This window comes from Protopterus annectens, chromosome 7.part1 (genome assembly GCF_019279795.1).
Source record: "Protopterus annectens isolate FY-2018-M chromosome 7.part1, PAN1.0, whole genome shotgun sequence".
Classification (NCBI taxonomy): domain Eukaryota; kingdom Metazoa; phylum Chordata; order Ceratodontiformes; family Protopteridae; genus Protopterus; species Protopterus annectens.
This window is the reverse complement of record NC_056740.1, coordinates 86,952,294-87,024,382: the sequence shown is the minus strand read 5'-3', so window position 1 is coordinate 87,024,382 and position 72,089 is coordinate 86,952,294.

Genomic DNA, 72,089 nt, shown 5'->3' with positions numbered 1-72,089 from the left:
TCGCACAGAACTTTTGTGGGTTATTATGGTTAGCCTTCTGAAATTGAAGCTAGTAATTTCTTTCTTTCTACATCATTCCAGGGATGCCCCCCTGATGTCCCTGGTAACATGGTCAATGGCTACAAACCCAAATTCATGGTTAGGGTTCTCAGATACATGTTTTGCCAAGGCATTGTTCATGTTACCCTTCCTAATGTCAAGAGAGTGTTCATAAACACGTTCCTTAAACTTGTGCTGTGTCTTTCCAACATAAAAACAGTTACAGTTTTTACACAGGGCAAGGAAAACAATGTCCTTGGTGTTACAATTACTAAACAAATGCATATGAATCACCATTCCATTTACATAAGCTTTATTGAGTTCAATCAAATACCTATAGTGGCTACAAAACCCACATTTTTGGGTACCTTTCCTCCTAACAGAGACAAAGTTGTTGTCCTGGAGGGTTGCTTCCAGAATTTCTTTGAAACATCTCCCTCTTTTGTAAACCATCCTCACACCCTCTTTATGTATCCCTTGTAACGCCTTGTATACTGAAAAAATGTGCCAGTATGTGCTCAAAGTTTTATAAATTTGAGGACACTCAGGGGTATATGTGGTAATGAAATATACATAAGGGGAATTATTTACCACTGCATTAGTCACCCTTGAAAAAACATGTGTACTAGTCTCTTGGTCAGACAATAATGGAGTATAAAAAACCTTAACTCTTTTGTTCTGTACCTCAGAATAAACTGCCTCTATCAGAGCCTTTGGATACCCTCTAGATAAAAACATGTCAGAAAGTGTGTTAGCTTCCCTGAAAAGTGTCATCCTCAGAAGTCATCCTGATAATGCAAACAAACAGAGCCTTTACCAAGCCTTTCTTCTGATGTAATGGATGGCAGCTATCAAAGTGCAAGTAACAGTTCGAAAAAGTAGGTTTTCTGTAAATTTGACTTACAAACCTTAGAAAGATGGATATCTAAGTAACAAATGTCATTTTTACCCGATGTGGCACTAAACTTCAAAAAGGTGGTGGTTTGGTTAAGATACTCAATGAAGTGTTGTAGTTCAACTTCAGATTCCTTCCAAAAAATAATGATGTCATCCAGAAACCTGAGGTACAAACTCCAAGGGGGGAGGACCCAAAAGAATGTAAAATGTATTTAGTCTCCCATATTAACATAACAATGTTGGCAAAAATGGGGGCACAAGTGGCCCCCATTGCCACCACTTTCCTTTGAAGATAGTAATGTCCATCTATGTACACAAAATTGTTTTTAAAACAAGTTCCATCATCAAGTCCAAGGTGTTTATCTTGATGAGAAATAGAAAGTTCACCCTGGGGATCACTCCAGTGGCTCTACTTGACAGATGCACTGGGAACTGACATCAGGCATCACAATGACAGGGCACATCTATGGGCTAAGCTTGCAAAGGCTGCAGGGCCATTAAGCCTAGTACACACCTATGAACCTAAGAACCTATGACCAGAGCTAACCCAGGTACCCCAAGCTGGGCAACTGGACATGAACAGGCCAGTTGCTTATTGACCCAGGACTGTTGGGCTTTATGAAGGGCACACACTAGACAATAGGGGCACATACACCCATCCCACAGTTAGCATTGGTTACTGGCATAAGTCCCAGTTGGCTGGGTCCTCAACCCACTTATCACCAGCATATTTAGCAGTGTGAGACATTATTTTGCTTGAAATAGGAACTGGACAATTTGATGTGTATTCAGAAATTCATCCCTACTATTACTGCTCTGGCCCTCCTCAAGAGAAGAAGTTCAGTATGAGGATGGGTACTGACAAGGTATAAAATGCCAGCGAACTTAATTGCCTTGGATTTCCTGTGATCCCTTGATCCTTTGCAAATGTTCATTATATGTAAAACACTCCTGCATGGTTTGTGGCAATGCACATGATGGAAGCAATTTTTAGACACCAGGTACTCTTTTTCATGATGTATGGCAGTATGTAATTCCTGCAAATGAGTGCGTAATTATTTGGAATGATGCTGTGCAGTCCAAGTGAATAACAGTCTGCTAATGGAAAGAATAAAGAGTTGTGACTCACAGATGTCAAATCAGATTTTGACTTGCATCATTGCATACTTTTAGACAGTGTCAGAGTACATTGAAAAAATAAAGTTGCATCTCATAGAGTTGTAGCTCATAGATGTGGGAGTTACAACAGTTTGCATTGAGCAAAACTAAGATGACATAGCTGTCCACAAACTGTGATCCAATTGTGACATGTTTGGATGTCCTCCCAGATCTAAGATGCAAAAACACGACAGACACTGGCTGCCATTCTATGTCCTGATGGAGGAGGAAATCATGCAAAAATTCAGATAGGATGGGACATTTTGAGAAGCTTAGTAGGTGAAATCTACCCAAATGTTGATTCTATGGGGATGCATGGTCTTCAAATACCTGCAGATATGAAGGAATGTGTAGTTCATAGCATTCTTGCTACATGGACTTTTCAGTGACCTACTGGGGACACATTGGGTATTTTGCAGGCATATTATGTTATTAATGAGGAATCAACCCCACAATCCTGAGAGTCCATAAAATGAAAGCTGAACAATGCTAAGGTGTGCTCAGCTATGCCTAGCTAGTATAAGCATTGCCTAAATGTAAATGCTAAGCCCAGCTAAGCAGATTTTCATACTGGTAAGCAGTGCTTAACATCTACCCCTTTAAGCAATGCTGACCTTAGTTGAGAAGGTTTGCGCATTTGGTTAGCTTAGCTCAGCATATTCAAAATTGTCCAATCAATGCAAAGTGCAGAAATTCAGCCCTATTTAAACCTAACAGGTGGGGATACAGCCATAACCAGTCACTATGGCTGGCATTGGTGAGGGTATCCGGTTTTGGGTGCAGCATTGGGGCATTCAGGAGTCCAGGGTCATGGTTGGACTCCTTGCGAAAGACCATGAAATGACACTGCTGCAGGACCAGTACCAGGGCTCACAATACAAAGCAGAGGACTGGGACCATCTAGCACATGATCTCACCAGTGTTACTGGCATCCCTCGAACTGGTTTGCAGGTTCGGCACCATTATGCTGACCTCAAGCATAGGAAAAGGGAGCTCTTGGACCAGTGGACCCAAAATTCATGGGCACAGAATGTTCCAGAAGTATATATCAGTATCACTTATTGTTCCCCAAAGTCCAGCCTGAATATGAGATTGATAGGTATGCATAAATGTTTCTTTATCTCCTATACAGCTGAGATGAGTGGGCCGCAAACGTAGATGCACATGCAAACAGGTTGTTAAGGCTGCCCCAGGAGGCTGGTGAGTACAAATCTAGCTTGCAGTATTCAGGGCAAATAAATAGAAAGGAGTAGATTGTCAACTAACAGTAGGTAAAGTGTGTACTGTGTGCAATTAATAAATGACCGTTAGCAGATTAATAGTGATGTACAGGATATTTAACAATAAAGGTCTCCGTAACTTTCAATAAAAGTAAAAATCCCAGACTGTTGTGTTTACTTTGTTATGTTCTGGTAGGAATATAAATGTGTACAGGTTCTCCTCAGCAACCATGGTTCAGACAGCAAGAATGAAGTGAGGCTCATCTTACAAAGATTGTGGAGCTGTAAAACAGGTAACAACTATATGAAATATGCCATGCACCAAGATCTGAACCCTAAATAGTAAGCTGTAAAAATGTCAGAACTACAAGGTCAGATTGTGCAAACTAGAGAGTAATAGGGTGTAAAAAGTCAAGCCAGAGTTAGCAATAGCTCATTATGATGAAGCACAAGTGTGGTGTACTTTTCAGCGCAAAAAGACACAGTTCAAATCCTGGCAGTGGTAATAAACTAAATGCATGTTGTCACACATGAATATGTGTAGAAATTGTCAGGTACTGTTAACAGAAATGTTCTCCACAGATCTGCCAGGTAATGAAATGTTTGTAGTATCTGTAGACAGGCTTTACTAATATACTGTGTACAACACTTACACTGTTCAACCAAAAGACTGCAAATGACAGCAAGATAAGTACATATAGCAAATGTTTTTTTCCAATACATGTCCCTCAACTGTCACACTGTCAGGGCTAGTGGTCACCACTGTCAATAACCAGGGTGACAAAAATCCCAGCAAGCATGTCAGTAGCACACCCACACAGCATGAGTGCAGGACACCCATTTCAGTGTCACATATATAACCCTGAATATGTGAATATGCAGAGAAAAGGACAGGTATTGTTAACAGAAATTTCCTCCACAGGTATGCCAGGTAAGGAAATGTCTGTAGTAACCATAAAACCTGAGCATCATAGCATGTCTGGGAAGGCATATCCCAATGGATCCACCTGTCCTGCCTTATCTGGCCATGGCACCAGGCCTCAGCATGTCTGGGACCCAACCCAGGCCTTCCTCTTCCATTGGTCCTGCACCACATTCGGGTGGAACTGCCTTAGGGGATGGGGCTTGCTCCCCCACTGACAGGGTGGGTGGAGGAGAGACCGTCACCAGTAGTCGGGTCCAGGGATTGGTGTGCAGAGTCCTCCGATCAGAGTTCGGTGATCAGCTGCACCAGATTGAGGGCCACCTGGTGCATCTTGAAGGCCAGCCTGCCCATTCTGTTCAACCCCCAGCACAGCTACCTCCAGGGCCATGAAGGTGCAATGATGACTGCACATGGGTGGGGACCTCAATCCCACTGTATCCATTTGGGGGCTTTTGTGCATCTGATTCCCAAACACCCTCCCTATCCAAGGTGTTTACCCCCACATGTGTCTGAGTCACATAACACCCTGTCTGCTGTCTTGTCTGTCTTGTTTGTCTTCCTACCCAACTTACCTTACAAAATGTACCTACTATCCTTCCCCAGCATCTCCACTCTCACCTTAAAAAAAAGGGGCAATTTGTTCTCCCTTAAAAAATTATGCCCCATACATAGCTGTCCAAACCCAAGGCTGTGAATGACAGCAAAATAAGAACATACAGCAAGTGTTTTTTGCCAATACATTTCCCTCAACAGTCAAGCTGTCACGGCTAGTGGTCACCATTGTCAATAACCAGTGTGACAGATAGATATCCTGGCAAAGTATGTCAGTAGCACACCCACACAGCATGAGTGTAGGACACCGATTTCAGTGTCACATATGTAACCCTGAATATGTGAATATGCAGAGAAAAGCTTAGGTATTGTTAGTAGAAATTTCCTCCACATGTATGCCAGGTAAGGAAATGTTTGTAGTAACCATAAAACCTGAACATCATAGCACATCTGGGAAGGCAGTTCCCAGTGGATCCACCTGTCCTGCCTCATCTGGCCATGTCACCAGGCCTCAGCATGTCTGGGACCCAACCCAGGCCTTCCTCTTCCATTGGTACTGCACCAACTTCGGGTGGAACTGCCTCAGGGGATGGGGCTTGCTCCCCTCCTGACAGTCGGGGTGGAGGAGAGATCATGACCAGTAGTCGGGTCCAGGGATTGGTGTGCAGCGTCCTCCGATCGGAGTTCAGTGATCAGCTGCGCCAGGTTGAGGGCCACCTGGTGCATCTTGAAGGCCAGCCTGCCCATTCTGTTCAGCCCCCAGCACAGCCACCTCCAGGGCCATGAAGGTGCAATGGTGACTGCTCATGGGGGGGTCCTCAATCCCACTGTATCCATTTAGGGGCTTATGTGCATCCGATTCCCAAACACCCTCCCCATCCAAGGTGATTACCCCCCACATGTGTCTATGTCACATACCACCCCTGTCTGCTGTCTTATCTGTCTTTTTTGTCTTCCAACCCAACTTTCCTTACCAAATGTACCTACTATCCTTCCCCAGCATCCCGCTCTCACCTTAAAAAAAGGGGGCAATTTGTTCTCCCCTAAAAAATTATGTCCCATACATAGCTGTCCATTTCACACATCCACTGGGCACATGTAATCCACTCCAATTGGCATCACAGCATATTACTGTTGTCCTCACCACTCTCAGGAGTTTGAGTGCCCAAATTCACTTCCAAATTATGTAGACATTCACAGCTGTTGCTGTAGAAAAAATAGACAGCTATGGACCTTTCCTACACCCATCCTGCACATCCCTAGCTACCTTTCATACTCTACTTCATTCTACATGCCCCTTTTTTCACCACTGTCTTATCACCCCTTTTTCTTTTTTTACAAAGAAATTAGCATGAGGGCAAGTGAGAGTAAGTGCTGCTAAATGAAGCTAAAATGGATTAACCGTGTTTTAGCATCACTTAGTGTCACGCAAACCTATGCAAACCTGCTTACAACTGCTTAAAAGTGCTTTAGTCACTCTGTGTCCAACAGCCCTTCTTCTGCCCAGCAACAAAATAATAAGCCCTGCTAAGTCTCGAACTCGGGATGCTATGCTCTACACTCACAGCACCATCTGAACTATAGGAATTGCTGTTGCTTTTTCAAACTTATCCATCAGTCCCAAATCTAGAACCCAGGACCCTGTACACTAGAGTGAGAGCAATGTACAACTCCACCATCTGAGCTGTAGGAATTAGTGTTGCTTTTTTAAACTTATCATGCAACAAGTGTGAGAAACTCTGTGGAATCATTCATGTGTAGTATACACACACACACACACACACACACACACACACACACACACACACACACACACACACACACACACACACATATATGTATATGTGTGTGTGTTTGTGTGTGTGTGTGTGTGTGTGTGTGTGTGTGTGTGTGTGTGTGTGTGTGTGTGTGTGTGCATATGTATATATGGATTCATATCACTTCACTGAAAGACCATTTCACTGAGACCAAACCCCCTAAAGTTCATTTCACCTAAAACTCATTTCACTGACAAGTAGTACTATAAGGGAAGTGAAAGGTATATCTCTTTTTCCCCACTGTAGTGTGATCCTGGTGTTAGTATATACAGTTAGCGGTGTGTGGGGGCACCCACACAGATTGTGGGGTGTGGGGGACGTAGACCCTCACCTATTTGGGTTTTACCAAATAATGTAACACAATACCAGAGAACAGAAAACCACCCACACCCCCAGACATATATACTAACACCAGGATTGCACAACAGTGGGGAAAAGGACATATACGTTTGACTTGCCTTAGAGTACTACTTGTCAGTGAAGTGAGTTTTAGGTGAAATGAGTTTTAGGTGAAATGAACTTTAGGTGATTTGGTCTCAGTGAAATGGGTGTCAGTGAAATGGTCTTCCAGTGAAGTGATACGAATATATGTATATATAAATATATATATATATATATATATATATATATATATATTCTGTTGAAATATATATATATATATATATATATATATATATATACAAACATAGATACATAATGTACATATACATATAGAAATATATGAATTATGGAATATATATATATATATATATATATATATATATATATATATATATATATATACACACATATGCATTTATTTGTATAACATGCTGTGCAGCCATACCTTAGAACCATACCTATCAACCTGTTAGTGGAAGAAACCTGTACAAAGTGGGGGAGATTGTGCCACATATAGGACATATTCCAAATATTGCTGTCATAAGCAAACATTTGTACAGCAACAGGGTGCATTTCAGGAGAAACATCTAAAGGATATGAGGATGGGAACTGACATGTTATGTCATTATTCACTGACATAAATCCTTGGATCATCACAGTGATTTACCAGACAAATACAAGTAAACTGTGGAACAGAACCAAAGCATGGGCCAAATGTCTGGACATTCTGTGAAACGCCTGGCAGTGGAGAGGTACGCTCAAAACCCTTAGTGCAATGAATCTGGACCAAGCCTAACAAAGTGGGGGGAGAAAGGCATGACAATATAGATGTATCCAACATACATAAGTAGATAAGCTGAGAAAGTTGCTGTACTGACACTGTTGGTCCTAACATATATTGACAGAAATATCACAGGTCTGGTACTCAATTGCTTTTATTAGTTATTGACCCCAGTCCTTACATCATTTCACTGATGCATCAGAAATATACAACAGTTATGGGCCCAGACCAAAGGTATTGGCCAGACAACAGTACATCCTATGAATATGTGGACATTACACAACAGTAGGGAAACTGCACTGAGCTACCAAGCACCATCCAAACTACAAGCAGACTGACATAACACTACCCAAATCCAGCTCTGTGGCTGTACACATCCATTTTTAAATATAACAGTCTCTACAGGGATATAACAACAGTAGAAAACAGAGAATAGTGTGAATGTGCATACCCAAAAACAATTGCACCACAGTCACAGTGACATACCAGTATGCAAACTGAACACTGCACTATAATGACAGTGTGAACATACATATCCCTTTTCAACTCACATATTATCCCTACATATATTGCCCAAAGCCACAGTGCAGTGGGAATCTGAAGGTGTTACGGGACATATCACATTCTGCCCATACAAACATATAATAGCTGATAGGGAACCAGAAACCAGAGCAGCATGCACAGTCAGATAGAAAGGGGCCATGACACTCACATGTACCCCCTTCCTTACATAACCTAATTAACATGTACACACTACACTTCTACACAGTCCTGACAGTCTGTTAACAATGGCCAGACATACACAGATATCTCAAATGTACGGTTTACCTCAGAATGTACAGGCTCAGGACTCATACCCATGGCCTCTACCTCGTAACATGTCTGTAGGTCTACTACATTATTGGGATGGTAGCAGGAACGAAGGCAATACATAATTATACTAAGTACCTGTGAGCCTATTAGGGCATGATATCTGGACAAAACCTGACATAATTTGGGGACAGAGGCTCAAACACAGGCGTATATTGGACATATTTCTGTTATACATTGAGACGGTTGCTGGTGTTACTGGGTTTGTTGTAATATATCCTTTCTGAGGGCTATGAACTCAGTAATAGCAATGGATATTAGTATTTAATTACTGCATTCCCCAGAGTCCCCTACTGATTTTCCAAGGACAACTACTTTCTGGGGAACAGACCAAAATAACAGGCAAACATTTGGTCAGTCTGTGAAAAGCATGTCAGTTGAGAGGTATGTCAGAGACATATCATTGTCAGATGTCACGTCACTCAGTAAATGCATGTCCAGATGAACTCTGTCAATATAGCAACCCTCCATGTGTATAGCAGCACTACTGACATAGAATATGTACCCAATTCTGGAGCTTTATCCCCCATGCTATTGGGCTGTCCACACGTGTCCTGTGCTGTGTAGTATTCCCACCTACAGTCTGTGAAGCTGTATCCCCCACATCTCTCTAATTTCCCTCGCAAAAGCAAGGAAAAGGGGAAAGGCCCACATGAAGGATATAGGAGAATGGTTACAGACAGGTGACATGTAAACATTACCACCTTCCCCCCCATTGGTACACATGTGCATGTACAGCACCTGCCCACTACCCTGATGATGACAAAGCAGGTCTGTAATGCCCTTGCAAAGGCAGCACATAGAGGTCTCCATAGGCCTCATACCATTCCTGGCTGCATCCTACATGAACACAGGGATGGCTTCTCAGACACATTCTGCAGTGTAGTCTACCACAGCCTAAGCACCAGTGTCATCCCATCTGCACAGAGGACAGACAAAAATATAGAAAACAGGTTATGCATTAGCATGAATGTTCTGAAGGATAGAAGTCTGAAACTGAAATGTATGCCATTATTACATGACAGCAGTCCTCAATGACATGGCCAAAAAACACAATACTCTACAGTTAATATAATAATACGATATTAATATCCAATAGGAGATACATAAAATATATAGCTCAAATCCCCAGGACAGAACAGTGCAGTGCTCAGAGTTCCAGCTTTGCATGCACGGGTGCATGGTTTGATTACTACAACAGGCAATCCAATTTTAAATGGAAAAGCAGTGTTAACTATACTATTTTAACAGTGAAATATGTGGTAAATGATTTTCGTCAATTAGGGTACTGTAGCTGGTCTAAAATCTAAGTGTGAGTGCATATAACATGTGAAACTACCCATGTATACCCAAGTGTCCCATACAGTATAGTCACACTGCTTGCTACTGTAAGGACAGCACATAGATGCATGTTATGTAAAGAAAATCATATACACTTGCTAAATTAAGTCATTACTCTGATATTTTCTAAGAATGGAATGTAAGCAATGGTTATCAGTGTGCAGCTATGCTTAGCAGGTTTAAGCATAGCTTGAATATGAATGCTAAGCAGCAGGTACCTTAGCTAAGTGGACTTGCACACAGGTAAGCATCGCTAAGCAAAGCCTACACGGGTTAAGCGCCTATTAGTTTAACCATGTGCTGTCATGCAAATCCACTTGCAACTACTTATAAGTTCCTTAATCACTCTGTCTCCATCAGCCTCTGCTCTGTACAGCAACAAAATAAACAGCCCTTGAACCAAAGACCCCGTACACCATAGTCACAGCAATTTACAATGAGGCCATCTTAGCTGTAGGATTTCAGGATGTTTTTTCAAACATATCATGCAGTGCAGTCAGTTTAACTTATGGAATGGACACTGTGGCATCACTATTGCCTGGTATTTTCAAAAAAAAAAAAAAAAAATATATATATATATATATATATATATATATATATATATATATATATATTGTTAACATTTTCCTATAACATGCAGCACTTTCATACCTCAGAACACCTTAGTACAAAGGGTCCGGACCAAGCCAGACAAAGTGGAGGTACCAGGGTATAGAAATAGGGACACATTGGAAATAATTGGGTAGATATATTGTGTAAGTTGCTGCAGTAATGCCATCTGTCCTAACATATGCTGAATGCAATACCAGATGTCTGAGAAATCAATTGCCTGTCATTATGTAGTGAGTACATTCCACATATCATCTACTGAATTGCCAGCAATACACACCTGTCATGGGGACCAGACCAAATATATGAGGCAGACAACTGTACGTCCTATGAACACCTGGAGAGTTGAGACCTATGAGTGCAGCTATGTAACATTAGGGAAACTACACTGAGCTGACAAGCATGCCACCAAGTACCATCCAAAATATAGTCAGGACAACATATCACTACCCCAAAGCAGCTTTGGGGAATTACATATACATCAGCTGCTACAGCATGCACTACAGGGATGGAACTGTACTGACAAACAGACACCGGTGTGAAAGTGCATGCACACAACCAATTGCACCACAGTCACAGCTACATACTGGTAAGCGTACCAAATACTACCATATAATGGCGGTATGGACAGATATATCCTTAATGAGAGTCACACAATACCCCTACATATACTGTGCCAGATCACAGTGTAGCTGCAATTGTGGGGTGGTATGGGACATGTGTCAAAATGCCCATGCAAATATGTACTGCTGATAGACCACTGATAACTGGAGCAGCATGCACAGTTAGATACAAAAGGACCCATTCCACTGACAGCTGCCCCCCCCCTACACAGTCCAACTAATAAGTAAACAGTACACTGCTACAAAATCATGATAGGCCCTTCACTGTGGCCAGACATACACCGACGACTTAGAAAAACAACTAAAATTACTGAAGATAGTAAACAGAAAAACAACCAGCCAGTAAGTCACACAAATTTAATATACTCTGATGTCTTGGCCAAAAACCTTCAAGGAGTAAAACCTTACAAAAATACTTGCCTTAAATACAGGAAGCAATTAACACTTAATTACATATTTAAATATACATCCTCCAATTACACTCCTCATTGAACCCTCTATGGGATAAAGTATAAAATTTAAAAATATAAATTGATTCTTTACATAAAAATTGCTCTTTTATAACTGTTCAATCAAACTGAGAAACAGACTTTTTCCAAAACATTACCTTGTAACCAACTACTGTTCCCATGGTGAGATTTATTAAAATGTACAGCTATAGAGCTGTCTTCCTTCTTATTAGTAATATCTCTCACATGTTCTAACAGCCTAATTTTTAAAATACTTCTTACTCTCCGCCACATAAAATTTGTTACAAGGGCATCTAAGAGCATTCTCTATACACCAAAATCTTGACTGTACAGAGTTCCACATGTTGTCCAGCCTTTACCCCTATATTTATGGCACCTACTCCACAACATGTGTGGGATTCCATGACATCACTGGGATGATATCAAGAATGACAGAACTAAATAATGTTAGACCATACATATCAACCTTTTACTGCATGACATCTGCACAAAGCCTGACATAATTGGGGGACAGAGGTCTCAAAACAGGGGCATATTTGAAATATTGCTGTTATATATTGAGAAACTTGCTGGTGTTCCAGAGTTTGTTGTAACATATATTTTTTAAAGGATATGACATCAGAAACTCAAATGGATGTTGGCATTTACTGACTGCAATCCCCAGAGTATGCTACATATTTGCCAAGGATAACAACTGTCTGGGGAACAGACCAAACATAACAGGCAAACCACTGGCCATTATTTAGATAGCCCTACAGTTGAGAGCTATGCAGACATATAATATTGTCAGACTGAAATCCATGCAGAACTAGCATGACTAGACAAACCCTGTTAAACTAGTAGTATTCAAACCATATAACAGCAATGCTCACATTCTGTCCCTATGTCTAGAACCTTCTCCACCATTTAGTTGGCCTGTCTCCACAAGTCTTGTTGTAAGAGGTATTCCCACCTGCCGTCTGTAATGCTGTAGCCCACACACCTCCAGGATGTCCTCCTCACAGGCAAGGTAGAGGGCCAATGCCCACATTAATTACTCAATTATAGGAGTGTGTTGTCATGACAATGGCTATTGGAATAACTACACAGCTGCTCTGCATGCAATTAGCAAGTGAGAACACCAATTGGTGCACAGGCCATCACCTGGTCATGAGCATTACCTACAAATGTCAAGTTGCTGTCTATTCAAACTAGGTCTATGCCTCTAGCTGAAAAACACAGACAAAGCAAGAAAAAACAAAGAGAAAGACTATACATCAATGATCAAACCAAAGATCTTATCTTACCCAAGCTACTTAAAAAAAGGTATGTGAAACAAGTAAGCATGTAATTGAATGTAGTAGGTGGTCTGTAATAATGGGAAATAGGAAGTTGAAAGAATATGCCTCAACAAGACTTGCTGTACTGATATACTGCTGAACAGCACCTATGGCCATAGCATCTGTCTCTCTCTGCAGTGACATAGGTCACAGCTCAGGAACCTGACTCACCCTAGGAAAGGACAGCTGACATCAGACAACTAATGGAGTGTCTGTCAAACACTACTGACTGTACTACTGCTAGGCCAGCTACTGGGATGCTGCACGTATTAATATGTTACCTGTGAATATAACTATGGTACACATGCTTGTCTTGTAAATCTAAGAGACCTATACAGAGCATGTGCATAGTAAAGTACTGATGCAGAAGTGTGTGTTGAACTGCATGTGATATAGTGAGGTCATACTATTCAACTATACAGTGTTCCACTGGACAGTAAACACATGTGCCTGATATCTGTATTCACTTACACATAGAGACTGAACTGAACAAGGTCTGAATAGGTTGAAAGTGATTTTCTTCTTTTTTACCTTTTGGTTTTAAATGAAGTTTTATGTTTAAATAAAGCCTAAAGTTTTAAATTTTCAACATTAATATTTCAATGCTATCTTCTAGCTCCGTGGTGGTCAACTCAGGAATATTTTCTGTTTTTTCTCACTTGTTTGCACCCGGGAAGACTTTTAGCAGCTAAGGAAGTTTTTTTCTGCCATAGTTATGAATGTCAGACATCCTCCAGGTTATTACTGTGATGGCAAAGCCTACTGTGCAATCAACATACTTATGTATGTTACGGCAATATTAATGTGTCAAAATTGATATTGCTTTGCCACACATTTATGTGTGCCATTGTCCAGATGTCCTACTATAACATGATGAGAGGTATGACTGAGCAGCGAGACTGTAAATACAGTGTGCCATACTACCATAGAACAGAAATGTATACCAGGTATCCCCTGAGCACATGTATTTATGCGTATGTTCAGCTGGAAGCCACAAAACAACTGACATGGGTTGCAAGCAGTCAGATAAATAAGTTGTGCATGTTGCACATGTGTGTAATATCAGTTTCAGTGCATACAACAGACATATATGTCTTCAGCTACTGGTTGTTGCATTACCTTGACACAGATATGGGTAATAGAATAGGCATGATTATCACGTTGTAATCGAAGAAGTGTCCAACTGTGCTGTGACCCTCTGTCCATGCCTAAGACAAACAGCTATATTAGCACCTACATACTGTAAATATCAAAAGTTTATATGCCCCTGTTAAAATGCCAGGTCTGTGTGCTATACGAAGATGAGACCACAGAAAATTATTTCAGAACATTTCCCACCTTAAATGTGACCCATAACCTGTACAAGTCTATTGAAAAACAAACAAATCTGTTAGGGGAGAAAATATAAAACATAAAAAACTTACTATAAGCTGGTTGCATAAATGTGTACACCCTTAAATTAATACTTTGTTGAAGCACCTCTTGCTGTAATCACAGCAGTCAGTGTTCTTGGGTACACACATGCATTATTAAAGAGACTCTGATTAAGCCCAAATAATGTTCAGCTGCCCTAGTAGGATTTTTGTGACATTTACCCAGTTGACTGCTACAACAAAAGCCATGTTTTGCAGAGAGCTTACAAAGGATCAAAGGGATTTCATTGTGGATAGTTATCAGTCAGGAGAAGAGTAGAAAAAAATGTCCCCAACATTGGATATGCTGGAACTGGAGAAATCCGTTTATAAAACACAAATAACAATACAGCAAAGCTTTCAGGTTAAAAACCCTTCCTCAGTGCATTACAATCCTACAATGGAAGACATATTGAATAAATAGGGTCTAATAGTCATGTGGCCTGCAGCCCAATAGTCACATGACATACACATATATCATTACACATTAGAACTTATACAAGTTAAAAACAGATATACATAAAATTACTTTAACCTAGTTTGTTGTAAATGTTTTAAAACTGGTTTTAGTGTAACCATGTCATTGAGTCCTGGGGGGTGGTCTGCTTCTAACCTAACTATCCATTGGTACTCTTTCAATTCAAGTATATTATTAATATCTCCACCTCGTAATGTTTTATCAACACTACAAATAACTCTAAATAAAAAACTGTGTAAATTACCTTGTTCCTTTGTGTGTTTATATAGCGCATTTGTAGTTATTGCCCTTTTCATTTCTGATCTATGTTCAATTATTCTGTCTTTCAGCCTTCTTACAGTTTTTCCTATATAGAATGAAGTACATTGTGTACAAGTAGCCATGTATACTACTGATGCAGTGTTACACGTGGCCTTTGTATTAAAGTTATAATGTTTTTTTGTTGTGGGATGTATGAACTGATAATTGTTACCATCTTTAATTTCAGGACAACAAGAGCAATTAAAACATTTGTATGTACCCGGTTTATCTATATGAGAAAATGAACTGAAGTTCATATCCTTATAGCATAATTTTTGTTTGAGGCTATTCATGTTTCTGAAGGAAAAATAGGGTTTTTCTCCTACTACTTTCTTGACATTTGCACAGGCCATTAATATTAACCAATTCTTTTGTATAATATTTTTAACTGAATATGTTTGTGCATTATAAGAAGTGACAAACCTAATTTTTGTATCATTAGTTCTATTTATTACTTGTTTGCCATATGTATAAATTGGTCTTAGTGTAGTATTTCTATCTGTCATAATTTTGTTTTTAATTCCAAGTAGGAGGCTGTTTGAATAACCACTCATTGTTAGTTCCTTGGACATAGTATCTAATTGCTCAAAAAAATTTTTTTCTTCTGTATTTAATTTACTGACTCTACTAAGTTGCGATGTTACTATGCTTTTGAACACATGTGGTGCGTGCATACTTTCAAAGTGTAGATATCTTCCTGCATGTACTTCTTTCTGATGTATAGTAGTCTGTAAAGAATCTTCCTTTTTATACAATAATAAATCAAGAAAAACTATTTTCTCATAAGAACTTTCCATTTTAAATTTTAGAAATGTAGTAGTATTATTTAAATAACAGATGAAATCTTGAAGCTCGTTCTGTGTTCCTTTCCATAACATAAAGCAGTCGTCCACAAACCGCTGATGCTAAATATGTAGATTCAGTGTATCAGTTGCTTAATGATGAAACAACCTTCAAAAGTATAAATATGGCTGATGTCAAGAAATGTATAAGTGTTATAAATATGGTAATCTACGATATGCAATTACAGAATGATATTGACATAGATCTATTTAATTTTTTTACAGTACCGTCTCCGGTTATACCTTGTTTGTATGGTGTACCCAAAATACACAAATCTGTAAATGACCCACCCATGAGACCCATAGTCTCAGGTGGTGGGTGGATTACTGAACCTATCTCAATCTATTTGCAGCAACAACTCTATCCTTTTATAGAACAGTGTGACACAGTCATAAAAGATACAACAAACTTCCTAATCAACCTAAGAGAGTGGTATCTTACATCACTGGTAGAACAAACAGTAGAGACAGAAATATTACTGGTGACGTTAGATATAACATCGTTATTCACGGTAATACCAAATACATATGGGATTGAAAGTATCAGAGAGTTTCTAATGACTAATTCACCTTTTACAACGAGTAAGATAGAGAATATATGTAGTTTACTAGATCTTGTTTTAACCAACAATATATTTCTTTTTAATAAACAACTGTATATACAAAAATCTGGTGTAGCCATGGGTACTTCAGTGGCGAACACCTACGCCAATTTAGTTTTGTACATATGGGAAAAGAAATATTTATTAGATAGTAGTAATCCATTTACTGATAAGGTTGTATTCTATCAGCGGTTTGTGGACGACTGCTTTATGTTATGGAAAGGAACACAGAACGAGCTTCAAGATTTCATCTGTTATTTAAATAATACTACTACATTTCTAAAATTTAAAATGGAAAGTTCTTATGAGAAAATAGTTTTTCTTGATTTATTATTGTATAAAAAGGAAGATTCTTTACAGACTACTATACATCAGAAAGAAGTACATGCAGGAAGATATCTACACTTTGAAAGTATGCACGCACCACATGTGTTCAAAAGCATAGTAACATCGCAACTTAGTAGAGTCAGTAAATTAAATACAGAAGAAAAAAATTTTTTTGAGCAATTAGATACTATGTCCAAGGAACTAACAATGAGTGGTTATTCAAACAGCCTCCTACTTGGAATTAAAACAAAATTATGACAGATAGAAATACTACACTAAGACCAATTTATACATATGGCAAACAAGTAATAAATAGAACTAATGATACAAAAATTAGGTTTGTCACTTCTTATAATGCACAAACATATTCAGTTAAAAATATTATACAAAAGAATTGGTTAATATTAATGGCCTGTGCAAATGTCAAGAAAGTAGTAGGAGAAAAACCCTATTTTTCCTTCAGAAACATGAATAGCCTCAAACAAAAATTATGCTATAAGGATATGAACTTCAGTTCATTTTCTCATATAGATAAACCGGGTACATACAAATGTTTTAATTGCTCTTGTTGTCCTGAAATTAAAGATGGTAACAATTATCAGTTCATACATCCCACAACAAAAAAACATTATAACTTTAATACAAAGGCCACGTGTAACACTGCATCAGTAGTATACATGGCTACTTGTACACAATGTACTTCATTCTATATAGGAAAAACTGTAAGAAGGCTGAAAGACAGAATAATTGAACATAGATCAGAAATGAAAAGGGCAATAACTACAAATGCGCTATATAAACACACAAAGGAACAAGGTAATTTACACAGTTTTTTATTTAGAGTTATTTGTAGTGTTGATAAAACATTACGAGGTGGAGATATTAATAATATACTTGAATTGTAAGAGTACCAATGGATAGTTAGGTTAGAAGCAGACCACCCCCCAGGACTCAATGACATGGTTACACTAAAACCAGTTTTAAAACATTTACAACAAACTAGGTTAAAGTAATTTTATGTATATCTGGTTTTAACTTGTATAAGTTCTAATGTGTAATGATATATGTGTATGTCATGTGACTATTGGGCTGCAGGCCACATGACTATTAGACCCTATTTATTCAATATGTCTTCCATTGTAGGATTGTAATGCACTGAGGAAGGGTTTTTAACCTGAAAGCTTTGCTGTATTGTTATTTGTGTTTTATAAACGGATTTCTCCAGTTCCAGCCTGTTTTTTCAGCAGTATCTTTTCTTGGACACGTTTTATTCCCAACATTGGATATACCATGGAATACAGTGCAGGCAGTCATCAAACAGTGGAGAAGGTATGGGACAACAGTAACATTGCAAACACCTGGACGTCCATCCAAAATTGATGAAAAGACAAGATGACAACTGGCCACATATGCTGCCAGGAAACCTACAGCAATACTGAAGGAATGTCTGGCAAGTACTAGTTGTGTACCATGTGTGACAACAATCTCTTGTATTCCCCACATGTCTGGGCTATGTTGTAGGGTTGCAAGACGGATGCCTTTTCTTTCACAGAAAAATGTCCAGGGCCAGACAAACATTGCCAAACACTACATAAAGTCTCCCAAAAGCATGTTGGAAAATGTGCCATGGTCTGATGATACCAAGATTGAATCTTTGGCCCACAATTCCAAAAGGTATGTTTGGACAAAACAACACTTTGCATCATTAAAAAATCACCACCACACTGCTGACGCATGGTAGTGGCAGTATCATGCTTTGGGATTGCTTTTCTTCAGTAGGAAATGGGGCTTTAGTCAAGGTGGAGGTAATTCTGAACAGTTACAAATACCAATCAGTGTTGTCCAAAAACATTCAGTCATCTGCTAGAAAGCTGAAGATGAAGAGGGATTTTACCTGTCAACATGACAATGACCCCAAGCATACATCCAAATCAACAAAAGAATGGCTTCACCAGATGAAAATTACAGTTTGGGAATGTCCAAACCAGAGCTCAGATTTAAATCCAATAGGAAAGTTGTGGGTTGACCTGAATAGGGCTGTGCACAAGAGATGCCCTCACAAGTTGACAGATTTGGAGAGCTGTTGCAAGGAAGAGTGGGCAACTATTGTGAAGTAAAGATGTGCCATGCTGATAAACTCTGACCCAAGAAGACTCAGTGCTGTAATTATTTCAACAGATGCTTCAACAAAGTATCAGTTTAAGGGTGTGCACACTCATGCAACCAGCTTATTGTACTTATTTTAATTTGCATATGTTTTCCCCTAGCAGATTTTGGTTTTTCAATTGAATTGTACAGGCTATAGGTCACATTAAAGGTGGGAATTGTTTTGAAATGAGTTATTGTGGTGTCATGTTTGGATAGCACAAAGACCAGGCATTGTAACAGGAGTGTGTACACTTTATACACCCACTGTAGCTGTATGGAGTCAGCAATACCTGACCTATAAAACCCTCCTCCACCAAGATAGAGTAATCCCCTTTGGTGGACAGCAGCAATACACAAACCACATAATAGGTAGCTATATTGGTTGTACAGGGTCACATAGGTGCAGGCAACAACTTGAAAGAATGTCCACCTTCATCTGAACAAGCATATAAGGTCACAGGTGAATCACTGTAAGGCTAACTATGAGTACAAATCAGACACATCCACACCACCACGGCCAATCACAAGGCTGTCTCCACATATATTTTGTCAGTCTCAGAGGCAACAACACAATTCACCTTGTACTGGTGGTCAATCACACCTCATACACACATGCCATGGCTATAGGCAGCCTGCATCAGGCAGGTTAGGTGGTATCATCCCCCCATCCCCTCATCCGTACAGATGGATATGCACATCACATGCACCCCTCCCCTCATCAACAGTGAGCAGGTACATATTGCCTACTGAAGGGCAACAACACTAAGTCTCCATGGGGCCTGATAACATCTGTGTCTGCATCCTACATGAACTCTAGCATGTGCACCCAGCTCCATCACACACTGTAGTCAAACACAGCCTCAGCACCATCTACACCCCATCCACATGGAAGATGGCCACAGTCATCCCTCTACACAGAAATGGATGAGGAATAGAAAATTATGTAGTTAACTGTCCCTCATTGGGGGAAATATGACACATCAGGGCCAGGAGAGCAATACGAGCTGATACTGTGCTGAGAGATTACAGGGGTATGGTGTGGTTGTGAGTGGGGGCTACAAATATCCACTGTTGATGTGCAATTTCTGTCTATACTGTTGCCAACTGTATGAGGTGCTGTGATGTGTTCCCTGTTTATGTCTTCCAGGTGAAATGCAGCATGCAAGACATCCACCTTTCACAAAGGCAGAGACAACTCTGATTATCGCAACCATAATCGATAACCATGGTATAATGTTTGGCCGTATACAACAACATCTGTGGGAGAGGACCACCCTGTGGAATGACCTCGTCCACAGGTAAATGATGTCGGCCTGCACGCACGAACATACGAGCTGGTCTGGCATCGTGCAACTGACCTCATATGCAATGCCCAGTGAAGGGCAGCTGCCGTAGCCAGGGACAGCATAGCCACAAATGGGGGCCCAGCCATGCAGGCCCCACTGGCACCCACTGAGGAGCTCCTCTCCAACCTTTGGGCACCCACCCCACCCCAACATCAGGATCCAGAACCAACATTGTGGAGGAGGGTAGCACCCACATAATGGACAAGGAGTGTGCAGGTAAGGCTCAAGTGCAGATTACTAGACTACTGTAGCATACATAGTTGTATCTATGGAGTATCTACATGCATATGTCAGATCAAATAGCAGTTGTGGATGAGGCTTTGTAATGCACAGAAGGGCAGCATATTTTGTAGTATTGGGGGTTGTGCTGTTAATGTGCACTGCATCCACCCTGTACCAAGGCCACATGTGAGTCTGCTGACAATACCTCTCTCCCACAACTACCTAGGTCCCTCTGGTCTGCATGTGGGACAGCAGCCTGTAGCTGGTGAGTATGGAATTGTTCTGTTGTGGTTTGCCAATACCTTAGGCATGCTAAGACTATTTGCCATGCACACAACTGTCATTCCTAGCCGTATTGCTTGACGTGCATGTTTACTTGTGGTGGGGTTAACTGCAGTGCATCACAGTGGTCACCACGGGGGCCTATCTGATGGGTATGTAACATTCCTGTAGCATACCTCAGAACCTGTCTGTGCAAGACGTCTATACAGAGACCAACAAAATGGGGGGACAAATGGCCTAAGGTAGGGACATGTATGAAACATTAATCTTATACAGTTGATACAACAGTGCACACACCCCTGTTAAGATGCCTGGTGTTTCTGATATATACAACAAGAGACCACACTATTACATTCCACATCTTTTATGACCTTTAATGTGACCTATAACATGAACAATTCTCTTGTAAAACACAAAAATCTGTTAGGGCACCAAATATGGAGTATACAAACCTAACAATATGCTGGATGCATATGTGTGCACACCCTCCAAATAACATATTGTTGAAGAAGCTTGTGATGTAATGACAGCACTCAGTCTGCTTGGGTACACACCTGCCATCAAGTACAGGGACTCAATGTAACACCAAATAATGGTCTGCTGTCCAAGCAGTATATTCACGACATTTGCTCAGTTGTGTACAAAGAAGCAGCCATGGCTTGCAGACATCTTACAAAGCATCAAAGGGATCTCATATCTGAATGGTATCAGTCAGGAGTAGGGTACAACAACATTATCACAGCATTGCATATACCATGGAACACAGTGGAGAGAGTCATCAAAAGGTGGATTAAATATGGGACAACAGTGCTGTTGAAATGAATCAGAAGTCCCTTCAAAACAGATGAAAAGACGTGTCAATTACTGGTCAGAGAGGCTGTCAGGAGACATACAGCAAAACTGAGTGAGTTGCAGGAATCTCTGACAAGTACTGATTGTGTACTAGATGTGACAACAATCTCCTGGATTCTGCCTAAGTCTGGCCTATGGGGTAGGGTCAGTATACAGAAGCATTTACCCAGACCAAACACTATCCAGGGCTGTGTACAACTAGAAAAACATAACAACAATTCTCCCAAAGGCATGTGTGGAAATGTGTTATGATGTAATGAGACCAAGGTTAAAACTTACAGCCACTATCCTTAAACGTATGTCTGGTGCACAAGCAAAACCTCACTTCATCTGAAGACCACCATCCACATGTTGAAGCACACTGGTGGCAGTGCCCTGCTTTGGGGTTGCTGTTCATTAGCTGGAACTAGCCCTGTAGACACAGTGGAGGGAATTATGAACAGTTCCAAATAACACGCACATGTGGGCCAAATCCATCAAGCTTCTGCAAGATGACTAAGGATGAAGAGGGGTTTCAGCTTCCAACATAACAATGACATGAAGCATACATCCAAAGCTACCTAAGAATGGCTACACCTGAACACAATCAAGGGTATGAATTGGCCCAGCCAGAGTCCTGACCGAACACAGATATTAAACCCCAAGTGTGACCTCCAACAACTGTGCACATGAGCTGACCTTGCAATCTAACAGATTTGGGGGCCCTTTGCAAGGAAGAGTGTCCAAATAATGCCAAGTCAAGATGTGCCATGCTGATATACCCCTTCACAGGAAGAGTGACTGCTGTAGTTCACTTAACAGGTGCTTCAACAAAGCATCAGTTTAAGGGTATTCACACTTATATAACCACCATATCATATGTATTTCATTCAGTATATTTCACAACAAACACATTTGTTTGCTTCTCAATTGGATTGCACAGGTCATATGTCACATTTTAGGTGGGTAATGTTTTTGAATGCAGTATTGTGGTCTCATTTGTCTATAATACAAGAGCCTGGCATGTGAACAGGGATATGTACACTCATCATATCCACTGTAAACTTAGAGGGTTGTTGCTGTACCACGATTTATTTGAACATACATTCACTGCTGGTTATGAGGTCTGCAATTCAAATGTATGTCATTAATTAGGGACATCAATCCTCATATCATCCTAATTATGTGTCAGACAAATGCATAGGGGTTGTGGGGAAAAGAGCAAACATATGTGCCAGAAATCTTTATATTCAGCAATGATTTGTACAGTTGTGAGGTATGGTCTACAGTAGTTGCCACTGTGCTATACAGGTGAACAGCAATAATGTGTACATGGATGCAATGTGTGCTAGGGGAAGAGACACAACTTACTAACACTACTCATGCATCCCAGAGATGTATATTGTTAGTAGCAAGGATTAAGAATGGCTGCAATGCATGACGTTGAGGGCCATGTGTCATGCATATCACCTTTTGGGTAATGTGAGGTCTGTATGATAGCTTTGTGCCACCTCACTTGTAAGTGTCTATGTACATGTCTGTGTGTGTGTCTGTGTGCATGCATGTGTGGAGTGTGTGTGTGTGTGTGTGTGTGTGTGTGTGTGTGTGTGTGTGTGTGTGTGTGTGTGTGTGTGTGTGTGTGTGTGTGTGTGTGTGCATGTGTGGCAGCCAACCATAATGTACAGGTATTAATTTACATATATTGTCTTCTCCTCACAGGTGGTGATGGGGGTCAGGGTCCCTCCTGCTTGGAAACTGATGTCAGTGTCTCTGCAGACTCTGACAATGATGATAGGGATAGTGAGACACAGGCAAGGTTATCAGGGGCTGAATCTGTGCCATTGATTGGCATCCCACTGTTGTCCACCCCATCCCCCCACACAGTCACAATGCCCACACATACCCCGTCACCAGTGGCCATAGATAATGGACAGTTGGCAGGTGGTGGCATGTGACAGGCCAGTGTGGTGATTATGGTAAGTGTTTCTGTAGACACCAGCCATAACTAGATAACAGGTGAGGTCGTGCACAGGTGGATGGACAGGGGTGCTCGAAGGGGGACTGCTGCCTATCATGCCCCTGTAACAAGTGCCACAGCAGATGTCACCAGATGCATGTTTTGGGCCATCATAGAGGCACAAGCATGTAATGAATGTAATAACAGACAGATTCTCAGGGTCACAAATGCAACTCTTTCTGCTATGTGTGGCAACATCCATGATCTTGAGGATGCCCCACCGTTAATATGTGGAGGTCATGGATAGATGGTTGGGTGAGATGGTGGCAATCCTCAACCTTAGAATGTCTGTGTTAGAGCATGTGGTGGGAGTTGGCCATCAGCCACGTAAACGTAGGACAGCACCATGAACAGCTGAGGACCACGTGGTTGTGCAACTTCTCACTCCTGTAGTGGCAGTACTAGCAGCATGACTGCAGGGGGGTTGCTGTCCATGCCACAATGCAGCAGGCCATGGACACGTGTTCCTGGGCAGGTCCAACAGGGATGCAGATCCAGCAAACAGCAGTCACTATCAAGGAGTATTACTGCATCTGGCCTTGGGCCTGGTGGTGCCAGTGGGACCCCTGGCAGGCCCAGTTCCCATGTCCATGGCCAGAGATGGTGAACTGTACATCCTGCCATGTATGTTCCAGAGCTATCCAACATACCCCTGTGTAGGGCAGTCACATGGGGTGACTGTGTGCCTCCATACACACACACACACACATATCACCATCACAGCCAGGTCACTTCCAGATTTACACACACCACCTCTGCACGGCCCATTTAACAAACCCCCCCAAACACACACACATGATGTCAACCAGATGGCCCAGTCTACGCCTCTGGCAAACCCACAGCACATGCTGTGCATATGATGATACCTGTGCCACATGCCTGTCATCCATACCATCGATGCAGGGACATTCTTTTATGGTTCTGATGCACAGGGTAAATTTAGTATTTTAGCAATGTAATGCTGTGCAAAGTGTTGTCAGCCAGCATGTTTAATGGTTACATGTCAGAGTGTGTAGCTGTCCAGCCATGATGCATTAGTGTTGTTATTAATGCTGACTGAATGTGGTCTCCATAATATATTCTGTTTGTGTTCTAGATGTCTGTGTGTCAGTAGAATGTGACCCTGGAAACATTATCTACAGGAGGTATGGCAGTGTGGTAATACACTGAGTGTGTCATATCCATGGTACAGTTGTACACAATTAACAGGTCTGTATAACAGTTATTGCATGAGCCACATAGCTTTTATGGCTGAGGGGTGTATAAAGGTAAGTGTATGGTGGCTGACATCAGCAGCTCTTGTACAGTGGACGGTGTTAAGTGTAGTGGGTGGAACACACCTCAGATATATAAATCCCCCACACCAAGAGGGTATTGTGTTGACCCAACACACAGAGAATACTGTTCACACACACACACACACACACACACACACACACACACACACACACACACACACACACACACACACACACACACACACACATTATCACAATTGCCAGTGTTGGGTTTGGAACAACTTCCCATCTAGTTAGTGGTAGTACAGTGTTAGGCAGTTATCACAGGTGGCACACGGTTCATAGTGTGTTGAGTTTCCAAAGTACGTGTAGAGTGAACAACATCATGTGACCTTGTAAGGTATGGCAATGGGTGGTGTAGTGAGTGTGACAAGTTTCATAATACTGTCATGCACAAGTGTGCACACTCCCAAACACTATTATGCACACCAATGCACACACATAAGTGTGCCAGTACTGTGATTAGCAGCCCTGCCTCTCTAGCTGCTCATTCCATGCTGTTACATAGCTGTTGCACACAGCATGGGGCTTATAGGTCAGCAGAGTGTGTACAGATACCTCTACGGTGGATGCAAAAATCAGCCCTCATAGGGTGGAAAGTAGGACATGTGCTGGGAGTACGATGGCCTAAAATTGGAAACCATAGCCACACAATGGATGTATTCCTCACTCAAACACACACACGCAGGATATTGGTTTTGCACACCCACACACACACACACACACACACACATATACACACACACACACACACACACACACACACACACACACACACACACACACACACACACACACACACACACACTTGCCAGGATTGAGATTTGAACCCCTACCTATCTAGTTATTGCTACTAAAATGTTATGCATTTATTGCACATGCCATGGAGCTTGTAGTTTGAAGAGTGTTCTACAGTTCCTCTAAGGTGAACAACATCACCAAGCCTTGTACAGCATAACAATGGGAGGTGTACTGGAAGAGAATGGACTCAAAATACTCTAACCTACAGAAATATACACAATGACCAACACAGATGCAGTCATGCATACATTTGCCAGACCTGAGGTTAGCAATCTTGCCTATCTCCCCAGTCAGTCCATACTGTTACCTAGTTACTGCACATAGCATGACCCTTATTGGGCTGAAGAGTGTTGTCAGATACCTCTATGGTTGATGGAGGCAGTGGGACACATACAGTGGACCTTGGGACATGTACTGGGCATACCATAGTCTACAAATGTAAAACCCAAACCCTCAAGTGGACATAGTACTCACTGAAACACAGGATACTGTTCTCACACACACAATCACACATTTGTCTGCAGTGAAATTAGAATGACTACCTATCTAGTTTTTGCTACTACAGTGATATGCATTTATCACATAAGCCACTGAGGTTGTAGGGTGCAGACTGTTCCATGGCTCTTCTAAGGTGAGCATCATCACCAGCCCTTGTAAAGTATGGCAATGCACAGTGTACTGGGAAAGTGAGACCTCAAAATGATGTTTCCTACAAATATACACACTTACAAACACTTGCGCACACATACGCATGCTCACATTTGCCAGGGCTCAGATTGGAACCCCTACCTATCTACTTATTAGTACTATAGTATTATGCAGTTACTGCAAGCACCACAGAGTCTATAGGGTGAAGAGTGTCACATGTTACCTTTAAAGTGATTACCATCACCAACCCTTGCAAAGTATGGCAATGCGGGGGTGTAGTGGGTGAGAAAGGCCTCAGAGTACTTTCACCTACAAGCTTATGTGCTCACAAACACTTGCATACACAGTAATGCACACACACACACACACACACACACACACACACACACACACACACACACACACACACACACACACACACACACACACGTACACACGTTTGCCAGTAATGGTATTCATAGGTTCATGTGTTCATAGGTCTGTACCAGGATAATAGCCATAGAGCCATTACAAGCATAGCCCATGGGAATACCCTGGCATCTTGCCACCTGACATTTTTCCCCAGTGTGTCTATCAACTATTGCCACTTAAGTGATGCCCAGGGTGACAGTTAAATTCCCCATCCAATCATCCAGATTTCTCTTGAGGGCCAGTGAGGTGCTCTGACAGACATGTATGTGACATATATTGCATAACATTGCCGGTTGCTGGGTTATGGATCTGTACCCCAGCATGTTCTGTTGTTTGTGGTAATGAGGTTGCGGTATCCATGGCATGTGGTGCATACAGATTGGAGTTTCACTACATATGGCATTCCTAACACAGCTGGCCAGACATGAAATTGTCAGTCAAGCAGGGATCAGCTGTACGTAGCCAAGATGTGACTGAGAATACTTGGAGGTATTGGACTCTGTTCATATAGGACAGTTGTTTAAGGGCTAGGGTCCTATTTGTGAGGTACACATGCAGCCTCCCCAGTTGTTGCAGGTGTCTAGTGAGCTACATGGCAAATGGGCCATTGTACCTGATGACTGGCCTAATGAGGGGAGAGTAGAGGGAGACATTGACCTCTTTCTTCCTGGATGAAACACCCTTAGCTATGAGATGTGCCACATAGAAGGGATTTCTGTCCACAGTGGTGATATGGTGGTCAAAAGAGAGGTCGCTGTCAACCTGTGTTCCCAGGCCTCTTATAAGGACTTCTGTGTCCAGTGGACTACCAGCAATGTGTCAATTCATGGAAACCACATTGATTCCACATGGGATTGTGACACATTTCTTTCTATTTAGCCTAAGGCCAGTGTTCTGACAACAGTCGGAGGTCTCAGTGGGGACTTTATACAGGATGTCAACATGATATGGGGATGTATGCATAGCACCCACCTTGCAATTGTCTGCAAACATTGTCAGACAGGGTCCCCTTTGTGTTGGGCTGGATGTCAGAGGCATACATAATGAACATGAGGGGAACCAGGACCAGGCCTGTGGTAATCCACTCATGACTGGTTGGCAGTCTGACATGGAGTCTGCTGCCTTCACACTGTGGGTTCCATGCATGAGCCAGTTTGCAACCCACCTAGTGACATTGGGGTTGATGCCTAGATGAGTGTGTTTGTCTATAATTCCTGACTGGGGAATGGTATCAAAGGATTAGAAACCCACCTATCTTGTTTTGAGCCCATACTGTTACATAGTTATTTCACATGGCACACAGCTTATAGGGCTGCAGAGATTCCACAGGTGCCACTACAGTGGTTAACAACAGTGTGCCCTGTACAGTGGACATTTGGATGTGTACTGGGTGAACCACACAAAAAATTTGAAAAACCCACTCCTCAATGGATATGGTTCACACACACACACACACACACACACACACACACACACACACACACACACACACACACACACACACACACACATAGTTTATAGGTTGAAGAGCATCCCAAGGTACTTCTAAGGTCAGGTACTTCAGCAGCCCTTGTAAAGTATGGCACTTGGAGATGTACTGGTTGTGGACAGCCACAAAATACTTTAACCTACAGATACACACACACTCCCACAAATACACACACCTTTACATCTGCTAGCACTGAGATTATAACCACTACCTAACTAGTTTGTTGCACTCTAGTATTTTATTTATTTATTTATTTTATTTTACATTTGTTAACCGGGCTAGTCTGGCTGGATACATGTCCATTTTCAGCAGAGGCCCGAGGAGAAAAGCTCCACTATCAGTCTAAGACATTACAGAGTTTGTAGTCACTTAAATAAACTAACTCTACACATAAAACTAATATAATAAGGCAAGAATAATGCATATACATTTTTCTAATACAAAACTGATTAGATGACAATCTAAATTCAGACAGGGGCTTAGCAGAAAAGCTACAGTATCATATAAAAAATAATCAGATGTTAAAACTGTTAACTAGTAGGTAATCCTGACAACAAGTAGGTAATGGCTGAATGCTTAAAAATGGTTTATCTAATGAGTCTTATAAGCAGGTTAGTAGAGTAAACAGATAAAAAAAAGTTGGAGTATAGGAAAGGCAAAAATGAAGTAGGGAGACAATAGGTAGTGATACAGATTCAGTTAGGTGGTGATATAGAGGACTGAGTAAGGTTATATTGGAGATAGTAGAAAGTGTAAAATAAAGGGGGGAAAAGAAAAGAAAAACACAAGATAGTGAAAAATGCTGGAGGTAGTAGGATTAAGGGAGGACAGAAAGGAGAAGCAAGAGGCAGGATATCATCAAGGTCATAGGGGGAGTCTAATAGTTGTTGGAACTGAAGTGTGATGGTACAGAAAAAAAAATGGGTCAGTGGAGACAGTTAAAGTAAGAACAGAAGAGCAAAAGTACAAAGGAGTGGACTAGGGGGAGTGAGAAAAAAAAATTTACTGGGGTCAGTCAGGGTTGGAGCAAGGGCATAACCAGTGAGTTAGTAGGTAAGTTTTTATCTGTTTTCTGAAGAGATAGCATGAACTTAGGGAGGTCAGTTCTAGGGGAAGTTTATTCCAAATAGAACCAACAGTGTTAGCAAATAAGGAATCACCTGATTTATTATGAGATTTCAAGGTAGTAACTAGTAGCCTGTTGGCTGATCTAAGTGTAGTGAGATTTTTGTAAGGTGTGATGAGTTTATTTAGTATGGGTGTGTTGGTGGGGTAATGTAGAATTTTAAAGGTGATGATTAGTTGCTGAAGGAGTATTAGGTTTGGAAGTTCAAGCCAGTTTAGTTTCTTTAAATTAAGACAGTGATGAGTATGAAATGCAGAGCCAGTGGCAAATCTGGCTATACTATGGTAGGCGGTATTAAGCTTTTGAAGATTAGCTTTAGATAAGTTGGTAAAGGTAGGTGAGGCATACAATAATGTTGAAATCAGGTGGGTTTGGGCAAGAGCCACTCGGGAAGTAGCAGTGAGAAAGGGCTTCAGTCTGTAAAGGGCACCAATCTTTTTATTCACCGACTTGATGGTTAGGTCGATATGATAGTCAAAATTTAGCTGATTGTCTATGGTGATGCCTAGCAGCTTAGTGGAATCGTCTGGTTTGATAACAGTGCCGTTGCATGATACAATTGAAAAAGTAAAAGGGGTGGATTTAGTGTTTGGGGTGAAAAGTAGAAGTTTGGTTTTTTTGGGATTTAAGAGGAGACAGATATGTTGAAACCATTTTTCTGCTGCAGAGAAGACCAATTGGGTAGCAGAGTGGAGTTGTGCTGGGGATGTAGCAGAGCAGATGATAGTGGAATCATCTGCATACTGTATACAAGTGGATGTGGGGAGAGAAGTGGGTAGGTTATTTATGAAAATAGAGAAAAGTAGTGGTCCTAGGATGGATCCTTGTGGGACGCCAATAGTAACTGGGAGTTGGGAGGATAGATGGCTGTCCCAGAGGACTGCTTGTTTTCTGTTAGTCAGGTATGAGTCAAACCACTGTAATGCTTGTGAGTTAAGTGAGAGGGATTGTAAGGTATTAAGGAGAAGTTTATGGTTGACCATATCGAACGCTTTTGAGAGGTCCAAGAATAGTGCGGAAGAGAACAGGTTGTTGTTACGGTTTTTATTGATAGAGTCAGAGAAGGAGAGAAGGGCAGTGGAAGTACTGTGGTAGGGTCTAAAACCATGTTGTGATTCTACAAGTAATTTGTTATTTAAGAGATAATGTAGAAGCTGATGATGAATGCAGCGTTCCATTATTTTGGATAGAGGAGATAGAAGGGCAATAGGCCGAAAATTGGAGAGTTCATTGGAGTTTCCCCCTTTATGGAGGGGAATAATATGGGAGATTTTCCAACAGGATGGGATTTTGGATTCCGTTATAGTTCTGTTTATTAGGATGGAGACTGGGTAGGCTATTTCTGTTGCAGCTAGTTGCAGATATTCAGCTGGAAGTTTGTCCGCTGAAGGGGTGCAGGGTTTGAGTTTAGATAGTAGCTTACGTATATAGGTTGTTGAGACGGTTTTGAAGTCTAGCTTATGGGTGCTGTTTTGAGTGAGAGTAGTTTGGGGGATTGGGGGGGGGTCATGGTATTAGCTAGAGAGGTGACTGTTTGAGAGAAGAAATTGTTGAAAGTGTCGGCAATTATGTTAGGTTGGGTTTGTGCTAGGCTATTTGGGGTAGGCGTTTTGGTATTGCCTGGATGGAGTAGTTTGTTTATTCCTGCCCAAAATTGTTTTGGGTTTTGGTGTTGGTTTTGTTGGTATTGGAGGTGATAGTTTTTCTTGTCCAGATAGATAAGCTTCTTTGTTTTGTTTCTCAGACACTTAAAGTTTTGATGGTCGATTGGGTTTTTTGTGGACCTCCATTTAGACCATAGTTTATTTCTAGCTCGCATAGTTTGTTTAGTTGTTTTAGAGAGCCATGGGGCTGCTTTGGAGCTGACTCTAACTAAGCGGGATGGGGCATGCTGGTTTAGAATTTGTAGGAAGGAATTGTTGAAATGGGTTACTGCTTCATCTATTGGGAGATATTTAAGAGAAGACCAGTTATATTCCCTGAGTTCATTTTGAAAGGATACTAGGTTGAATTCTGTTTTGTTGTATTTGGTACGATATGTAGTTGGTTTGGGATTGTTAATTTTTACTTTAGTGATAAAGGTAAGGAGGTGGTCGCTTATATTGTCAGGTAGTATTCCTGTTTTGTAGGAGAGGGGATTGTTGTTGGTCAATATCCAGTCTAGAATGGTTTGTTTGTGGGTGGATTTATTTATCCTAGTAGGGGAGTTGATGGTTTGATGAAAGTTAAAAAGATTAAGGTGAATGGTGGGAGTGGGGGATATGCAGGAGTTCCAGTCAATGTTGAAGTCACCTAAGATTATGGTTTCTTGGGGAAAGTTACAGGAGGCCCAGCTAAGTATATTCTCTAGGGTATTGATGTTCTTGCCTGGGGGGATGTAGGAACATATTATGTTTATAGCCTTGGACTTATTAAGTTTACGTATTACGCAGTTATCGCAAGCGTCACAGAGCTTATAGTCTGGGGGCCGCCCAAAGGGATCTTTAAAGGTGACTAAGATCAGCAGGAGTGCTAATGTAGGGTAATGGGAAGTGTAATGAGTGTGAATGGCCTCAAAATCATTAATCTACAAACACAGACACCTTTACATTTGCCAGCGCTGAGATTAGAACTCCTACCTAATTAGTTTATTGCACTATAGTATTATGCAGTTATCACAAGTGCCACATAGCTTATAGGGCTGAGGGCTGCTCAAAGGGATCTTTAAAGGTGACTGACATCAACAGGAGTGGTATATTAGGCCAATGGGAAGTGTACTGAATGTGAATGGCCTCAAAATCATTAACCTACAAACACACACACTTGCACAAACAGATACATTTTTACATTTGCCAGGATTGAGATTAAAACTCCTACTTAACTAGTTTGCCGCACTATAGTATTACACTGTTATTGCAAGCACCATACAACCTATAGGGCTGAGGGCTGACAAAAGGTATTTCTAAGGTGAATGCCATCAGCAGATCTTGTGATATAGGGCAATGGGATGTGTACTGGGTGGGTATGGACTAATATAGTAATTCCTGCACACACACACACACACACACACACACACACACACACACACACACACACACACACACACACACACACACACACACACACACAAACACACACAGACTTACTGGGGCTGTGATTAAAACCCCTAACTATCTACTTATTTCTTCTAGAATGTTATGCACTACTGAGCTTACAGGACTGAGGCTCATTCAAAGGTACTTCTAAGGTGACATACATCAGCAGATCTTCTAAATTGGGGCTATGGGATGTTTACTGGGTGGGAAAGGCCTCATAATGCAACTCTCTCTATCACTGTCTGTTTTTCTCTTCCCCATGTCTCTGTCTGTGTGTGTATGCTTGACATATTGTAGTATGTTGCCCATAGATATGTGTGTGTGTCACACCACATATGTGCCACCTATAGCTGACTGTGGGTTTTCCTGACCAATGAGTGTGTGTGTGTGTGTGTGTGTGTGTGTGTGTGTGTGTGTGTGTGTGTGTGTGTGTGTGTGTGTGTGTGTGTGTGTGAGTGTGTGTGTGTGTAGACCAAAATGTTTACATATTGGTGTGAGTGCAAATACATCTGCAAATTGCAGATATCTATAGTCCACTGTGGTTTCAGACATGGGCTTGATTTCTCCAAGTGTAGGAGCATGCCCAGTATGACATTCTATCTTGATTGTGGGAATCCATTCCAGGTAGAGTTGTACTCCAGCCCAGGGTGTTGTGTGCTACAGCTATACCTTGCAACCTGTTTGTGCAGGACATCTGTGGATAGGCTGCCAATATGGTGACACAATTGGCCAAACATAGGGGGATACTGTAGCTAGGGTTCTTATTTTATGTCTGTGTTGCTTGTGTAACAGGGTGTGACTTAGCAGACATTTTCCGATGTATGAAATTTGTGACTCTGTAATGTATTGTATCATCAAGTACTGACAGATATCATTGGTTCATCACAGTTATTTACCAGGGAAATACAAGAGGGATGATGCACAGACCAATATTATGTGGCAAAGGCTAGACATTATGGCACAATCCGGCCATTGTGGAGGTGTGGCTACAGCCAATTGACTGCTGGAGCTGTGTAAATGGCCAACACCTTGGTGGTATGCTGGCTGAGGATCTACTGGTTGCGCATTTCTCATCTTACCTGACAGGTCCTATCCTGGTGTGGGCATACCTCTCAAGTGTACAGATTCTACCAGGTTATCCGGAGCCATGCCACGTATATCTGGTCGGTTTCTCTTCAGATTGTGGTTACAAGCAGGTTTGTTGCTATTCACTCAGATGGTTGCAGTCAGAGGGAATTATGACCAGATATTGGAGTTTCAGACTTCACACCCTCCATGACATCCATGCTTCTACACCCCCTCTGCTATTCTATCCTCTTCCTAACATTATGAGAGCAATGTCTCAGAAGTATCCCTATAGCTGAGCCTTTATCCCAGCAATATTCATGGCTTTGTCATTATGGGGGGGGGGGGGGCACACCTGATGACTTTACACATTTGTAGTGACTGTGCTGGTATTTCACTTACTTTTTGATCCCATTTAGTATAGTATAGAATACCAGCATATCAGTAGAGACCACAGGTTTGATTGTAATGGCATACATTTCAGTTTCAGACTTTTTACCCGTCAGAACCATACTGCAACTGCAAGACCTGTTGTACTATGGCTGTGTAGGTCTGCAGGGATGGGGTTGTTCACAATTACTGGCATTTGTGGGCCTTTGCCAGACCTTTATTTATGGTCATCTATACCTGTCCTGCTGGGTGAAGCTGGAGGTGGGTATGGGAACCCACACTGACATCCATGTGTGTGACCTATGTACACCCAGTTAGTTGCCCCCCCCCACATGTACTGCAGTGGGAGTTGTTACCTTGAGTACTACTGCCTAGTATGGTGCCACCAGTATTTGTCATGGATTTTCTGTTGTCCCACTTAGCTGTCGGTTGTCTGCTGCTATCCCATTCAGCAACCAAATTCCCTTGCTAGCTTGCATCACTACCATAGATATAACTATCAGACCATACTTTTTCATTAATTTATTGTTAGGACAACTGAATTACCTTGTGCCTGAGGCAGTTGTGCTGATGGTGCTTGAGGGCTGACTATGTTTGATGAACACAGTTCACTGCCTATACATGGTACAGCACAGGTAGTGCCATGTTTGGCATCCTTTTTACTGTATGTGTGAGTCAGAGAGAGGTATTAGTCCCTGGGTCCCTACAGTGTCAGTGTGTGTGCTATGCATTGCCTCTTTGCCAAGGCATGGGCATACTGGGCATGCCTCTGTCTGCCTACAGGGGCAGGCTCAGGAGGTTCCTCCTCCAAGTCCCTCTGGGGCTGTGTGGCCCTTCCCCATGCTGCTCCTGCTGCAGCTGTTTCTGCAGGATCATATTGTATAGCATGGCACATACTATGAAGATGTGTGCGCATGTGGCTGGAGAGTACTGCAAGGGTCCACCAGATATGTCAAGGCAGCGAAACTGAGACTTGAGCATCCCAAACACATGCTCTATAATGATCCTGGTTTGTGTATATGCCTCATTATGGCATTCTTGTGTGGGTGTGTGCGCATTTCTGATGGGTGTCATCATCCATGGCTCCAGTGCATAGCCAGCATCCCCCATCAGATGCCATATGGGATGTCCCCCCTGGCAAATCCTTGATACAGCTGTGAGGTATACCAGATGTGGGAATCATGATAGCTTCCAGGGCTGCCAGCACACACATTCATGATTATGCCCTGGGCATTGCAGACAACCTGGCAGTTGATTGAGGGGAAGCCCTTGCAGTTTATGTAGACCCTACCCTGCTCACTGGGTGGTGCTTTGATGAGGATGTGCGTGCAGTCTATAGCACCCAGTACCTTAGGGTATTCTGCTATATGGTGGAAGAGATGCATATTGCTGGTCAACTCCTCACGGGTGATGAAGAACTTAATGTGCTCACTGGCATGTGGTAGTATGGCCTCCAGGAACTGATGGAGTACCCTGGATGCTGATGCCTGTGAGACCCCAATGATATCCTCAGCTGGTCTTTGGAAAGTACCTGTAGCTAGTATTCTTAAGGCTACACATACCTTGGTATCCACTGGGATGGGTTCCCCTCTGTTGGCTCTGGCTCTGGGTTTGAGGCGAGGCCAGCACAGCTCGATGATTTGCTGCAGAATGTCCCTGTCCACCTTGTAGTGCTCTACTATCTCCAGCTCATGTAGCCCCTGGTAGGTTACCCTGAGTATGTACACTCTTCTCCTCTTCCTCGGTCTGGGACAATTTTCAGCATTATCTTCCTCACCACCCTTAGCCTCTAGCACATACTGAAGGATCAAAGTGACAGCAGCCCTAACATTTTTTGTTAGTTTTTTGTCAGTTTAAAATTCTACCAAATGTGTACACCAGTGGTGTAGAGTTAGTGTAAAAAAAACAGACTCAAAGGTGTTTGCACAGTTTATAGTAGTGTGCTGGGCTGCTGCCTGTGTAATTGGCTGACTACATTCCACCTGCCAGCTATGCTATTTGCCCTTGATTGCCTTTTTTCTGCTGTTTCCCTTTTTTTGTCTCTTTTCCCTTTCCAATTTCCACCCCTTTTAAGCCCTGAAGTGTGCTGTACATACATGAGACTCAAATCTGCACAATTCTGCTATTTCTTATTTTTTTTTTTCAGGCCCAGTGCATGTCGTGCACACCCGTTTAGCTAAAGTAAACACTTTTAAGCAGAACTGGCCCACTCCTGGACACGAACATGCTCTTCATTCCATGAAATAAGTCAATACACCCTCAGACATACCCCCTTCCTTAGCTGTGCTTAGCTAAAGGCGAACACGGGCCACTGAGCTCCAATGAGCTTACACCGAGCATGACACACTCCCTTTTGATATCATCTACTTCTCCTGCTTACATGATCATGTTAGAGCATCTACATGGTTAGGTGCCATTGGACAATTAGAAGGCTGACTATGTTTCTTCTAATTTTGTGATTCAGTACAAATCCCCTCATTTGCATACCCCACTGCCTTACACCGTAGCTACTGCACTACTACAGAGCTTTTCCCCTTAGCAACCACTGTTCCCTGGCATTGTTTTGATTCTGCACACTATTGACTATAGTAGCAAAATTCAGATTTCCCTTAAAATTGCTTTTTTACATTTTTTTTTTTCGGCACAATCCTGCTTGCATGCCACTGCCCTATGCTTAAACAGCCGAGATCGGCCCAAAAAAAAAAAAAAAAACTTTATTTTTATAAAATTAAGCTATTTTACACATCAATGACTGTATATTTGGCCATTGGCATGCCTAATACATATAATACATGCCTTTCTGGGAGTTGTCACACCTCCATTTTGTTATTTTTAGAAATGCATTCGGCTAGTAGCCGAACATATTTCTGCAAATAACACTGTTCTTGCATGGATATCTGCCTGCTTGCTGAATCACTAATTCACCGAATTTGCATGGTTTTCACCAGCAAATGAGGTAATTAGTATTAGGCAGTGGCGTCCATGCAAGAACAGTGTTGGAGTGCTCGTGCACATCCTGAGGCTTGTTTACTGGATCTCTCAGATGCAGTGTTCCGTGCAGTAATGCTTATACTATTCAGACACTTGTAAGTGTTACTGAATCCTGGAGATATATATCATTTAATAGAGTCTGGCAAGGAGTGATTTGATAAATATTTATAAATGTATCAATGATTATAATTATATTGCTAGTTTGGGTATTTCTAAGAATAATCATTTGTTATACACTAAGAATAATACATTTTAGTTGGTGAAAGACTGGCAGATCTATTGTGTGGCAGAAATTTATGGGAGAGCTTGTAAGTAGTGGGATAAGATTCCTTTTACGTATAAGGAAATTGCCTTCAATAAATGTTTGGGTATGAGACCTTGTTTTCTTTTGTAACAAGCTCTTTCATGGTCTTTTTATGCACTGAGCTTGTATTTAGAACATTAAACATTTAACACTGACAACAAATTATATTATTACAGAACCTTTATATATTCAGAATTCCATAGGAAAACTCCACCATTTACCACTAAATTCACAAGGCAATCTTTAAAGGTGTAAACTGCCAGAAAGAATTCCTGGAGATTAGGGCGTTGCACTCTTACTGTTCACACAGTTTAACTTCCTATCTTGAGAGTATAACATGGATTTTATATTCAGATTACCTGGTCTTCTTTAGAAATAGTCTCTCATTCTTCAGCTAATACTTTAATACAAAATATGTTTAATAATCCTTGCATATTTATATCTCTTAATTTTCTACCAGCTACCCCAGCAAGATATACTAGGAAGCTCTAGGATGTGAAATAGAAGTATTTCAAGATGAAATAACATTAAGAGGAATAATGTGTCTGTTAATCCAGGCTTAAATGCCTTATGTAAACTATACCCACAATTCTGAGCAACGCAACACAACACATAGAGGAACTTGGTTAAGGAGTTACAGGATTCCCATTTGATGGCTATATGCTAGCAATAAGGAAATCATATTCATTTCCTTCTTGTTGAGTTCCTACATTGGATTACTCACTTGGTAATCATAATCTTACCTTAATCACAATGCTGTTAGTTTTTTAGCTGAAAGGAAAATGATCTTAAGGGAAAGCTTATCACCTAGCTGTCCAGTGGCTCTTGTTAGCCCAGTGTCAGTGACATCTACACAGAATGCTAGAGGTATTGAGTTTGAGTCTCATATGAGAACAAATGTTTTCTTTTCACTTCTATGATTCTAACAGTCCCTTTCTGTGTGTGTGTGTGTGTGTGTGTGTGTGTGTGTGTGCGCGCGCGTGCACGTGCGTGTGCGTGTGCGTGTGCATGTGTGTGTGTGTGTGTGTGTGTGTGTGTGTGTGTGTGTGTGTGTGTGTGTGTGTTTGCAATTTGACCTTAATCACCATGTTGAGGGTTTCCTGAGTGAAAGAAAACAATTTCTTAAGGGAGAGATCAACACCTAAATGGCCAAAGGCTCTTGGTGGGCAAGACGCAATGAAGCCAGCATGGTATGTTGATGGTCTTGGGGTCAAGTCTGAAAATGAGAGCTAATATTTTTCCTTTCACTTCTAGTATTGAAAGTTGGCACTCGTGATGCCAAGTGCCAACACATGGAGGAAAAGGACTAAAAATACAAAAGAAGACTGAATACAAACATTGCTCTTATCCTTTAAACTTGTTTTTGTAGGGAGCTAGCCCCCTGCACCCAGCTGCCCCACCATACCACATACCATGTTCGAGATCACTGTCCCTTGGGGTAAAGGGAATATTAAGTGAAATGGGCATTTCATACTTAGTATATGTAAATCCTTTTTTCAGCCATTTAGTCTCCATATTCCCAGATTCACTAAAGTGGGTCCACACATTTTAAATGGTTACCAGTTATTACTCTTATCTATAGGCCAGTCCAACCTGAGCCTTTTTAAATCAGTGCTTTCTACAAGAGTATAGTCACCAGGAAATAGACTTCCTGTATATCCTGTACAGGAAATTTTCTTATACTCTGAAAATAAGTATACTCATCAGTATTTTCAGTTCAGTTTCTGAACTATTGGTACTGATGCATACCTAAAATAAAAGCAGCAAGATGGCATCCACAAGCTGGCTTGCTTAGCGAAATGGTCAGCATGGGATGTTCAGAGCTGAATTTATTAAGTGATGTTTGTAAAAATTATGAAAAATGTGAGGAATTTTCCATGTTTACAGTAATAATGCAAACATGCAGTGTGGTAGTTTCAAGCTTGTAGTGTTGCATGTTAACAGTAGGTGTTAGTTAAAACATTACATTAGAACGTAGTGGGTAACATTAAGACATTCTAAGATATAAATGCTGGTAAAGCTGTTTCAGCTGTTAGCTATACATTCATAGGTGCAGTAATTTCATAATAGATGTATGACCTACACATTTAGTTTTGAATTTAATATCAAAGGTGCCATCCGATCCAAAATACTAAGGTACACAGTCTTGATGCAGATACATATCATCTAACACACAGGGTTTTACATTAGACTTGGACACTTACAGATATATAGCTCATAGTCTAAAGTCTGATCATTGCTATAGTAATTTTCAACAAATTAAGTATGTTTTCTTTCATAAGTCTGCATAATAAAATCAACATCTATAAGCATACCTTTGATACTAATATGAGATTATAGCCCAATGTCTATCAAATAACTTTCATACATTTTTTTTTTTGTAATTCTCATCATTTATCAGATATTGCAAATCTTAAGAAGTGCATTTGCATTTCAGGATTTTGGAGAGAAATCTCTCAGGTTGCAAGTGCTTTTCCTGATGTAGAATATTTTAGGAAGCAAAGTGACTGATAAGCCTACTGATGCTCAAAATTGAATGAGTCAAGCTATGATTTAGGCCTCAAAACAAATGTAGTGACATACGATCAGTAAAGGCAAATCAGTAAATCAATCAATAAATCATAAAGCACTGCTATATAAATTACACCTGATGTACAGTGCACACAATGAAAATAACTGGAGAAGGATTATCTCAGTGGGGGTAGTTAGGACTGGCTTAGAGCTACTTGCAATATCAAAACAGAGGAGATAAAGCAGACCCAGGAATGTGGCTTGCTGCAGAGACTCTATAAGCTAAAAACAGGGTATGGGCAGCTGTAAAATCATCTACTGCATCAGTCCTTGTAAATACAGTTTCTTAATACCAAGATAGTTCATAAAACTGAATAACTCCTCCCTTTACAAAAGGTAACACAAATCTGGTGGTTGCTAGCTCTGGGTTTGTCTTTTTTATGTTTTGGTGTTCAGTCTTTTTGTTTTGGCTCTTGGTAATACATATGTAAAAACACTTTCATGTACATGTTATTAATGTAGTGGTATGTTTTGCTTCTACATTCAGACCATAAGAGAAGGGGCCAGTCTGCCTTTATGAGGCTTGAGATGATTCTCTGTTGAAATGTTGACACGCAAACTGCTGAATATCAAAAAGCCAAAAATAAAAACCAAAAACAAAAGAGAAAGACGAATCTTGAAAATCACTTTTCTTATAGGTTCATAGATTCAAAGTTGTGTACTAGGATAATGGCCATGGAGCCTTTACAAGTCTAGCCCACAAAAGTGCCCTGTCATCATGCCACCCGACATTAGTTCCCAGTACTTCTATCAAGTAGAGCCAATAGAGTGATCCCTGTGGTGATATTTCTATTACCCATCCACTCATCAAGATTTTTCTTGAAGAGGGACAGTGAGGTGCTCTGCTTGACATGTATGGGAAGTCTATTCCAGAGCATGGGCAGTCTCTGGGTGAGGAACCTGTCCCTCCAGCATGTTCTGTTGATTGTGGTAATGAGGTTGAGGTCTCTGGAACATGTGGTGTGGAGGAATTGGGATTTCTTTAAATGTAGCATTTCTAACAGAGCTGGGTCAGACATGGCTTTCTAAGTTAAGCAGAGATCACCTATAAGCAGGCGATATGAGAGAGAATTGCTGGAATCTTTTAAGTCTGTCCTTGTAGGACATGTGTTTAATGCCTAGGATCTTCTTTGAGAGGTACTTCTGTGGCCTCTCCAGCTGTTGCAGGTGTCTAGTGAGGTACATGCCAAATGGGGGATTATACTCAATGATTGGTCTAATGAGGGAAGAGTAGAGAGAGAGATGATGACCTTTCTTCCTGGATGCAAAACCCTTGGTAATGAGATGTGCCACATAGAAGGACTTTCTGACCACAGTGGCAATGTGGTGGTTGAAGGAGAAGTTGCTGTCAACCTGCATCCCTAGATCTCTTATAACACCTTCAGTGTTCAGTAGGCTCCCATTGATATGGTAATTAGTGGGAACTGAGTTTTTACCAAAGGGGATGACGATGCATTTTTTGGTGTTAAGCTTAAGGCCATGGTTTCGTCACCAATCATTGGTCTCAGTGAAGCATTTCTGTAGGCTGTCTGCATCATTTGGGGAGTTAATAATGGCTCCCAGCTTGCAGTCATCTGTGAACTTCGTCAGCCAGAGTCCCTTTGTGTTGGCCTGGACTTCTGAGAAGTAGATGCCGAACAGGAGAGGACCCAGGACCAATCCCTTGTGGGACTCCACTAATGACTGGTCTGCAGTCTGACTTTGAATTCACTACGTTCACACTGTGTGCTGTTATCTGTGAGCCAGTTTGCAATCCACCTAGTGATATAGGGTTTGATGCCTAGTTTAGTGAGTTTATCAATAATTCCCCAGTGAGGAATGGTATCAAAGGCCTTGGCCAGATTGAGGTAGGCTGCATGCACTGCCTTACCTTCATCCACAGCTCTGGTGACTGACTCAAGAGGTCAACCAGGTTGAGCTGCCATGATCTCCCGTTCGCAAAGCCAAATTGCAAGGCGTCCAGAGTTTGGAGATTTCCTATATCTTTGTTAATCAGATTCATGATGATGTGCTCCATAGCTTTACATATCAGATTCATTGGGCTAATGGGGCAATAATTCCCTGGGTCTGTAGTCGCTCCCCCTTTATGGAGAGGGATAACTGTAGCAGTGCGCCATTCAGTAGGGACAAAGCCTGAGGTGAGGCTGTGACTGAACAGGGCGCACAGATTTAGTGCCAGTTCACTTTGTAGTTCATGTAGAACACAGCCAGGGATATTATAAGGTCCCATCAAAGCTATATTATTGGCCTTGGACAATGCAGCTTTAACCTGGGATGCAGTAATGCTGGGTGCCTGGCATTCTTCCGGTATTGTGATTGATCTGCTGTTTGGGTAAATTTCTGTTGAGTGCCTATGCGAAGGTGGGTGTGTGGTTTGTGTTTTTATGTAAGAGGGGGTGTGAGACGGGTAAAGTTGGCACTGAATCTGTTGGCCAGTATGTTGGTAATATCCGCTAGTTCAGTATAGGAGGTACCATTGTACAGTAACTCAGAGCAAATCTGGGTATTGCCATGGAGGTTCTTGATATAATTACAAAAGGCTGTGTGATTGTTTTTAGTGTCTGCCACAATTCTACCTTCATAGCTGGCTTTAAAGGATTTGATGAGGGATCTCAACTTTTTTTTGAGGTTAATAAGAGAGTTTTTTCCAGTCTTGGGGCTTCACCTTTTTCTGCAAAAGTTTCTTTCTTCTGTTGTAGAGTTTATTAATGGCAGGGGACAACCATATTGGCTTCCTTTTTTTTGGAGGAGAGTGTCTTGGTTCTGTTGGATATGGCTAGTGCCATGCATTTATGTACATGTTCGTACAGTACATTGGTGTATGATTCAGCAGTCATGCATCTATTTTTCATTGGCATGGGTGTCATGAAGTTAGCCACCTCTGTTTTTAGGAGTCCAAAGTCAGGTTTGGAGACGTTTTTCAAGGTGGTTACCTTTGTGGGGGGGTGGGGGTGTGTGGATTTCCATGGTGATTAGTTTATGGTCAGATCTCACCAGGAAGGGATTGACTATTGGGGTAGAGAAACAGTCTCCCATGTTAGTAATAACCAGGTCCAGGATGTTGCTTCCTCTAGTGTGGGGGTCAGAATGAGCTGGTCCAGGGCATTGGAATTGATGAATTCCAGGAATCATTTGGCCAGTGTATTGGTTCTTGAGTAGTTTTCCCAGTTGAGGGAAGGCTAGTTGAAGTCTCCTAGTATGAGAGTGTTGGGTTGGACCTTGATAGATTCCAGGGTGCTTAGGAACATGGAGTGAGAGTCTAGGGACATGATTGGAGACCTATAGCAGGCTACGACCGGGATTGCTGTCTTACCCAATATTAGTTTTACCTGAAGTATCTCAGTTGCGTTATGCTGGGCTGCTAGTCTGGAGGTGTGCATATCCTTTATGACTATGGAGACACCACCACCTTTGAAGCTTCGGTCCACATTTTGGGACCGAAAGGTGTGGAATGAGTTATAGCCTGGTATCGCAGGTGTGCTTTCTGCTGCTTTAAACCAGGTCTCCATTACAGCACAAATGTCGATGTTCTCCATTTTGAGGAGTGCTTCAAGTGAGTGCATCTTTAGATTTAGACTTCTAGCATTGAGCAGCATGACCCTCAGATTGCATTTGTTTATAGCTGTTATGGTGGTAATGTGGTCTTTGGAACACCACCTAAATAAGGCACTATAAGGGATGGCAAGATCCTTAACCAGTACCAGGAAACCCAGGGGTGACAGATGCAGGCCATCTCTGGCAAAGATTTGAGGTCTGTCAATCATGTCATCCCAAGGAGACAGATACTGGATCCTCTTAGAATGAAACCAGAAACTTAGCCAGTTGTTGAAGTCAATCTTTTTTTGTTTGTACTGTGGTATCATTCTGGGTGATGGTAGGATACTGCTCAGGGCTAGGGTCATACCCGCCTGGGCCACATAATCTGAGAGCTCCACCATGCCTCTTTTCATGTAGTCCAGGGAGGTGCATCTCAGGTCGTTCACACCCACACAAACAATGACAGAGTCATACTTGTACTTGTTGTGGAGTGACCTGAGTGCATGTGTTATGTGCCGGATCCTGGCACCTGATAAACAGCTGACTGTTACCTTCTCCTTAAAACCTAGTGAGTCAGGACATCTGTGTGCCTCACTATTGAGTCACCTATGATTAGTGTATTGGACAAAGTGTTTAGCCTTAGGGGCTTAGGTTGAGTGGTACACTGTGGAGGTGAGCTATGAGTCCTGTGGTTTGTGCTGTGTTGTGGTGTTCCAGTGAGTTTCTGTCTGGGAGGTCTCTGCTGCTTGGGTAAATTTCTAGTGGGTTCCTACGCGAAGGTGGGTGTGTCATTTGTGTTTTTATGTGAGAGCTGTGTCAGTGGGTATTCTGGAGGGCCATGTGTTCCATGTGCTGTGGTGCAGGTGTTGACCTTCTCCTCCTGACCAGCTAGTTCAGTCTTGGCTGGGGAGTGCATAGCTTCCAGTTTTGTGATATAAGTGCATTTCTCACAAGTCTGAGTGTTGGGAGGTTAAAGGAGAGGGTTGTCAGTGTACATGAGGCAGTTGCTACACTGCCTCAGAATGCCCAAGTGTGCCAGTGTAATAGGAGAAAGCACAGGGAACTGCCATTTAATCATGCCAGGAGGGATGGTCATAACTACTAAGTACTGGAGCTATTTCTGTGAAGAATGACTAGTGCTGATAGCTCTTAGGTGTGGTATAAAAATTGCTACTAAAACCTGTTGAAGTACAAAGTTATTAGGCTATTTGAAGTTCAAGAGAGAGAAAGAACTAGTAAGATCTAAGGGAAAAACTGATCAGCAGACTTTCTGGCACCAGTAATAGTTTACTTCAACTCGGCACCGGCTTTTAAACCAGAAAGTTGAAATGGATGAAAAAACTTCCCAAACATTCAATAAACTACAATTTCTGGACCAGAAACCTCTCCTCTTGTAGTAGATAAGCTAGCTAGTGCTTACCACTCCCACTGATAAGCTAGAAAGCTTCCCTCCAACGCAGAAAGGCTTGGGAGTCTCAGAAGCTTACAAACAGTCCTCAATACAGCAAATCTGTATCTGGACTAGACTAGTTACAGGAACGGTGGGAAACAAGCGCAAATGTGGGCTTTTAAACCAGAAAGTTGAAGGGGATGGAAAAACTGCCCAAACAGCCAATAAACTACAGTTTCTGGGCCAGAAACCAATCCTCTTGTAGTAGATGGGCTACCTAGTGCTTACCACTCCCACTGATAAGCTAGAAGGTTTCCTTCCAACACAGAAAGGCTTGGAGGGCTCAAAAGCTTACAAACCATCCTGGATACAGCAAATCTGTATCTGCACTAAACTAGTTACAGGAAAGGGGGAAACAAGCTTAGAACTTTTTTTTTTACAGAAAAGTAGCTAAAATAGAAATAAAAACTATTCAAATGCAGTGCAAGTTATCACACTTGAGTGTGTAGCAATATTAAAGAAAATATAGTTTAAATAAATACAATTGCATTAAAAATGACTAAAAACCTGCAAAAAGCAGTAAATTAGGAAAAAAAATCAAACTGGAGGCACAAAGAGTATCAGAAAACAATGCCAGTAAATATATAAATAATTCAGTCAAGCAAAAATTAAGACAGTGCAAAACTCTGAACAGTTAAAAAGTGACAAAAATATGCTTATCAGCCCTATATTTCCAGATTGTTTAGAAGAACACTCAGTCAGAACAAAAGGAGATTCTAGCAATGGCAGATTCGAGCAACATTTTTTTTTTATAAAGTGGAAAGAGAGAAAGGAGGAACAGAATATAATTCAAGGTTAACAAACTAAGTGGGTTGGCCTTCTCAAATGTTATCTGTATATTAGAATAGGCTAATGGGCTAATGACACTAGACTGGGAGGAGTGTCCCAGATCAAATTTACAGTAAGGGCAGGCAACTGCAAAGTCACTAAGTATAACAACAAGACACCAACAGGAAAGAAGGGTAGGAGACTATACTACAGCTACTAGCTATTCACAAACAGAAAATACAACTATCAGTATGAAAAAGCAGTTTACAGTTAAGTAATTCAATAAAAATGCAATTGCCATAATGAAACACTATCTAGCAATGAAAATACAGTTAACACAGTATATAACAGTACACAAATGCAGTGAAATAGTAAAAAAAGCTTTATAACTGTGCACAATATAGTAGATGAGCTGCATAGCACAATTATAAGCATTGCAAAGTGAAATTCAATCAAATGAATGTAAGAAAAAACATATTCTGCTGTTGGAGTCTTAGGGAATTTCTGCTTTGTCACAGTGATGAATGACCACTCCACAGCCTGGGAAAACAAGTACAGCCCTCTGCAGACACAGGGATTAAATACCAGAAAAGACGTAAGAATCTAGAAGCTCAAATTACTACCCAGTCCTGCTAGCCCCTGCTCTTTCAACCGATCTCTCATGCTAGAGAATGTCAGGCAACCCTGTTACTCTCACTAACAGAGAAGACAAGACACTATCAGCAGAAGATGGCTGTCAGAAACACAGGAAACTCAGCAAACAAAATAACCAGGCCTGGATAACAGCAGGCCTCTATCCAGGCTATGCTACCTGACTAGAACACAGAAACCTCACAAAAATGCACAAAAAAGCACAGATAGAGCATTCAGAAACAGAAAATACAACTCTCAGTATGAAAAAGCAGTTTATAGTTAAGTAATTCAATAAAAATGCAATTACAGTAATGAAACACTATGTAGCAATGAAAATACAGTTAAAACAGTATAAAACAGTACACACATGCAGTCAAACAGTAAAAAAAGATTTATAACAGTGCAAAATGTAGTAAATTAGCTGTATACCACAATTATAAGTGTTAGAAATGCAATTCAATGAAATAAGTGTAAGAAATAACTTATATTTGTGGGAGTACATATATGTACTAACTCTGAACTGGCCATATGTTAAATAAAATCAAGAATTCAATACACAGGAGGTTCAGGTTCAAAAGTTTACTAGTGTACACCAGGAGGCAAAAAACGTACAAGTACAGAATTTTGTCTAACATGAAACAGGAAGCACACAATTTTATATAGTCTTTACATTCAAGCTGTGCCCACCTTACTGACGTGGTATGTCACAGGGCATCTACATCATTTTAGCTTACAGTCCTCTATTCATAAAAACTGCTGATGCTGTATATTTTAAAAAAGTTTTCCTCTGGTAACAATACGGCCTTGCTATCCACCTGGTCAGACATAATGTCTTTCTGTAAAGTTACTTCTTCAAGGTTTCACACCAGTTCGAATACAATAGCAGATTCAATCTTCTAATACACATCTTTGTTCACTGTAACACTTTCCCACCAGCTGCATGCTATCTTAGTAACACATATACAAGGCCAAATCATCCCAGCAGGAAAGAGCAGAAGATTTCATTATTTCACATATTTAATTTCCTGACCCAGCAGATAATCACTTGTGAAAAGCATAAACATTAAAACTTGCTAAGCTAGCAACTGCCAGGGACGGAGGTCAATTTGCTACAAGCCACACTGCAGTTTCAAAACTACTTGCATTTACACATTAATTCAGTGTTTTTGTTGTATCATTAATAGAATAAAATGTATTACATACTACTTTGCTTTTAAACTAGTGTTTCACATATATTAAATGCATATTTTTCTAACATTTTCCCTCCTTTTAATACTTTTTATTCTATTTTGAAGTATGCATAGTGTCATTTCATCTCCCAACCTCTTCCACTAAGGATTTTCAGCTAGGTGAGTCATTTGATCTATACTTCAGAAAAAATGTCATCTGAGATCAATTTTTTCAATCTCAATATATTGGTACAAAGTTTCAGTAACAGATACATCAATAAAATATTTGATTAGTCTTTTCATGCAGGGAATTCCACAGCAAACACATGCTCCTATTAGGAGTATACCCACACAAATGGCAATCAGAATATTCATTAGGATGGAACCCCACCCCCCGAATAGATTCTGGAAAAAGTCCGTCAGTGGGTTTGGGCCTGGTTCAGTCATGGCTGATACTTGCTGAATTACTTCTAGGTGATTGTTAATTTCATGCCTACTGTCTGGTATATACGCACAGCATTCTTCTTTGATAAGTGCGCACGTACCACCTCTCACCGCTAGAGTGAAGTCAAGAGCCATTCAATTTTGTAGCACAGCAGTTCTCATTGCATTCAGTTCATCAGTCACCAGTTCTAGGGCAGAGAAAGTCACATCACTCATTACTTCGAGAAGATTTGACAACTTCCTCAGCTCCCAGATCGATTTGACTGCTCCATATGCTGGGAATATTCCTGCCCAAGATATAACACTGTCACTCAAGTCCATATGAGTCAATTTACTTTTGTCTTTCACGTTATTATGGTCTTTCCAGCCAGCTTCAATCCGTCCAACTGGATTTACAGGTTTTTCGACTGGACCTTCAGGTTTTCGGGCTGTTTCTCTCACGTTTCGTATCTTACCCAAAGGTAATTCTGCAGTATGTCTTATTGCCGGAACCAGATAACCCAAAAAACAACTGCCGGACCAATTCTCAGGTAACCATTTATATGCCTTTTTCCCACAAATAAAATAACAGTTTTCTACTTTAGTACTAATACGCATTAACCCTGCATGAGACATTTTCTGATCTATAACTGACAATTGTTTAAACAAAACAGGATTCTTGTGAATGTCATTCATGGTTGTTTTCAGTGAGTTCAAATATGAGTCATAATTAGTATTGCAAAGAATATTGCCATTGCTATTCTTAATATAACACCGGTAAGATATGGTTGTTACAATTGCTCCAGCCCACCTGGAGTGTATCAGTTTTGTAAAAACATACAATTCCTTTTTGTGTAACAGGTAAAAATAAAGCTATTTTGTCCTGTGATCTCACAGTTCCTGTATCAAAGAGTAAATTCTCCCAAGTCTCATTTATCCCCAAAGGGACAGCAGACGTTATCAGCCCTCCATATGCTGTTGGTATAGCTGTACAAACCCAGCAATTTGAAATGTTCATAGTCTCTGCATATACACACTTCATGGCTAGGTATGTGTTAAAATTTGGATGCCAGTCTATAGACGTTTCGTCACGCCTTCCCACTTTCACTTGTGTGGTTGAGTGCAGGATAAACCACAACAAGAGGAAAATTGTCACAATTACAGTCAATAAATGTATACTCAACAAAATGATTATGCAACATCTCTGGGGTTGATCTAAATTTCTATTTGCTTTGTTTTTGGCCATCTTGGTCCTGTTGTATATCAGTCACAAAGTTTTTATCAAGTTGAAAGTTCTTTACCGGTTTGCAGTGTGTCAAATGAACCCAGGCCATCCTCTCAGCCACTCTGACTGCAGTAGGCGTTGCCAACAGTACCTGGTATGGCCCTTCCCACTTTGGACTCGCCTATTTCTTTCTTTTCGTCACTTTCAGCCAAACCCACGTCCCGGGGACCAAAACTGCTTCCACCGGTCTGGTCTGTTCCTTATCTGAAAAAGAGTTAAACTGCAAAACAGAATTATTTGTTAACAGTTTCCTCATATAACTAGCTAATGAACTGTCAGCCTCTTGTTCTGTGGGCATGAGAGCTTTCTACTGAGGCACATAATATGCTCTCCCAAAAATCATTTCAAAGGGAGTCAAACCCTTCACATTTGGAACCGTTCTCATACTCAGCAGTGCTAAAGGCAGACAGTGTACTCAATTCTTTTGGGTTTCTTCAACCAACTTCCTAAGTTTATTCTTAAGGGTACCATTGTACCTTTCCACCAGTCCTGCTGACTGTGGGTGGTAGGTGCAATGGTTCTTTAAGGAGATACCAAAAAATCTCCCAAGTTGCTGAATTGTCTGGTTCACAAAATGTGTGCCGTTGTCACTATAATCTGGAATGCCAAATCTATGGATTACTTCTTTTATCAGGGCTTTCGCCACTGTTGCTGTATCTGGATTTTTGGTTGGAAAAGCTTCTACCCACTTAGAAAACATATCTATGATGACTAAACAATATTTCTTCCCTTCACACTTACTCAATTCTATGAAATCCATACAAATAGTATGGAATGGATATGGTGGTATAGGAAAACTTCCTTGCTTAGGTTTAAATGCCCCTTGTGCATGATGCTTGTTACAAGTATGACAAGCTGCGCAACATTTTTTTGTATAATTTGTGAATCCGTATGTTTGGAATGTTCGGTTTACTAACTGTACCATCCCCCCTGTTGAGACATGGCACTGCCCATGGCTCAACAAAGCTGCATATCTAAATAAATTAGATGGCAATATCATTTTTTTTCCTTTGGAAATGTACAGTCCATTTTCAAGAATTGCACCTTGTTTTTCCCATTTCTGTTTTTCTGCTTTTGTAGTAAGTGTCTGCATTGTCTTTAACATGTCCAAATCTAAAATCTCAGAGGGTTATAATTCCTCATTCAAAAGTAAAGTTTCTGAGTCTGAGGCTGCTTGCTTTGCAGCTGCATCAGCTCATGCATTGCCTTTTGAAATCTTATCATGTTGTTTTGTATGAGCTACACATTTACAAATAGCTACTTTGGTAGGTAACTAAATAGATTCTAATAATTCCAAAATAAATTGCACATGATTAATTGGTTTTCCACTAGATGTTATCATTCCTCTATTTTTCCATTGTTGCGCAAATACATGTACTGTAGAAAAAGCATACTGACTATCAGTATATATGTTTACACATTTGTCTTTTGCTAAAGTACATGCCCGTGTCAAAGCTATCAATTCTGCTGCTTGTGCAGATAAGTTATGTGGTAAGGTTTGGGCTTCTAGAATTTCAGTATCTGTAACTACTGCATACCCCACTAGATTCTTTCCTGTAGGGTCCCTTCTGCATGAGCCGTCCACATAATATGTCACTTCGGCATCATCCAAAGGCATATCTGTGAGATCTTGTCTAGGCAAGGCTAACTGTTCAATTTCCTGCAGGCAGCTGTGCGGTGTGCCATCCGCAGGAGTTGGAAGTAATGTTGATGGATTTAATGTCGTACATTGTTCAATTGTCATATGAGGTTGGCTCAGCAGTATAGTCATACATGAAAGATGTCTAGCAGGAGAAAGATATGCTACTTTTTCTTGCAGTAAAATTATTGCGACTGCATGAGGCACTCTCAACATGAGAGGGTGGAATAACACCACTGAGGCCGAAGCCTGTACTGCCATTGCAGCTGCAAATACTGCCTGTACACAGTGAGGCAAAGATCGCACCACTGGGTCTAACTGTGATGAAAAATAGGCTATGGGGCATTGCTTATCCCCATGTTGTTACGTCAGCACTGATGTCATATATCCTTGTTTACAATCTATGGTTTGAAAGAACCGTTTGTGATAATTTGGGAGTCCTAAAACTAATGAAGAAGCTATTAACTGTTTCAACTTGCAGAAAGCTGTTTCTGCTTCAGTTGTTCATTGTAACAAATCTTGTGCTGCCATTGGCATTTTATATATCAAGTCAGTCAGCGGAGCAGATTCCAAAGCATAATTCGGTATCCAGCTCCGACAGAAATTAGTTGTACCCAAGAAGGACATAATTTCCTTCTTGGTTGCTGGTTTGGGTGCTTGCAAAATTGCTGTTTTTCTTTCCTTGTCTAATATTCTATCTTCATTGGATATCACATATCCTAGGTATCTAACTTGATTTTTTCCACATTTGTAACTTACTTTTGTTTACTTTGTGCCCTTGTGCTGCTAAAAATTTCAATAACACTACAGTATCCTCCCTGCATTGTTGCTGGGTGGGGGCTGCTAGCAAGATGTCATCTACGTAAAGTAGAATCTGACTACCTCCCGGTGGGGTAAACCCTGCCAGGTTGCTAGCCATTTCTTGTGCAAATATTGTTGGGCTCTCACAATATCCCTGTGGTAGTCGAGTATAAGTATACCTTTTACCCTGAAATGTAAATGCAAACCAATATTGACTATCAGGATGTATAGGTATCGAAAAGAAAGCATTACTGATATCTACCACAGAGAAATATTTTTGTTGTGGTTTTAAATCGTTTAACAAAGTATGTGGGTCTGGCACCGTAGGTGCTCTGGTTATTACTGCATTATTCACAGCTTGTAAATCTTGAACCATCCGCCATTCCCCATTTGCCTTTTTAACAGGAAATAGGGGTGTATTACATGGTGAATCAGGAGATTTTACCAATACTCCTTCTTTGAGTAATGCTGCTATTAAAGGCTTGATTCCTATTTCTGCATCTTTTCTCAAAGGATATTGTCTTTTCGGTGGCCTAAATGCTGATTTTGGTGTGATTGTAACTGGTCCTGCTGTTCGAATAAGTCCTATATCTGACTTTCCTGTTGTCCAAAGAGTCGGAATTTCACATAAGGCTTGTTCTTCTTCTTCTAATAAAAATGCTAATCAGCTGTCCTCACTGGATTGCAAGTGAACAGCTGGATGTGTCTGTGTCAACCAATTCAATTTTTGTTTCTGTATCCCTTGTTCTGACAGTTCTAAGTCAGTCTGTTTCTCCCATCTTGTCACCTTTTCTCCTAAGTCTGCCCATTTTACATTTTTATTCTTTGTCAAGCTGACATGTGGTAATCGATTTGATCTGTACAGTGCAAGGAATTCTTGAGGTAATGAACAGCTAACTACACTGTTCCCCTCAGTATCCCAGTACAAAGTACGCAATACTAATCTAGTTGCACGATTTCTGAACAATTCTTGCTCATACTCTCTATCAGGTCCTGGTGTAGTACAGTAGTATAGAGTACAGTGTAACAAATGCTGTCGATCCATGTCGAGGGAGGGGGTTTTACTGATGGCTACATTCATCAGTTCCTCGGTTACTGCCCCTGGACCAGTTGTAACTAAGTCCTGGCTGTACCAGTAAAATGTTTCACCCTCCGATCGCACTACAAAGGTATCCATTTGTCTCTGCACCTCCATACCTTGTACAGTTGGAACTACTGCTATGCCAAATATCTGCATAAGGTCCCTGCCCAATAGATTCACTGGACACTTTGCAGAAACAATAATTTTACTTCTTTGGGTCATACCTGAAACAGGGTCAGTTATTGCTATATCATGGGAAAGTGGTTCCCTGTATAGCTGTCCATTTGCAGCTTTTACCAGTATATAGTCAGGTGATTCGGAATGTTCTGGTAACTTGGAGGGATGTATCAGGGTCCGTGACGCTCCTGAGTCACACAGGAATTTAACTTCCCTTCCCTCCTCCAGAAGTGTGACTTCCGGTTTCGTATCTGCTAAGTAGAGCTCTAAGCTTAATAATGCTAAATCCAAAATTTCACTTTCTTCATCCTCCATATCTACTCGCACTTCCTCTATTCCTTCTATCACATTTACATTTGTTTTCTGTTTATTAACTTCTCCTGATGATTTCTGACTTTTGCATGATGCATCTTCACTATCCTATAGTCAGTTCTCATCTCCCTTATCCTCTGTAATTACCTTTTTATTCTGCTTACAATCCCTTGCTAGATGTCCCTTTTTCCCACACTTGAAGCATTCACCCCTCTTTTTCCTCTCTTCAAAATCTTCTGATCGTTTGTCAGACTGTTTATTTCCCTGGGCATTCTTCTTACCCTTTTTTTCCTGACTGTAACACAAATACTTCAGCTCCGTCTTCAGCAGTGAAGACTTGCGCCTTCTTTATCTTTTTGCTATTGAAATGTCTTTCAGCATGTCTAGCATATTCAAGTAAGGCTTGTAGCCTACCTGTTCGATGGTCTATCATATGCTTCATAATGAAGCTACTAATAGGTGCAATGCAACCTTTTAGAAATGCATTTTTTAATTGTTGTTCATACGGGGAATCATTTGTTTGGTTTTCAGGAACAGTCATACCGCTATGATTATTAAAACATTCCAATAATCTAGCATAATACCCATCTATTGTCTCATTTTCCTGTTGTATGCATTGATTAATGCAAGTCCAGTCTGCTCTAGGTTTCCATTTCTCAGAGATTCGGTCTGTAAGACCTTTCACTCTGTTGTCTAACTCTGCGTCACTATGTGGGAGTGGTTTGAGCTCTGCATTACAAGGATTCCAGGTGCCACAAATCATGTGCCAATCTGGACCTATAATTTGTCTTACTACTTTTTCTACTTCTTCCCCATTCAAGTGGTAACTCAACCTCATGCCTTGTAAATCTTCTAAAAATTTCGTAAAATTAACTTTCTGATGGGGGATTCCCTCAGTAGCTTTCCGGATATCCTCCGGTGTCCATGGTCTATATACTAAGAGTGTTGGGTCCTGCCCTTCCTGTCCTGCCTGAGGATTTGGGACCTCTATAAGTGGGCATATTTCTTCCTCACTCTCATCCTGTAGGTTTCTCTCTATTTGATATGATTCTGCATCCCTATGTATTTTACGTGTTCGGGACCTAGTTTTAATAGGATCTCTAACAAATGCTTGTGGTCTTGCTGAGACTTCAGGATAACGCGGAGGCGGACCAGCCTGTCCACACGCTTCATATCGTGAAAAGGGTAAAGGAGGGGGCAAGGGAGGAGGAGCTGTTGCTATTAATAAGTTATTATCTTCTTTGTCTAAAAATAATGTTTTCGAATTTTTAATCTTCTGTTCTCTACGATTTGCTTCCTCAATCCACCTGTGTGCCTGAGGAATACCTAATTGGTGTTGCTTTTTTACCTGGCCTCCCGCATCAGATTTAAGTTGCTTAAGGAGTTTAACTAGTGAAGTTTTATATAGTTTACCATCAAATGCATATTTGTTAACCCATTTCGCATAATACCTAACGTTATAGGAACGTTGTGATTGCATGTATTTTGCGTCTTCGGTTAGGGGAGGATCTCGCGATGTTTTAGTGCACTGATTTCCCATGGTAAAAGAAAATGTTACATAACCCTTCTTATCACGTGATATCAAGAGTTCAGTTCCTTTTCACAGTTTATCTAGAATAACTGCCTACCTTATTCTGTTACCCTGATCTATGACCAAATATACAGTACTTCCTTTTGTCACTGATCTGCATAACAAATCTTGACAACAATATACTGTAACCTAGTCCCTGATCTAAAACAGAAAAAAGGCAAAATCTTCCTACCTGAGCCTACGGTATTGAGTCGTCCAGGATCCGCTCTTCGGCCACAGATCAGGAAGTGGCTAGCCTCTTTAAACGACAATTCAGTTGGAGGTCTTTTCACCCAAGAAGAACCGTTTCGGTAACTTCTCCTGTACAGTATTCGACCACCGGTAGACTCTGATCTGCAGCTGTCCGAGGGATTTCCGGTCCGAAGGACCAAACTGTTAAATAAAATCAAGAATTCAATACACAGGAGGTTCAGGTTTAAAAGTTTACTAGTGTACACCAAGAGGCAAAAAACATACAAGTATAGAATTTTGTCTAACATGAAACAGGAAGCACACAATTTTATATAGTCTTTACATTCAAGCTGTGCCCACCTTACTGACGTGGTATGTCACAGGGCATCTACATCATTTTAGCTTACAGTCCTCTATTCATAAAAACTGCTGATTCTGTATATTTTAAAAAAGTTTTCCTCTGGTAACAATACGGCCTTGCTATCCACCTGGCCAGACATAATGTCTTTCTGTAAAGTTACTTCTTCAAGGTTTCACACCAGTTCAAATACAATAGCAGATTCAATCTTCTAATACACATCTTTGTTCACTGTAACACTTGCCCACCAGCTGCATGCTATCTTAGTAACACATATACAACGCCAAATCATCCCAGCAGGAAAGAGCAGAAGATTTCATTATTTCACATATTTAATTTCCTGACCCAGCAGATAATCACTTGTGAAAAGCATAAACATTAAAACTTGCTAAGCTAGCAACTGCCAGGGTCGGAGGTCAATTTGCTACATGCCACACTGCATTTTCAAAACTACTTGCATTTACACATGAATTCAGCCTTTTTGTTATATCATTAATAGAATAAAATGCATTACATACTACTTTGCTTTTAAACTAGTGTTTCACATATATTTAAATGCATATTTTTCTAACACCATACCTCATAGAAAAGGAAATATTCTGAAAAATGCCAGCTTAGAGTTAGTATATACAAGTCCTAACTTTCAGCCATTCAGTGTCCACATTTTCGGACTTGCTTGTGAGACCCTTTAAACCAAGTAAATTTGTGGCTGTCCACAGTTAGGAATATTAAAAATGTAACAAGATTACCTCACATAAGCCATGGAAATGGGTAAACAGATTGTCCCTTTTTTATATGTGTCCATTTTTTTAGGGCTGTGGGCTGAGCGTGTTAAGGCAAACCAACTATTCATTTTTAGGATCACAGGGTCATAGGAGGTTACTAAGCTATCAACCTGGAGGTCATTTCAAGCCTAGCTGTTTCATCCCAATATAATAGCATAGATACTGTAGTCAATATGCAGGAATGTATTTATTAATGATTGCCATGTCCAGAGGGTTGTGGGCACTATCCCTGGTAAGAATTTATGGTGCCCCATTCACTCATCCAGGTTCCTTTTGAGCAGTGTCATAGAGGTGCTCTGTTTCACATGAATTGCTAGCCTAGTCCAAGATGTGGCAGTTGCTAGGAAACAAATCTGTCCCACCATCATGCCCTATTCAAGTTGCAGGCCATATTTACACCCATAGAATGGGTAGCTCTAGTCCCATTTGATACGAATATACAGCAAATTAACTGTATTTGGGTTAGATATTGCTCTGTAAGCCAGGTATAATTCTCCCCTAAAAAGTCTATACAATACTGAGTATAGTGACAGGGACTTTAGTCAAGTCTATGTAAGGCACATGCTGGAGTCCCTTGATCTTCTTAGTTAGAAACCTCTGAGGTCTCTCCAATTGCTGCAGGTGCTTTGTATGGTACATGCCAAAAGGGGTATTATACTCAATTATGGGCCTGATTAGTGTTGAGTATAGAGGGGGTGATAACCTCCTTTGCTCTAGAGGTGATGCCTTTGCTAATCAAGTATGTTACATAGAAAGCCTTCCTTACTACAGTAGATACGTGGTGGTCAAAGTTAATATAACAGTCTACTTGTGATTCCAGATCTCTTACCACTTCGTAGGTACATGGGGTATTGTTGTTAATTTGACAGTATGAAGGGACATTGTTTTTACTGAAGGGAATGATGATGCATTTCTCTGAATTCAGTTTAAGACAATGACTAAGACACCAGTCACTGGTTTGTGTAAGACCATCCTGAAGTATACTGACATCATTTGGGGATTCAATAATTGCACCCGGTTTGCAGTCATTTGCATACTTGGTCAGCCACAACCCCTTAGTTTTGGCCTGAACTTCTGAGAAGTATATACTGAACAGTAGGGGGCCCAGCACTGACCCTTGTGGCACCCGCTGGTGACAGGTCTGCTGGTTGATGTAGAGTCACCCACTTTGATAGTGTGTGACTGGTTTGTGAGGCAGTTGGCAACCCATCTTACAACAAAGGGGTTTACATTCAGTTTTCCAAGTTTATTGGTAATTCCTGAGTGTGGGATTGTGCCAAAGGCCTTTATCAAGTAAATGTACGCTGTGTGCACAGATTATCCATTGTCAATGGTTTTGGTCAGATTTTTGAAGAAATCCACCAGGTTTAAAAGGCAGGATCTGCCCTTGACAAAGCCTTCTGGGTCTATAATTCCCTGGGTCTGTTGTTAAGCCACCTCTGTGGAGGGGAATAACTGTTGCTATTCTCCATTTCACAGGAACAAAGCCAGTGGTTAGGCTGTGATTGAATAGAGTACTTAACAGTCATGCTAGCCATGTTTTAATTTGTCTTGAAGATAGCCTGAAATGCCATCTGGTCCCATAGAAGCCATGTTTTTTGCCTTAGACAAGGCTTTAATGACCTGTTCTTCAGATATATAGGGTGGAGTGGAAGTTGGGAGCAAGATTTGTGATACGTTTGCATGGGATAAGGGAGTGAAATTTTTGTCATAGCTGTCTGCTAGCAGGTTTGCTATCTCTGCGGGATCAGTGTGCATGATACTGTTAGTCACTAGTTCATTACATGATTGTAGTCACTAGTTCGGTACATGCTTGGATCCTACCTTTAAGCTATGCACATAGCTGTAAAAGGCCTTATGATTATCATTGGCTACAATTGCTAAGTTTTCTCAACATTACCATTAGAGGATTTGACATGTTGTCTTATTTGCCTGTTGACGCTGAGGAGGGTGTATTCCATTGTTGGGGGCTCACCTTAGTTTTCTTAGACAGCAACTTTTTGCATTTGTTGTAAAGTTTGTTGATGTTGCCTTCTTTTTACATGGGGCTCTGGCTTTGATTTTCTCTGGAACAGCCAAATCTATACACTTATACAAGTGATTGTACAGGGCTTTAGGGTAAGCTTTGGTGTAGTTATCACTTCCAGCTGGGGATGGGGCTTGGAATGCATTTATACCTATCCCTAGGAGGATATAGTTTGCTTTGGTGATGTTTTTTAGTCTGATTTCACCTTTTATGACTTCTGGTGTTAGTGCCAGTTTGAAGAAGACTGATTTGTCCTTAGATTTAACTAATGGGGGCCCAAAAGTTGCAGTGGTTCATCTGTTTGTCATGTCAGTAAGGACCAGATCTAGTATGTCTGTTCCTCTTGTTGGGGTTTGAACAATTTAGTCCAGGGCATTTGAGTTAACAAAGTCAATGAACTTTTGCACTACTCCACTAGTGAGTTAGGGCTAGAGTAGGTTTCCCAGTTGATGGTAGGATAATTGAAATCCCCCATGACTAGAGTGTTTGGCAATATTTGGATTGACTCCAGTTTGGTCAAGTAGACCTCATGGGCATCATGATCCATGGAGGGGGAATCTATAATTGCTATTACTTGAATGGGGGTCTTACTCACAGTAATCTAAATTTGGAGTAACTCCATGGAGTTGTCCAGTCTAACTAGTTGGGAGATTAATTTATCTCTAATATAGATAGAAATACCACTCCTTTGGTTTTCACACATTTGTTTTGCAGTCTGAAGGTGTAGAAGACATTGTAGCGTTGCAAGGCTGGGGTACTGTCTGAGGCCCAGGTGTGAGCTGCTTGTTTTGTAACAAGCTAGTCCCAGGTCCTACCACTCCTTTGATTTACTGTGCGACCTTCTACACCCTGAGGCTATGTTCCAGTGTTAGATTTGATGAAGTTAAAACTCCTCATTGTAGATTTGATAAAGTCCTTGGATGAAAGCATTTTTCTAAGACAAATAAAGACAGATTATTTGAAAAGAATGGAATGCTCAGACGTATCTTGTGTTTTTTTCCTTGAGACTAAGTAATGGTTATATTTTTCTGAGCTCTTCTACATTTACTTGGTTTTGATTTGCTGAGATCTATTTTAACAGGCAGTGTGCCTAAGTATTCAAAAGGAAACTATTTCCAAACATTAAGATCCTAATCAGATTAAGGTTAGCACCAACTTGGCGTTGCACCCTTTTTCTTGCTACTTTACAAACATTTAAGACAATCTGATGTTTGGTCTCCATTTGAGTCATGGAAACTTCAAGACTGAAACTGTGCATCAGTGCAGCAGCAACTACTAAAGGTACATTTAACACATCAGCAGCTGAGCATATTCAGAAGGTCTGTCCTCAGGATACTGTTTGTTTTTTGACTATTTTTGTTCTGTGATTTAAAAACCTATAGATGGTATTCACAGTCATTACATAAATGTGTTAAGGTTATCTGCGCTGTCTGCAAATTAGCACAGCTAAGCTGTGATTCATAGAGGCCACTTATTCTTACCTAGGATCACCACAAATAGGCCTATTCAAATGGAGTACTAATGAGATGTAAAATGACATATGCTAATGAAGTATTCTTAGGGCTATTTGTGATTCATAGTGGAAATTTCCCACTTTTCCATGCCATCTGCAGATACAGTATACAAAGAGGAGTCTCGCCAATCCTATCTACTTTGCAGTCTGTGAAAATGTTGACACTTGCCATTAGCCTTGGTATTTCCAGGTGTGAGCTGCTTGTCTTGGCTGAGCCAAAACCATTTGCACCCAGTGGCACTCACTGGCCAAGAAGGCAGAGATATAGGTGGAGGATAACTCATTATAACTTTGGGAATCAGGAGATACTTGATAGGTTCAGAGTGGACAGGAACATTCTAAGGGTCTTAGTGAGTATGTCTGAGCCCCATGGTGCTATTGAAGAAATACATGGACTTCCTATCCTTGTGTGTATGGATAGCTGTCACTATACTTGCCAAGGGGACATTCCAGAGACAGACTGATGACATGCTGGGTATCTCACAGACTTCTGCCTCCAGGATTCTCTGGCAGTTCCTCGATGTACTCTTGTAACATGTAGATCAATACAACTATTTTTCAATGTCACCTTAGGACCAAGCCAGGATTATGCATGCCTTTATGGGTTGCCACATTTTCTTGAAGAGTTAAGTGCTATAGATTGCACCCATACTGCAATGAGAGCTCCTTCTGGTTCACGGGAGAGCTGTACCACAATACAAGGGCTAGCATTCCATCAATTGCCAGGTAATGTGTGAAGCATGGGATGCATCACCAATGTCTCTCCTCAGCATCATGGCAGTGCACAGAATTCCCAAATCTCGTGCATTAACTTACTCAACCACCTCTTCCTGCATGGTAGGATGCCAAGTGGTTTTCTTGTTGGTAATTTGTTTTACATTTTTTCTATTGTATTTAAGTAGTTATTCATGTTAAAATGTATTGCTATTTTTTTAATTTAAGAACAATTACTCATTATTGTTTGTCAAAGTCATGTTTGAGATCACAGTGACTCTTGTTCAGTGATGTGGTAAGGCATTATTTAGATAATGACCACAATTTTAACTGTTTTGTGCTATAAATTCTGCTGAGGTGGTGTACCTAAGTATGCATGTAGTGAATGTCCTCAGGTGAGTTCATATCTTGCATTTGAATAAAAAAGTATCATATTGTATATAATGTTTTCCTCAGTTTAAAGTATATTTGTTGAGGTACTGTACATCACATTATTTTATTTTGTCATACACCTACTTGATGCAGCTGATACTAAAGGAAATGATCTAACAGTGCTGCAGGAACATGATCAGGACTTTGAATGTGAGTTCCTGATAGGTGTAGATGAATGCTGATAAGGCCTGCATAAAATCTGTTGTGCTTATTCTTCCTCACTAATTACTGTATTTACTTGAGAAGCACTCGTAGTATCGTTTGATCTGCCCCATGTGTCTAGATTGTATCCCATCCTCTTCCACTGCTAAGACTGGCACCTACTTAAATCCTAACTAGTGTACAAATGAAGGGAGCCATGATTGCTTGGTGTGCCACCAACATTTGTATCAGTGTGATCATGGCATTATCCCTACTTTGGAAATCCTCATGCATACCCTGTAGGACTCTAACCATTTCCAGCTGACTTTATGTATCAATACTGTGAGACCTAGCATGTCACAGCACATTTGCTGCTGAGCAGACAATGCTTTCCATTTTCCTGGAGTAACTGTAACAAAGTCCTGCACCTTGCTTCTCTTTGTAAATGTATCACTGTTTTATATTAAATTACAATATTTTTATGAACTTTTCCTTACTTTAAGAAGTCCACACTTTCCTAACTCATTTGCTAACTCATGTAATCATAGACAAATACGGTGGTGTTACACTATTTCATATAGATTCAATAGATTCACACATTTTATATGCAAATCAAGCCCTTATATGGTTATCTCTATGAACTGCAATAATACACAAATATGTAAGGCCACTTATGGATGTCTGTCGTTCATGATCCGTACAGCAGCAGAGTTCACAACAGCCCTCAACATTCCCCAGTATGCCCTGGGAATGTGCTGATATCCTGAGATATGCTCAGATCTGAATATATTAAAAAATGAAGTCACATGAATTATAGTTTTCTAAAGCATGAAGTGTAATTTATGTCCATCTAACATTACCTGGCATACCTTCACACCTCAAACCATTCAATATTATTCAGTGTTGGTAATCACACACATAGGAATTTATAACCCCCCAAAACATAACATACTGCTGATGATACAGTGCAAGAATAAATGACATTCAGGTGTTATACTTCCAAAAAGATAGCCAATGTGATGTACAGCAACAATAGTAATTATAAGTAATAAAAAAGAAAAGTGATGATTGCATACTGTTTTATAGACCATATAAATGAAATATGAATGTATTCCTTAAAGACATGCATGTGACAAAGCATTTTTGGCTAAACCATCCTTTATAATATTAACAGTACATGTTCTAATGCTCCTGATGGTTAAATGAGTTTGGTTAAGGTGGTGTCACACCCTACAGAGAATCAATCTAAACCTGTGAACCACAGCCCTATTTATACTTTTTTCATTTTGGTTTTGGCAATTCTAATGCTGGCAGCACCTGCATAGGCACAAGGCCACATTCCAAGCTGTCCTGATAAGGACACCAAAATTATAGTCTACCTTTTCTGGGACTCATGTCTGGAAAATGTCAAGGCATGTACAAGAGGTTCCGACTGGAAAAATTAGACATCTGTCAGGATTTGGGTGAGCACCTGGAATCCTTAACTAGGATTACCTGCTCTGGCCAACAGTTCCATCATGGATACAACAGCCTTCTGAAGCACAGACCTGACCAACTGGCTGAGTAGGTTGACCAGGTAGAGGCAAGAAGGACAGAAATCAAGAGTATGTATTAAAATATTTCTTTTCCCTATGGATCTAATTAAATATAAGTTAAACATAGGTTTAAAAAATCTAAGAGGGTTGCATCATTAAAAGTGTTTGATAAAATAAATGTATGCACCTGCAAAAATGTAGCTGTAATGTTATTATAATGCTGCAAAAGAAAGCATAAACTTATCTGTACACACAACTGCATGTGTATACAAACATATGGAACATTTGGGTAATAACATAACTGTCTGTATGAATACAAATGTAACATATGTTTGAGTAAAATAATAATCTGCATAAATATGTCTGTAAATGCTTGCCTTAAGTTTTTCAAGTGTGACTGCATCCACAATATATGGCTTTCATGAAGTACTTTGTATGTATGTACTTAACAATTTACTTTAGGTACTTTATGCTTTCACCCTAAGTGGACATGTTTTTCAAAATGCCTTCAGTTTTACTTATTCAGCACTAATATCCTGTGCTTAACTTATATGCATATACATGTAGCATCGCTTCTTAGGAATGACTGCTATGTAGCTGCAAACTCCCTATGAATACCACCTCATATCTCCAAAATGATTGAACATTTATTCATGAAACGTTCAGGGAATTTTTACAGTATAGTTATCCATAAAACATAAAACATAATCCATACCCTCAAAAAAGACAAATGAGGCAACTGCATCTTGAATTTTAATAATTAAAAAAATATGCTTCAACATATGCAAGAATGAAAAGATAACCTTTATACAGAAACAATTATTTTAAAGCTACAGTCACTCCAACATGACAGATTTATGTTTATTTTGGTACCATTTCTTTATTTTAGTTTGAAAAGAGTGGAAAATGACACACTTGCATTTAGGCAATTGTTTTGTAAATGTATCATACTTCTGATTTACAAAGGACATTCTGGCCTGAATTCTACCTTAACTTCAACTACACTACTTCAAATATTCTTAAGGAATTTATTTTGTTTTACTTAGCCCCAAAAACGTAGGCAAGAGAATCTCACAATAGGTCATGCCTCTCAGAGCATCTAAATGTGCACATTATGTACAAAAATGACAGCCATTTTATTTATTTGTTTATTTATTTACATATGTATGTATTTATGTGTGCATGTATTTATTTATTTATTATGTGAAACAACAATGAATGGCAAAGCCAGAGAATCCAGTGGCTACAGAAGACTACTGGCAGTACCCAATAATAAAGGATGATTTCTTTGTGACCATATACAGTATTATAGTCTATTTTTCATAATGATATATCATGACCTTCAGATAAAAAAACTACACTAAGCTTGTCCTTACAACTTCTTGTAGGTCAATTCACTGCACATCAGTCTAAACTGGATGAACAAAAGTCCAGTTACAAAAGACTTCTATTTTCAGAAGAAATACAAATGTTTTAACTTGTGATGTAATGACAATGCAGTAAAGATATACTGTAGGCCATTATTGTCCTCATCATACTGAGCAGAATTTCACCACAGGATCCACAATAAAAAACAATTGTAATGCAAAATGCCAGACCGGCAGTTAAGACACATGAACTAAAGTGACAGGATGTCTATGTCACATTTAGAGATTTCATTGCAAAACTTTCATTCAGTTGCAATACACTCTTAAAGCTGCAGTTCATGCCTTATAGCTTCAAGTGCAGGACACCTCTGAATTTTTCACTTGAAAGCATTTTAATGTACTCATGATATTTTATACCTGAAATAATAAATTATAACAATAAATAATAAATTATATGGGATTGATACTTTTGTCATAATGAGAACTGTATTTACATGACCTTTTGTGCTAAGGTCAGAAAGTCATCAGATCGGAACCAAGCACAGTGATAGACTGTAACAATAATAGTCCTCTGAATAGCTGGAATTACTAGATGTTTATAAATTAAGCTATATCCCAGTTCCCTAAAGGCAGTTCACAATAATACATTTCAGAGACTTGTAACAAGACACTTGGGTATAAAATACATTCATAGTGGCCCAATGGAATATATTATTTCTTAGATGGTATACTACCTTTGACTGAGAAAAATCACATAAATATAATGGTCATGTTGCTCTTCAAAAGACACTCCCTGGGATTCACAAGCTTCATGCAAGAATAAGACTATTATTGCATGGAGTGGTTCGTGTCCATTTAGAATAGCAGTGCACCTTGCATATGCATGAATGCACGCTGCTGTTTAATCCAAATGGACATGAAACATGAACAAGCACAGGGGGCATGTGTCAGCAGTGCCTGCACATGTAACATGCCCCCTTCACTCAGAAAGTGCCATACGGCACTTTGTGACACAGAGTGTCAATGTACATAATATTAGAGCCTGGCTATAATATTATATACTAAACCAGTGTCTGCAGACACGGAAATGTAAGTAGCTAACATTTCAGTGTCCACAGATACTGAAATAAAAAGAAAAGAAAACACAAACACACCTAGAAGGCAGCAGCCTTCAAGTGCACACCCACAAATGTATACACTCTTGCCCTACATGCATGGAAGCAGTATGGCAAGAGGAAAGCAATAAAAATACAAAAAATTTATTTTTTTCGTTAAATAAATCTGAAATTTAAGCGGTGCGCAGCTTGTTTGTACGGCACACCACTATGCTTAGTCTGTCTGAAATCCTGAAAATGATAGACAAGTGCTACTGTGAAAAAAGACATCATCAAGCTGCTGTAGTGTAGTGGTACTGCCATGGTTTACCATGTAGAGCATGCTTGGTTCAAAACTGCCAACTTATTTAACAAGTTTTTAAGGAATTTGAATGATAGATGTCAATCATATGGCTCATGTATAGCATAGTAGGAGTGGGAAAATGTAAAAAATACTATAAATTTAATGAAAAAAAATAGATTTAAGCAATTCAGGTGTGATTAATGTATCATGAATCTCCATACAGCTGCTGCAGAGAGTTCCCAGAATGTCGAGGCTCATGCCCAGCAACTGGCCCAGCTGCGTCGGCATTATGGTGAGTACAGAATACCTCCTAATATTAGCAGTAAGAAATCAAACATACAGTAATGTTAGTACTGCCTATATGTATGCATATATATATATATATATATATATATATATATATATATATATATACATATATATATATATACATATCTAATTGTGCTGTAAAAGTCAGGAATAAATGCCTGTGTCAGGCTGCCAGCATTACAATGGAGTATTTCCAGCTGCTGTGTAATACAGATGTCAGTAGCAAAAAAGGTACAATATGCAGGAGAGAATATTAGAATATGCATGAGTGTGTCTGAGTGAACCTGCCAAGAAAGTGCCATGTCAGGGCTACTGTAACACTTAGAAATGAAAAGCATTCCCCTGTGCAGATCATGCAGGAAAAGTAATTTTGTATTTCTGAGTTGTACACAGATATGTATGTCAAAACTAATAAAGGTGATCCCAAACACTGGTGTGTGTCATCTTACTTGTACCTGAAAAATAGAAATGTGTATGTTCTGCAGAATGCATTAACTGAGGTGAACTGCTTTAGCACTGCTTGTCTGCATACTTTAGAATGAGCATGTCAAATAACTGAAAAAGGCAAAAGTACATATTTCCATCAGAATGTCTTTTACTTGTGTGTCTGCCAGCATTGTCATTTGTTATCCTTTCAATTTCAGCTGTATGCAGCTGTGAATGTACTGAAAAAACGTATAAGGCTAACAGGTGTAGACTTAAAATCTACACTGTGTACTCAGGAATCTAAATTTCAGTATGTAGTTGTAAAACAGTCAAATGTGCAATTTAGCTAATGTGCACATGTTTCTCAAACAGTGGCACCAATGTCTGTTGTGTATGCATAATTTGTACTGAAAATGGGAAACAAATAATGCAACATGTGATAATAAAAATACCATGCAAAAAAATATATATACTAGATAGAAATGTTACAAGCAATACATAGCACTTCCCCCATAGCTCAGTCTGATAAGGACTAGGCCTGTATTTCAATTTTGCACAACCCCCATGCTTTGAATCCAGGGACCGCCACTAACATGTCAGTCTGGTTCTACAGTTGTAAACTGCAATATGAATAGAAAAAGTAATGTACTGCAACACATATATTTTCTGCACAGGGCACACAGGCAAAGAAATCTGAATAGAAATACTAGTATGATGTGTATAATTATGAACAGTGTACAATTGTTGTGTTGATCAGCCCCAGTCCTACAAATAGATGCAAGCTAGACATCCACACTCTGCAGTCTGGCCCAGATGAGTTCCTCAAGTGTCACGCTGTTGTGGATAGTTTCCCCGGTTGCCAAGAAATCTGCACACAGAGAATGTCACAGTAGATGTATATCAAAGGCACAACACACACTCCAGGGCCTGCAACTAATATGTGAATCTGAAATATGTGTGGAAACAGAAATGTAATGAGCACACAATTCATCTGCATAGGGCCCACAGTTAAATAAATCAGTATAGAAACAGGTATGATGTGTATAACTTAAATAAGGGTACAATTGCTCTGTTGATGTCTAAAGCTGTTGATGTGCTATAGCAGCCCCATGGCCCAGGGAGAGTGTAAGTGTGGTCAGAATGTAGAATAGTGAATAGTAGTGTACTGACAAATATACTTGATAGCAGTTGTCAATTGAATCTGTTCCCTTCCTCCACCACTTAACTGATCCAACCATCACACTGAAACCAGCATGGGTATGTTCCTAAACAAATGTCTACTGTTGGGACCGTTGTTCCATCTGGTTTATCATTGTTTAAATTGTGTGCACACTAATATTTCTTATTGAATAATCATTGTTATTGCCTGCCTGACATACCACTAACTGGCATGCTGTTGCAACTCTGAATGCCATTCCATATATGCATAGGTTCTGTTTGCTAGGGCACTGTTATAATTGCACTGTTTTAGGTAAATGGAAATATGCATGCATGCTATTTTGACTAATGTTGTAATGTGTTGTGCCTGACTAACCAATATTCCTTGTTAATTTCCACACCATAGCACATATCCGCATGGATCTGCCTCTCCCACCCCACCTGGCTGAGGCACCAGGTCTCAGCACATCTGGGACCCAGCCCAGACCTCCCTCATCTGCTGGTCCTGCACCACCCATGGGTGGAACCACTGCAGGGGACATGGCTCACCCCCCCTGCAAGTGGGCATGGTAAGGATGTTGTCACCCCGGATGAGGTCGGTGGCATGGTGCACAGTGTCATCCAGATGGAGCTGGATGAATGCTTGCATCAGGTGGAGGGCAGGCTGGTGCAGCTAGAGGGGTAGGTGGCCCCTCCAGCCCAGCCCCAACAAAGCCACCTTTGGGGCTGTGAAGGAGTAGTGATGACTGCCATCGGGTGGGAACATCAGTGCCACTACTACCAAATCAGAGGCTCATGAGCCTCTGATTCCCAATCACCCTCTCCATCAAGGTGTTTACCCCATGTTTCATACACCACCCTTGTCTGCTCTCGTCTGCCATGTCTGTCTGAAAATGCAACCTCTCCTACCAAACCTCCCTCACCACACTTACCTATAATCCTTCCTTAACATACCACTCTCACCTTAAAAAAAAGGGGGGCATCTGTCCCAAAAAAAATCACGTCCCATACATAGCTCTGACTTTTGCCCAGAGGCATGTACCCATCACACAATCTAACCCTATCAATCATCCATATTGTATGATGCCCACACACTTCCTTGTAGAGTGTGAGGCTCCAAATTCTCAACTGCCCACATTGAAAGCAACTCCTGCTGCCAAAGAAATGCAGACTTATGGTCCTTTCCTACACCCGTCCTGCACATCCCTACCTGTTTCTCCTCTTATTTTCCCCCTGATTGCCACAGTTTCACCACTTTCCTATCTCCCTTTTTTATTTTCTTTATTTGAAATTAGCACAGGTTTAAGCGGCCGTAAGTGACCATAAGTGGGCATAAGCGAAGCTGAGCTCACATAAGCATTGCTTAGCTCTATGCAAACCCACTTACAACTGCTTTAAAGTGCCTTAATCACTCTGTCTCCAACAGCCTCTGTTCTGCCCAGCAACAAAATAATCAGCCCTTGCAAGTCTCAAACACAAGACCCTGCACACTATAGCCAAAATGCTTCACCACTAAGCCATTTGAGATGCACACACATTTGATGTTTTGTTAAACATATCATGCAACACAGTCATTCAACAGTAGGGAAAATGTATTTATATATGTAGATGTATGTATGTATGTGTGTGTACATATATATATATATATATATATATATATATATATATATATATATATGTATTTATATATATATATATATATATATATATATATATATATATATATATATATTCATGCATGTGTATTGTGTTCGCACATTGGATCTACACTCTGAATCTCTCACTGCAAAACATCTGACCAAAGGCACTGTTAATTGGTTGAAGGGGCCCAAAATAAGTATCTCTTGTAATTATTGACATCATCCCCTCCTCCACAGCTGAACAGCTCTGCCTTGCAACACAATAACCAACCCTTGAAAGTCTCACACCCAGGACCCTGCACAACATAGCCACAACATATTAACAGTAAGCCATCTCAGCTGTAAGATGTCAGGATGATATCACTAACATATCATGCAGAACAGTCTGTCTACCATAGGGAATGTACAATGTGGAAGCAGTAAACATTCCAGTGATACATATGCACACACACACACACACACACACACACACACACACACACACACACACACACACACACATATATATATATATATATATATATATATATATATATATATATATATATATATATATATATATATATACACATACATACACATATAAATATATTACTACTTATAGATATGTATAAGAAGAGTATATATAGAGGGTGCAGAGCATATCAAACAGCCAGTATTCCTACAGTTGCCACCTTTTAAAATCACCAGTGTTAGATTCTTTCATACAAAAGACAATTATTGCATGAAACATATGCCCACAGACAATGCAAAGGACATGACACCACACACAAGTTTGCATACATAGAAATGTTTATTTGTGTACTATTTCAGTTGTATATGCTATTTCTTATAGCAATTAGGTGTTTGAAATACATAATAGAGTAGTGCAACTCTCAAACAAAACATCTGATACAGTAATCTGAGACTGAAAACATAACATATGTTGCTGCCCATGCTAAGGCCTTCAAGTAGTACAACAGTAAAAAAACACCTGCCTTGAAGATAAGAACCAATCATCACTTATTAATTACTGATGTAATTCAGCACCCTCCAATTACACTCTGTACTCAACCCCTAGGGGGAAAAGTATTAGTTGTCACAATGTAAATGTATCTGTTACATAACAATGCTTAACTTAAAATGTCACTATCACACTGACAAACAGAACTGTGTGTAAGACAGTAAGCTCTATTCCACCACTGTTCCCATGGTGAAACATATGAAAATGTACAACCATATACCTTAATGTGCCTTACTACTGATATCCCTCACATGTTGTAACAGCCTAGGTTAAAAACAATTTATACCCCTCCCTCATAAAATGTCTTACAAGGCCATATAACAGTGTTTTACATACACTGACCTCTGGACTGTACAAGGTCACACACATTTTATTCAGCTGTAGCCCTCATATATATGGACCCTACCCCACAATTTGTGTGGGAGTCCACATCATCACTGGAATGATAGCAGGAATGCCAGCACTCAATAATGATAGGCCACTACTTAACAACCTCTTACTGCATGACAGCTGTAGAAAGCCTGGTATATAGGAGGAGCACAGAGGCTGTAACACAGGGTCATATTTGCAATATTGCTGTTATACACTGTGGAAGTTGCTGGTGTTTCATGATTGCTTGCAACATAACCTTACTCAGGAATTTGAAGTCAGAAACACAAATGGATGTTGCCATGTACTGATAGCACTCAACAGAGAGAATGCCACTTGTATGTCAGATACAAGACCTGTTTGGTGAACAGACAAAACATAACAGCCAATCCTCTGGCCATCATGTGGCCCACAGTTGAGAGCTATGCAGACAGACTGCATTCCATGCAAAACTAGCATGTACACACAAACCCTGCAAAACTAATGGTATTTAATGTACATAACAGCAATACTCACACTGTCCGTAGGTCTGGAACCTTATACAAACATGTAGCTGGCCTATGTCTGCAAGCCCTGTTGTAAGAGGTATTACTACCTGCTGTCTGTAACACTGCTGCCCACAAACAGGAAGGATGTTTTCCATACAGAAAAGGTAAAGGGACAATGCCCACATGATGTAGTCATTTTTAGTAGTGGGCTGCCATGACATTGGTAATTGGAAGTACTACACAGCTAGCTGCATGCAGTTAACAAGTGGTGAACACTGACTGGTGCAGAGGCCATCACCTGATCATGAGCATCACCTACAAAATCCATGCTGTAACCTATTCAAACCAGCCCAATCCCTGTAGTGGAGAGAGAGACATACAGACAGACAGACAGAAAAAGACAGAGAAATACTACAAACCAAAACAAAACAAAATAAAATAAAACAAAGGACATATAGAAGTGTACAAAGAAGAGAGCACTATACTAAAACAGGTATGTGAAACGTATGCATGTAATTGAATGTAGTACTTGGTCTGTAATAATGAGATAGATGATGCAGAAAGATTTATATGTGCCATCAAGACTTGTTGCTGTAATGATGTCCTGCTGAACAACTGCTATGGACATAGCATCTGGCCTTGTGGGCAGATCTGCACAGAATGACAAGATGTAAGCCATCATAGTGTGTGTTCTGTACCTCAAGACATGTATATTAGTGTGGCAAATAGCTGAAGGTGGAAGTAATGAAGTCATGATAGACACATGAGTGTCAGACCCCACCATCCTCACGACACTTGTGTTAACGTGAAATGTATCATGCACAAACTTCATAGGTTTGTAATAGGTTTACCCACAATCTGTCCCTATATATACCCCCATAATGTTAGGCTGTGTCCACAAGTGACACTCTTCTGTTTTGTAGCAAGGCAAAACAGTGCAGCTGTGGAGGAAGGAGTTTTAGAGAGTGTGGACCTGATGTCTGAATGCACTCCCTATCTATATCTATATCTATATCTATATCTATATCTATATCTATATCTATATCTATATCTATCTCTCTCTCTCTCTCTATATATATATATATATATATATATATATATATATATATATATACATATATACACACACACACACACACACACACACACATACACACACACATATGTGTGTGTATATATATATATATATATATATATATATATATATATATATATATATATATATATATATTTATATATATATATATATATATATATATATATATATATATATATATATAGACATGCATGTCTACATATATACAAACACACACACACACACACACACACACACACACACATACACACACATTTTATATATATATATATATATATATATATATATATATACATTTTCCCTACTGTTGAATGACT